Source organism: Pinus tabuliformis, chromosome J (genome assembly GCF_031772625.1).
Source record: "Pinus tabuliformis cultivar Carrire ecotype Pingquan chromosome J, CPIR1, whole genome shotgun sequence".
NCBI classification, from domain to species: domain Eukaryota; kingdom Viridiplantae; phylum Streptophyta; class Pinopsida; order Pinales; family Pinaceae; genus Pinus; species Pinus tabuliformis.
The window spans coordinates 1,522,453,042-1,522,525,130 of NC_142295.1; the positions used below are offsets into that span (position 1 = coordinate 1,522,453,042).

The 72,089-nt window shown below is 38.2% G+C and overlaps 1 protein-coding gene across 2 annotated transcripts; it reads left to right on the plus strand.

Annotated features, from left to right (window-relative positions):
- The first annotated feature begins 33,544 nt into the window (after positions 1-33,544).
- LOC149233291 (putative galacturonosyltransferase 14) lies at positions 33,545-50,605 on the plus strand. 2 transcript variants are annotated; one of them, XM_089376706.1, is made up of 6 exons: positions 33,545-34,023; positions 34,713-34,777; positions 35,182-35,334; positions 48,903-49,481; positions 49,626-49,928; positions 50,049-50,605. In XM_089376706.1, the coding sequence occupies exons 1-6, from the start codon at positions 33,813-33,815 to the stop codon at positions 50,331-50,333; spliced, it is 1,596 nt and encodes a 531-aa protein (XP_089232832.1). In that variant the 5' UTR covers positions 33,545-33,812; the 3' UTR covers positions 50,334-50,605. The 2 variants fall into 2 exon arrangements, with proteins under 2 accessions (XP_089232832.1, XP_089232833.1); XM_089376707.1 differs by having other exon boundaries at positions 33,547-34,023; positions 34,713-34,768.
- The last annotated feature ends 21,484 nt before the right edge of the window (positions 50,606-72,089 follow it).

Genomic DNA, 72,089 nt, shown 5'->3' on the forward strand with positions numbered 1-72,089 from the left:
CTGTTGATCATCAGATCTACTATTCAGGAAGTGTTTACATTCTATTTCTTCAGGCAGAGTCTGTAATCGGGCCAGGTAGCCTCTAGATTCATCCTTCCTTTGGAAGGTGAGATATCCGGTAAAAGCCCATACAATCAATCTCTGTACAAGAAATAATTTGTTCTCACGAATCTTAGATCGTAGGAGGTTGAGTTTGGAGCTGGTGGAATTCGAATTTGCAGCAGTGTTTTCTTGGTGTCAATGTTGCAATGTCTTTCAACAGATTGCAATTGGAGTATGCTCTTGAGGGCAGCTCGAGCTATATTGCATGGAAGGACAGGATGGAGGCGATGTTAGATGATAATGGGCTGAAGGAGTTCATAGAGGCTGAGGTCCCAAAGCCTATTGATGCTGCCGCAGCTGAGGCTTGGCAAAAGAAGACAGAAAAGTGTCGAAGGATTCTGTTGGAGGGCGTGAAGGATCACATTGTGTCCAACCTGCATGGAAAGGCTTCTCCATACTTGATGTGGAAAGCATTAACAGATCTATTCCAAAGCAAGAGTGATCAGAGGAAGCTGGCGCTCAAGGATAAACTCAGAAACATCAAATGCGAGAAGGGAGACAGTATGCCCAAGTATCTCACGAAGTTCACTCAGTGTCGAGATGAGATGGGAAGTGTGGGGGTTACTGTTGATGATGAGGACTTGGTGAGCTTGGCTCTCCTTGGTCTTCCAAAGAGTTGGCATTCCTATCAGGACTCTGTCAATGGTCGGGAGAAATTGCCAGGATGGGAGAGACTTTGGTCAAATCTTGTGCAGGAGGAGATCAGGCGGAATACCAGGGACGGATCTTCATCAAAGGGAGCTGATGAAGAAAATTGCGCTTTGGCTGTCAAAGCAAAGAAGGGGAAGAGCAAGAAAGCTTCTCAGTCTGGTGTGAAAGGCAAGAATCAGGACATGTCCAAGGTGAAGTTTTTCACTGTCACCGGCACTGACACTATGCCACTAATTGTCCGCAGAAGAGGAAGAACAAGCAAGCTGATGGATCTGCAGCAGGAGAGGCTCTAGCCTCGCAGTTTGAGCTTGATTTTTCATTGATCACATGCTTGGTTTCAAGTGTGATGGGATCGGTGTGGTTCTTGGATAGTGGTGCGCCTTTTCACATGACAGGAGATCGAGATTTGTTTTCTGATCTGGAGGACAAAGATCTTGGAGTGCACATCGAGATGGGCGATGATGGTAGATACAATGGGACCGGTATCGGTACCATTTCCTTTGAGAGGGAGTCTGGTAAACCCTTCGTATTGAAGGAAGTGATGCATGTTCCAGGATTGAAGAAGAATCTTATCTCTGTGGCGATGTTAGAAGACAAGGGATATGATGTTGTTTTCAGCGAGGGAAAGGCTTTCCTGTGCAGTAAGACAACTAGAGAAACCCGGAAGATAGGGGTACGAGTGAGGAACCTTTATCAGTTGCATGTAGATGGATGCGTAGCAATGGCATGCAAGGCAGAAGGATTGGTGAGACGGAATGATGGCGAGCTGTGGCACAGGAGATTGGGTCACCTTCACCATGGAGCCTTGAAGATACTGCAACAGATCACTACAGGGCTTCCTAAAGGCACACTTACGCAGTCAGATCAGTGCAAGGGGTGTACTTTGGGAAAGTTTGTGAAAGCCACCTTTCACGAGAAGGATAGTCGCACCACGACGATCCTTCAGAGAATTCACACATACGTGTGTGGACCTTTCTCAGTAGCTTCGATAGCAAAACACAGGTATTATGTGATTTTTGTTGATGATTTCTCTAGAAAGTGTTGGATCTTCTTCATGCAGAAGAAGAGCGAGACATACTCAAAGTTCTGTGAGTTCAAAGCACTAGTCAAGAAGGAGTCGGGGAAGAAGGTGAACGCTCTTATGAGCGATAATGGTGGTGAATACATCTCTGACGAGTTCAAGGACTTATGCAAGGGAGAAGGGATTCAAAGAGAGCTCATAGCTCCCCATAACCCACAGGAGAACGGGGTTGCTGAGCGGAAGAACAAAACGATCATGGGTGTTGCACGGGCGATGTTGCATGATCAGGGCCTACCCCTTCACTTGTGGGTGGAAGCATGCAATACAGTGGTATATGTGCAGAACCGTTGTCCTCACAAGATACTTGGCATGAGTAAACCTGAGGAGGCTTATTCTGGTAAGAAGCCTGATCTTTCTCATTTGAGGATTTTTGGTGCTAACGTTTACATGCATGTGACGAAGGATGCCAGGAAGAAGTTGGAGCCAACCGTAGAGGTTGGTATATTTGTGGAGTACATTGATATGCCCCATAACTATCGTGTGTATTTTCCAGACAGTGGCAAGACTGTTGTGCGACGGGATATAAAATTTCAGTAGGAGAAAGCCATGAAGTGTTCGCTTGAGAGTGAGCTACACTTGCATGCAGATGAGGAGCTATTAGTTCCTAAGGATGAGCTTCAGGACGTGGATCAGCCACAGGACGAGGTTCATGGAGTGGAAGAAACCACTCATGCAGCACTAACCATCAGAGGGCAAAAGCGCTTGACAGAAGCTGAGCGACTGGCTCAAGATGCAGAGAAAGTTGTAGGACCACCTACAGCCCAACGCAGGCAGAGACAGTCACCTGATCGTTACACTGGATACATGGCTCTTATGAGAAAATGTGTTGTGACTGAGCCATCCTCTTTCAAGGAAGCTGTGGAGGATCACGCATGGGTAGACGCCATGGTGGAAGAGTATGATTCGATTGTCAGAAACAGTGCATGGGATATTGTTCCTAGACCGGAAGGGAAATCAGTGGTGGGTTCAAGATGGATCTACAAAGTTAAGCAGGCAGCTGATGGGAGTGTGGAGAAGTACAAGGCAAGATTTGTTGCCCGAGGCTTTTCACAGATAGAGGGGATCGATTATGAGAAGACCTTTGCACCTGTCGCAAGGTATTCTTCCATACAGACGATTCTTTCTCTCTCAGCGCAGATGGGATGGAACATTCATTAGATGGATGTGAAGACTGCGTTCCTCAATGGAGTCATTGAGGAGGAGTGTACATTGAGCAGCCCGAAGGTTTTGAGATCTTCAGTAGCGAGTCACATGTGTGCAGGCTCAAGAGAGCGTTGTATGGGTTGAAACAAGGACCACGTGCTTGGTACACACAGATAGACAGCTATTTCACAGGACTTGGATTCTTCAAGAGTGAGGCGGATCCTAACCTATACCAGATTGTGGTGGAGGGTAAGTTGCTTATCATTGTACTTTATGTAGATGATTTGATTCTAACGGGTGATGAGCTATTGATACTTTCATACAAGGATGATCTTGCTAAGGAGTTTGAAATGAAGGACTTGGGCCTCCTTCATTATTTCCTAGGATTGGAAATTTGGCAGCGTAGTGATGGACTATTTGTTTCTCAGGGTAAGTATGCTCGGGAGATACTGGAGAAGTTCAACATGCATGGCTGCAAGCCTGTTGATACTCCTCTTCCTGGAGGTTGGAGGAAGGAGGATGCCACTTCGGCAGAAGAAGTGGATGCCACTGTTTATCGACAGTTGGTGGGGTCGCTTATGTATCTGGTCAATACACGACCTGATATATGCTATGCTGTTAACCAGCTTTCACAAGCTATGGTTAAGCCTACCAAGATCTTCTGGAAGGCAGGCAAGCATGTATTGCGTTATTTGAGAGGCACATTGGGATATGGTTTGTGGTACAGACAGGAGGATGAGTTGAAGCTATGTGGCTTCACGGATGCAGATTGGACAAGGAGCCCAACGGACAGAAAGAGCACATCAGGAGGGGTCTTCAGTATCGGGTCAACAACAGTTTATTGGTACAGCAGGAAGCAGAGATCCGTGGCACTTAGTTCAGCAGAGGCCGAGTATATGGCAGCAAGTTTGGCTGCATGCGAGGCTATATGGATGAGGAAGATCCTGGTCGATTTGTTTGGTTCTCACTTGGAGCCTACTGTGATTTACTGTGATAACCAAAGTTGCATTAAATTCTCGGCTAATCTTGTATTTCATGATAGATCTAAGCATATTGACATCAGGTACTGTTATCACCAAAATAAGACCCTGATAGGCTGCTGATCAGACTATCTCAGTGTAACTATTTCAAACCAATCTTTTAGCTAAGGCTTAGCCTCCTTAGCCTGAGAGGGCTCTCTCAAAGGGTTAATGATATTGATTAAAGATATGGATAGATGGCTAACTCTATGGTTTGTGATTTTATATGTTTGTAGATTGGAAAATGGAGACTTGCTACCATTGGGCTATGGAGTCAGTGACACCTCAATATAACAATGAACTCAACCTTACATGGAAGTCAAGGCATTCAGCATTTAAACATTCAGAACATAAACTCATATGGGACCACACAGTTTATAAATGTATACAGGAAGTCAGAGCACATTCAGTGAATTCTGAGTGATTATACATCCATACCACTGTAAGAATTAAGAAAAGGACAACATCACATATTCTGAACATAAAAAATCCTTCATGAATCCTAAGAAGTAAAGTCAAGCATGTATTACTGAACTCAATTCACCATAGTTTAACACTTAAAGGAAGTCAGAGCATGTTCCTCCATGAATTCTGAGTAATAAGCATTAAGACTATGGAAGTAAAGCATTTCAAAGATAAAAGATGAAGCTCACTGAAGTACACTAAGAATCTCAACTTCAGAAAAGTCCAACTGCTTCTGTATATATCAATCCCTGCATAGCATTTACAAAAGTAGTCTTTTTCTCTAACATTTTCCAACCCCCATTACATTGTTGTTTCAGCTATATATAGAGCTCTTATTCTGACTGATCGAGATTCCTCCTTAAACATTAAGGGAACTCGAAAACTAGTTCTAATGACACCTATTAACCCTTTAACTAACTAATAAATACAACTGACTACTAATTGACAGCTCTAGAATCCTAAAACAATTAGGATTCTAATTCTACATCATGCTGAATATAGCATTTATTACAATCAGGATTTATTCCCTGACAAGTGGTCTCTTTTAGTTTGGCTGTGATGGATCTTCAAGGCTCCATGTTGGTCTTCAATGTCACACGTTTTCCATTGTCCTGAAACATAGGAAATTATCCCTGTTTTACTGGTCTTTGGTTTACCTCAAAATGTTCGAATCCAAAGAAGCATGTCCTTTATCCTTTAATTACCCAAAATAGAGCAGACTGCCACGTCCTTGATGTGCTGTCCACCGTTTTCATGTACCTGTGTGATGACAAAACCTTTCAAAAAGATTTGCCGCTTTGTCAATCATGATTGATCAACTGAATTGTAACATGCAACTACAGCAGTTTCGTAGCACTCTACGAAACTGCTGTGTAATTTCAAAAGCACAGTCTTCTTCCTTGCCTTTAAAAATTCACTTCGCATAGTTGATGTTTTGGACAAGGTTATGTGAACAACCTGTAAATGAGCATGATTATTAGCCTCAACTTTTCTGCACAGCGTTTAACAACATTTACGGCTAGTGCAAGGGCAGCTGGTGAAGCTTTTTGCTTGTCTCTTCTCAAGCTATTCAATAAAACAGATAACAGTTGTTGTGATATGTCTTCACTCTCATTCAAACCAAACTCATAATTGTTTGCATTGAAGCAGATACGTTTTCAGTGTGATTCTCACTAATGCAAGTAACAACAATGAGCCTGACATCTTTGTCTTGGTGCCTTAGAAGCTCTGGCTTTACCAACGCACTTATGGATGTAATCACTGCATCCTGCATTATCTCAGAAGGTTACTGTTCCACCATAGATAAATAGTCCTCCACTTTCTGAAATTCCTGAACTGTACTTGAAACATTTGGCAGAGGCAACTGAAGTGGTTGTTGACAAATATCATAAATAATCTCATGGTATTCCTTTTGGAAATCACTCTGAGAATCTCCTTCCGCTGACATCTCTGCTGTCAGATACTTCTTCCTTATGCTACTGTCGGCGGTTGTGATGAATTGAAATCATTACCAAACCTCTCTACTTGCACAATTGCCTACATAAACAACAACATTCATGTCAGGCAGCCATTTGCGGAGTTATTTTGCCCAGTTTGTTAATGTTGACAAGGGTACAACTACAAGGAAAAGACCGTGTATCTTCTGCACATTCTGTAAAAACCCGAGCATTGAACAGATTGCACAGTTTTTCCAAGGCCCATTTCATCTGCAAGAATAACATTTGTATCATTCCTCCAGCTGTTCTTATAAAAATCGTGGATCTCAAGTGTGTCTTTCAGCTGGGTGAAAAATCTCAGAAAACAGAATATCCAGTACAATGAGAATATCCCTGAAAACTGAGCTCAAGATTGTTTACAAGGAATAGTTTCAGACTGCTCCAAATTCAAAGAATAGAAGCAAAACCCACAAGAACATTTCCCCGATTGAACGACCAAAACCGCTAAGTAAAATACAACTGCAAACATGTGCCAGTACCAAGACACCTAACGACCTAATGATGAGGATAAGCGGTCGGATATGATAGACGAAGTGTATAGGCTGACAACTGTTGATGGATTTTGATGAATATGACAGTTGTGAAAGAATGGCTATGGATTCGAACAAATCCCCAATTTCGTAGCGCAGCCAGTGCAAAATATGAATTATGCGCTACGAAATCACCTCAAACATGTTGCGCTGCGAAACTGCTAAAAAGGATTTATGTGCTGCAAAACCACTTTAAAATGATTACAGGCGTTACGAAATCACCTAGACAATTTCGACTTTAAAATGAGTTTGGACATATGATATCCATGTGAGATGTGAGACCAATGATAGACTAAAACAGAGAATTGACCCCTTTATACATACCAACAATACTCTTAACAAGACTCCTATTCAAACTATTTAGACTCTAAAACCAGATGAAAAGACTAGACCCAAAATTGACACCAACCCTTTGGCAAACAATCGAACTGATGTGAACAATTTAGAAATTTTTCTTGAGTGATAACAGGTACCATCATATCAGAGATTTTGTGCAGCGGAGAATCATGTTACTTTCATACATTCCAACGGAGGATTAGGATGCTGATATCTTGACGAAGGCGCTCACCAGGAGAAAATTCGAATACCACCGAGGCAAGATAGGGGTTGCTGATAATCCATATCTTGTTGAGAGGGAGTGTTGAGAATGCAACAAGATGATGGAGCTTAGTGGAAAGGAGTCGCCTTCACTAAGTGGGCCTGCAGGCAAATTATGGCGCAAAGTCTATTTTTAGACTATGTCTATTTTTAGACATATGGATCATGTCTATGAGTTGCAGGATGTTGTTTATGGATGATTGGTCATGTTGGGAAAAACAGATGTACTTCTATTTTTGGATCACAGCAGGAGCGATCAGAGTCTATTTTTAGACTGCTAGTCAAAAATAGAAAAGTCAAATATTATTGTCTCATAATAATATGTAGACTATAAACTTTATCTTATTCTCTTGGAGCACTTCAGTTTGAGCTACAGATGTGGCACATGCAGCTGTCAGAAGGAAATACGCTTTTCTTATGAGTCAGTTGAGCTATTGCATGCAGGACTTCAGTTAGAACTCATGTGGTTGAGTTTGGTGGAGTTGATTGTGGAGTTGATGGAGTTGTGTTCAGTTTGACTTGGTTAAACTAGTTGTAATTAGTCTAACTGCAAATAGACTAATGATGAATTACTTCACTAATTATTAACTCATAATGCAACTGAAGAATACATCAGTTAACTCAGTGCATGTACAATTCAGTGGTGACAGGTGTTAGAGGTTGAGATTGTTATCAGTTGTGACTATAGTTGTGCATGAAACTTTGCACAAGCAATGTATTGAGTATGCCAATGAGTATTGCCCAACATATATGCCCATTAGAGTAGCCTGTGCTCACGTGATTTCCGGTGTGAGTGATTCTCAGCAAGTATTGTGTGCAATAGAGGCAGGCAAAGCAGTGGAGAAGATTTGAACTTGTGACTTGTTTGGATCTGAGCTAGTTTTGTGTGTAACAGGTGGAGATAGTGCTGGATACTTGTGAGGAGTATTGTACTATGTAATTTTACATGTTCTCAATCATTAATATACAGATAGTGTGGGGTTTTCAGCTGTAAGCTTTCCCTGGGTTACATATTCTGTTAACGTGTGCATGCTATTGATGTTTCATTGTTTTTGATGCTGCTAAATTGATGATCAACGTAGAGGAGCTTATGTATTGTGCATGTATTCCGCAATAGTGCATGATCAGGATAATCTCTGTTGAATATGTGTTTATTATTCAAAATTCCTACAAATGATACTAAGAACTTACAGTTAAAAAGGTGTTTTACAAGTGTAGAATTTTGCATACTCAACAACTAAAATGCGTTCATGTCCTTCACAACAACACACTATTAAATTGACCAATCTCTCATGCTACAGTTTCCCAACTCCTCAAAATATATACAAGATTTACAAACAAACAAGATGTAACATATATACACAGTTTCCTAACAAATGAATGATTGAATGAGCTTATAATTGTATTTTAGACAAAGGGTTGAATAGTTTAGAGTGAATAGATTGGTGAAATTTTTTTGCACATGCAACCCTCCCACTAATCTAAAACCTAAAAAGGACACAACAACTCGGTAAGACAATTCCCAAGGAGAACATAATACATAAAACTATATGAAAATGAAGACCACATAATTCAACATAAGGAATGGAATATACCACAAACTGCTTGGCATCAGGCCAAGCTACTTTGGGAAACTTTTTCACTGCAATCCACTGATTTTTATCCATTATTCCCTTATTGTTTTTTGCTAATCAAAGGTGAAAATTTTCCCAAAGTAGGTGGAAGAAATCAACAACAGAAAATGGGAATCAACTTTGGAGATTTCGCAAATAAATGTATGAAAATCAATACCGATTGAAAATGTACAAATGCAAAGCCCGTCAAACAATGATTGAATTTGTCACAAACAAGTCAAAGCTCCTGTAAAAAGTTAGTTTTTGACACTTATCATCTAGAAAGATATTTAACTTATCCATTAATCACATGTAGCAAAACAATCAAATCCATCATGGTTACCTTTATACGAGCATGCTTGGAAAATTCATAATGTAGCATCTCTTCATCACCATTATCATCTAACCCATGAAAAACTATAACATATGTTGGTCCTAAAAGAGAGAAAGCTTGTAATATCCATCAGATAGTTCACCAAAAATAATATGCGAACTACCTTCTCTATCCCACAAAACTATATCATAAAAGAAAAGCAACATAAGAATCACATGAATGAAAGAGCAACTTTCAATCAAGTGAAAATACACAATCAACCAACAACTGTTAATAAAAATCTATAATGGAAAATTACGAAAGAGTTCCCACACACTCCTTGACATGCACAGGGCACCCACACACTCACAAATTCATGGTCCCCAAAAACATTGCCACTTGCCACATTTTTTAATATCTTTAGGAGCTAACTCGTGAGTTGGTACCCAAAATCATCAAACACCTAAGAATATATAATTTTGTCCCATAAAGGGGACAACTCCCCCGTGAAGAAAACACCCATCATTTGGCGTTCAGCCACCTTGAAGAGTTCAAAATAATTTTGAGTCATTGTGAGTAAGCATTAGGCATCTTGATCCTTGAAGTTTAGTTAAGTGAGCATTGTGAGCAACACATTGGCATGCAACTTTGAGCCTAGGGGCATGTTGGTTTTTGGGGCATTTTTTGATTGACCCTTGTGAGTATTGACAGTTAACCTTAGAAATTGATCTCCATTAACATAACAAACAAACCATTGTCCAATGAACCTTATCTTTCTTCATGTAGATGTTCACTCCTTTGCTCCAATTTTAAGGCTGGCTTGAACCATAAAAAACCCTCCACAATTTCCTGAGGAAATTCGGTCCTCCACAACAAATAAAACCAAGGATTATTATGCCTCTTTCAGTGTCTCGACCCTGCTTTTGCAAAGGACAAAGCTCAGATGCCTGATCTGAACATGGGGCACTAAGGCTTCTTGTCAAGCTTACAAGAACCTTTCCCACTCCAAATCTTATATATTTCCAAGTTCTTATGATTAACCAACTGCGGAATTAATAATGCTTGAAATAGGTGTATGCTGGTGTTTGTTTTTAACTGTTAATGTGCTTTAAGTTCACTTGCTTATGCTGATATAAAATACATATAACAGTAAATAAAACAATGAGTAAGAAAACACATAAGACACCAATATAATATGGAGTTCACCCAAAACTCTTGGACTACGTCTCCTTGAGCTCTAGTCAACTCAACTAGGCTCTCTGGGATTATGGCATAAATACTTTTACAAGTTGCATGCTCAACTCCATTGGTTTACAACTGAACCTATGGGTTTATAATACCATCTTATCCCACTGGTTGTCCTTACTCTGTAGACAGATCTAGGCTTCTTTGGACTAGAATCCTTCAATCAGCACTCTGAGCTATCTTTCTCTAGCTTGCACCAACTCCCTCAAAGTTCTTTCACTATCTCTGGAACTCCTTCTTATGTCTTCAGCAACAGCTCTGGACATCAGCAACAGCTGGATCATTTGATCTCTTTGCTATTCTGTCGGCTCTGGCTCTCACTCTAGCTCTCGGCTCTGGCTCTGGCTCTGGCTCTGGATCTTGGCTCTTACGAGCTTCTGGTTTCGCTTGACCTCCAAGCGATTCCAAGCTTCTGAGTCACCCCGACTCCGTAGACTACCTCCTCTGGGCTTACACTCAGCATTCAAGCATCTCTGAGCCTCTCGGGCTTCTCTGCACTTCTCCTGAGTATAACTCTGCCTCTTTGTGTTATCTCTCGGCCTCTACGTGAATCCCTTGTCAATCGTGCTCTCTGGCTTTTGTGAGGAATCCTCCGACGCTATGGCTTCCATCCGTTCCTCTCTGTGCAATCATTCCTCTGCCTCTGCATTTCCTGTGCTCCCTGTGGCTCTGCGTCTGGCCCTCTGGCTCTATGGCTCTGTGGCTCTATGGCTCTCTGCGTATAACCCATTCCTGCATCATCGTTACAAACGCCTGCTTACAGCGTGGCAAGGAGAATGGGAGTCGTTACAAAGAAAATACACAGGCGACCTTTCTTCGGGAAAATTCTTGAAAACGGAACAAAATTGCAATACACAGAGATATACGTGAAAACACGGAAAAATCCGATTGAAATCCTTAATATGGACTTCAAAGGAATATCAACCCACATCTATAACCTTTTTGGGTCTTTGCTCTCATCGCATATCGTTATTGCACGGTGAAATGCTTAAAAACCCATGAATTGATCAATACACGGAAAAACATAGAAATCCCATGTTTGAAAGCAAAGCCGAACTTCAAATAATATGCAGCTACATTTATAAACCCTTTCGGGTCCGCCTTTGGTCGCAATGTCGCATGCTCAAAACCCAAATACACGGGAAATACAAAGAAAACCCGAAATTCTGGATTTCAAATATTATGAAATTGCGTCCATAATTCTTATCGGGTCCACCTTTTATCGGCATATCGCAAGTCGCAATCACAATGTGCATTGGCCCTGGTATCGGTGATCACCAATCGTCGATCGCCGATATCGGTGCATTGCATATCGCATGTCGGCACTGTCGCATATCGGCACCATCGCTAATCGCATATCGCAGTGCATTGACCATGGTATCGAGGGTTCATCGATCACTGATCGCCGATCAGCCCACGGCATCGGCGTATCGCATCGGCGTGGGTCTATGTCTCTACTCCTCCGATCGCCCGATCGTCGATATCGCAATCACTAATCGCATATGTAAACGACCCAGGGTTCCAATATCGCTTGAATCCTTTTTCCAATTGAGATATGTCGGAGATCGCTAATTGGGGATCCTTCCGCCTTCGCTTTAAGTCCTCCCCTTGGCTTTTTTCGTTGAGATTTCTTCAATGAGCCTTTTAGGCCATTTTTATAAGAATTTGCCTCCTTTTCAAAGGACCATGGAAAACTTCTTTCTGCGATAACTTCTTCATCTGAAGTCCATTTTAGCCCATTCAAATTGCATTAGATTCAGATTGAAATGATCTATGCAATGGGACTATTTTCAGAAGCATCCTTTGACTTTCAGTTTTGAGTGAAAAGTCATTTAAGATCATTTTCTGATCAATGCCAGATAGACTTACAGTGGCTTCTTCCTCCTACATTTGGCCTAAATAGAGTCCTAACTAGGGCACAAAACCACTACAGAAAATTATCCTTACCTTTTATGCAGACTCAAGCTTCTTCCAACACAAGATAAACTAAGAAATTAGCTTCTCTCCAAGATGTATCTTGTCCTGAGGTCTGCGTCTATTTTCTAGGTTCAATATGCTTCTTGAGATCAACTGCCATGTTGTGTTGAGACTTGTCCTTAGATCACAAGGCCTATGTTAGGTCTGAAGTATGCCCATCCAACGAGGTTCTCTAACCACCCACACCACATAATACAATCCAACATCTGTCAGTTTAATGCCACATGAGCATGCTACTACAAGTATTCCCTCGGCTAATCAACGATCCATCCATCCGATGCTTCATAATATCAGGTCATGGGGCATCATTCCCTCGACTAGGATGAAGCAGTAAAGAAAGTAGATAATATATGGAGAACATGCTTTTAAGTACTAAAGAGTGTTCCTACTAAGAATAAGATTCCTAAAGTAAAGTGCGATAAATATTTTTTGATCTTGTCCAACCTCTTTGATGGCCCATAAGTGAGCTGCTATCTATCCGGTAGTTGTTCAACTATGAAATTTTTTTATGAGTGGTTTCTCTTTGTGTTGTTTTACTTTAGCTCACATATGTGAAATTAAAAGTGGCCACATTATCATTCACATCTACCCTCCAAAAAGGATAAAAAGTGCTAAAACACATAAATTATAACAACTTTATGCTTTTGGCATCATAGTTTTTTAATTCGTAATGTTTTCATAAAAATATAATAGTAGGCTAATGGAGTTTCAATTTTAGCACAAACACAAACCATTAGGTTCAATCTTTTAGTAGATGTGCCTAAATTAAATTTTGACTATGATAACATGTAGATATTTTGAGATACCACAAACTAAGTATCAGACAATATGTTATAAACTTCAAATGCTAAAGTTATGATCATTCCAAGTTACAACTAAAGAACCTTTGTGATTTCTAAAATTTATATGTTTAGAACAAGTTGCCCCTAAGGCATTGACATGATATGCAAATCATTTTCCCTTCATATTTAAACACTATTAATAATACAAAATTATCCAACCAACCTCTCTACAAGTATAGATCTCACCTATAAACTAGGTTTCCTATAACAAAATCATGGGTAGTTTCCTTATGAGGCAAAAATTCATCAATATATGACAAAATCGATAAGGTTGCCTCATAAATGCAACATGCTCCTTTGATGCTTAAATATGTAACTCACCATTCTCTAATATCTAAAATTTAAGACATACAAGAGGTTGCAAAGCTACAATGGAAGACAATTTACTTCCATTGGAGCAATTCAATCATAAATGGCCCAAAACAATGAAATATTGCCTCTAGACAATAATGTCTCACTTCTCCTAAAGATTATCCTACTCTTCGATACAAAATCGCTTCAATTCATCCCAAATATTAGAAAAGGATGCAAAGATAGATGGAAATGACCAATGTTAATGAGCCAATGAACAAATCATGAGAGACACTGAATTCTTTATACCATTTTTGTGTTAGAATCATGCGACCTTCTCTATGCTAACTTAGTACTTATTCATTATTTCATCTAGTTGGTCTAGTATGGGGCATGCTAATATGGCTAACATGCCCCCTAATTTAGGCTGACTACCTTATTTCATGTCTGAGTGTCATTACCATTTAAACGAGAGGTGCTTAAATTGAGTTCATAACTCGAACAAGGAACAATTGAGCTCTAGGATGGAGCAAGGCTTATGACGCTAATCCCTTAATCAAACCAAATTGAATGAGAATTTCTTGGAGATTGATGCAATCAAATCCCATGAAATTTGAATTAAGGAGCATAATTATACATTGCCAGATGGAATCACATTCCCATGGGATGGATGAAAAAGGAGGAAAATTGTGTGTTGGGTTCATATCACACATGTTGCATATCATGCACGACAAAAATCACATTTGGATCATAAGTGATGAGGGACGGTGCTATCTAAATGCTCAACGATATTCTCAGACACTGCCAAGGATAGAATTGAAGTTATTCGAGGAATGGTTCTTTAATTGATCCGAATTTAAACAGGAATGCAAAAAATTATAGATATAACCATAAATACATAGATGCAGCAGAAATTGTACTTCATTTCATTAATATAAAATACTCAAGTATGCTTACAAACATAATGGAAATAAGACTAGCTCTAGCGATGGTAGCTTATCTCTGAGAAGATATGTGGCAGCTACATGCCTCTGAACTGTATTACAATGATGCTCAAACACCTATTTATTGTTGAGAAACAATGGAAAACCCTAAACATCCAAAAACCTAACCCTAGGAGATGAAGTGCCAAACTATGGGCCTCGTTTGGGTAAATTGGTACATCAACTTCCTGGGGGCGTAACTTTGGCATACAATCTCCGTTTGACGCACAAAATACCTCATTAGAAATATCTATATGAGGAATACAAATTTCGAGTGGCCAACTTCAATAAATGAGCCATGTTAGCCCCCATTTCCCTAAAAAAACGTCATTTAGGGCCTCAAAACAGCTCCAAAATTTAAGGACCCGAAAAATTGCCAAAAATAGTAAATTGTGCTACAAATAAGGAAACTGAAAATATGAAATAAACAATGGTGGGGGTCTAAGTGGAAGGTGGGTGGCCACCAATATACACCTAGATCATTCCTCCCCCTTTGGAAGCAATGGTCCCCATTGCGTTGAGTTCCTCCATGAGATGAGGAAACTTCTGTTGAACTTGGTCCCTAGTGAACCACTTGCCTTGGTGAAGGAGTTGGCCTACATTGACAACTCGATATAGTTGGATCCTTTGCTGTTGGGTGTTCTTGATCGGATCAATTGTGTCTTGTCCCATGTGGTCTGGATTTAACTCTGTAGGTGTGAGTTGTTCTGCAACGTCTTATGTGTCCCGCAGTAGTGGGAAGTATGGTCGAAGGCGATCCACTTTGAACAATGGGTGCAGGCCAAAGAATGGGGGAATGATGAGCTCAAACACATTGTCTCCCACAACCTTGGTAATGATGTAAGGACCATATCGGAGTGGTCTGAGTTTCCGATAGGCTTCGGTAAGGAGTTCCTTCTGCAAATGCAACCAGACTTTGTCGCCCACTCGAAACTTGTGTGGCACCCGATGTTGATCATGTTGCTGCTTGTACTTGGCATTTGATTTCTCTAGAATGTCATGGACCTGTTGGCAGATGTGTTGGATGTGCTCAATGAAGTTTTTTTCCTTGTCGGCTTCAGACTAGACATGAGCCGAATCTACCTGACTAGCTGCAAATGGTATGGCCACATAAATGGGACACAATGGCTAGAATCCCAAGCCCACCTGAAAAGGGTTGTGGGAAGCTGAGTTGTGGAGAGCCTGGTTATAGTTGTGCTGGACACAGGGGAGGCTCTCATCCCATGTGTGTGGATGCTTTGAGTTGTACATATGCAGAAAGTGTATGATCATCTTGTTGACGACCTCTGTTTGGCCATCAGTTTGGGGATAGAAAGTTGTGGACTTAGTGAGCTTGGTTTTCAGGATCGACCAGAGACTGGACCAAAATGTACTGAGGAACCTACTATCCCGATCTGAGATGATAAACTGTGGGGTCCCAAAGTGTACCCACACTCATTCAAAGAAGGGTTTAGCAATGGATTCTACTGTGATATTCTTCTTGCAGGCCACCATAATGGCCATCTTTGAGAATCTGTCAACGACCACAAAAACGTAGTCATTGTTGTGCTTAGTAGAAGGAAAGCTCGACATGTAATCCATGGAGATGGATTCCCAAGGTCGACTAGGGGTAGGCAGAGAAGTATAGAGGCCTTGCTTCTTGATGGTTGGTTTGGTTATGGCGTAGGAAATGCAAGATCTTATGTACTTCCTGACATCCTGTCGAAGATTCGGCCAATAGAAATACTTCTGCAATACCGCCACTGTTTTCTCGACCCCGAAATGCCTAGCTACCTGACTGTAATGCGCTTCCCAAATCATCTTGGCACGCTCACTTGAAGAAACACAAAGGTGTTCCAGGTGGCATAATAATGCATCCTAAAGGTGAAAATATGGAACTTGCTGGACCTCCAAGAGCGTTTGGTATGTGTGGCTGAATTCTGGGTCTCTTTTGTAGAGAAGTAGCCAGTCAGAAGTCTCGTGCCCAAAAGAGTTGAGCACGGTGGTTAACACCATGATCGGTGGTTGGTTGAGGTAGTTTGAAACATTATTGGTGCTACCCTTCTGGTACTTGATATTCAAATGGAACTGTTGCAGGTATGTGGACCACTTCTGATGGCGATCATTCTGCAACTTCCCTCGTGTCTGGATGAATTGCAGGGGTCGGTGGTTTGTGTGGATGATTGTTTCCTTCCCCAAAATGTAATGCTTCCATTGTCAGCAGATTGTCATGCACAATGGGATTCATCTCTTTGTCATAAGTGGGATACTTCCAGATTATGTTTGAAAGTGTCTCACTATGATATGCCAATGGATGGCCCTGTTGAGTAAGGACTTCCCCAATAGCATAGTCAGAGGTAACTGTCTCAATCTCAAATGGTTGTTGCAAGTCTGGTAACGTGAGCATTGATGCAGAGAAAAGGCGATGTTTCAACTCTTCAAATGCCTTCTGTTGAGATTTAGACCAAAATAATTTTTCTTTCGCTCCTCCCATGGTGACTTGACTCAAGGGCCAATTGATATGAGAGAACCCCAACACGAACCTGCAGTAGAAATTGGCAGGACCCAGAAAGCTGCGGAGCTCTGTAAGAGTGGCTGGGGCTAGCCAATCCCCAATAACTTGGATCTTGGCTGGATCCACATGCACCCCCTTTCATCAATAATGTATCCCAGATACTGAACCTGGGTCATGCCAAAAGTGTATTTCTCCAAATTGGCACACAACTTGTGTTATCGTAGTATTTGGAGAACCTATTGGATGTGGTGGAGGTGCTCTTCCCAACTCTAGCTAATGATTAAGATGTCATCAGTATACCACTACAAATGAGTTGGTGAATGGTCACAATATGTCATCCATCAACCTCATGAAGGTTGCAGGAGCATTCGTCAACCCGAAAGGCGTAAGCATCCATTCGAAAAGGCCCTCCTTGGATTTGAAAGCAGTCTTCCACACACCAGAGGGTTCGATTGGTACCTGGTGATATCCGGACTTCAAGTCGATCTTGCTGAAATATTTCCCCCCCTTGAGTTGGTCCAGAAGGTCATCAATCTGTGGGATCGGGTATCTATTCCGAACAGTGATATTATTTAGTGCCCGAGAGTCAATACAGATTCTCCAAGTCCCATCCTTCTTCTGTACCAACACGATTGAGCTCCCACAGGGCGATGAACTTGACCAGATGTGACCTTTCTGTAACAACTCCTAAATATGCTTTTTGATTTCGTCGTTCTCCAGATTAGAGCGCCGATAGATTGGTCCACTAGGAAATGACGCACCTAGGGTCATATCGATGGAGTGCTTGACCTGATAGTGTAGAGGCACCCCTGCGGGGGAGGTGAAGATGTCCTCGTACTCCTTCATGACCTTGTCCATCTGTTGTTGTTGTGCGGAGGACCCTTGTCTAGAGGTCATGGCCATTGTCTTCTTCTTTCCCTAATGGCATATCATCAGGAAAACAAACTTCCCGGTTTTGGAAATGAGCTTACTGCATTGTTTTGTAGTAACCAAAGAGATGGCGGTAAGCGGTGCTACCTCTAGTATCTTGTACAACTTATTTTCCAAGGTAACAATAACAACGCGATGCCTTGACTCATATACAACATGTCGCTTCCACAAGTATGGTTAGCCTAATAATACATCACAAAAATCAAGGGGAGAAACGTCACATAATACCTCATCCGTGAAGGGTTTGATGCTGTATGGAAGGCAGCATTGCTAGCTGACGCGAAGATCCCGTCCTTGGTGAAGCCACTCGATGGTGTATGGTTGTGGGTGTGATGTGGTCGTTAAGCCCAACTGCTTCATGACCTCTACTGAAATGAGGTTATTTTGGTTCCTGTTGTCGAAAATGAACTATAGTGGGGAGCCCTTTACCCAGATCTGGGAGTGGAAGAGGCGTTGCTCCTCATCTGTATCTTTGGGTTCCTCCTTCTCGATCTTCGTGGTGGCAACGATGGCATTGGGCTCCGCATCGATAATCTACTTCCCTTTGTCATTCCCCTTGTCGGATTCTGACTTACAGTCGGAACATGCATATGATTCAAAAGCCTTTAGCTTGGCCACTAATGATTGCTTGGACCGACACTCACTTATGTTGTCAGTGGAGCTCTTATGGAACTCACACCACTTTCCTGTGTCCTTCTTCGGCTTCGCGGTGTTTTTATTTGCTTGCGGATTTGGCGGGTTGTCTTGGGCCTCCCCGCCTTGGCTTTATCCTTTGTTATGTGGTTTGGGGGAACCTTTCCTTTGCTTCAGATTCACAGATCTAAAGTCTTGCTTCTTCAGTTTAAGCTTCTACTCGATCTTGACAATGTATCGGTACTCCGTGTCGAGTGAGGAGATGTCCATGAACTCCATCCCATCCTGGATGCACCTCTATAAGCATCCACGATGCTTGAGTACCAAATGTTTCTTAGACTCCTTGATACCCAACTTCATGTGAAGGGTATGAAAAACATTGGTAAACTTCGACACATCTTGGTCCCTTCCCTTCCGCAGTGTGGTCCAATTTATGTATTTATCCTCATAGCTCCCAATGGGGTAGTACTGCTCCTTGATGGCGTCCCGAAACGAATTCCATGTGGATGTGGCTGAAAAAAGTGAGGGCGTATTCTCATCCTTCTGCTCATAGTAGGTTTCCCACTAGTCCCTGACGCGGGGGGCGACTTTGAGAAGAGAAAAAGTAATCGTTTCCTGACTGGAAAAATCATGAACAAAAAAATATCCTTCTGGTAGATTTAACCATTTATCTACGACATCTCCATCTATTTGGCTCTTAAATATGGGAATTTCAAAGTTTAATTGTACCTTAAAAGGAGTGGCGCCTCTAGAGTGGCTGCTGGATGTGGATGCGTCGCCGGTGGGCAAATGTTGAAGGATCTGGGCAAAGTTATCCATCATCGCGTTCCTTTGTTTCTTGAGGGCCTCCTCGAACAATATTTTGATAGGATCTCCCGCTCCCTCATATTTCTTTTCTTCCCCCATGGGAGGCCGTCGGGATTTGCAAGGCCCGTCTTGCAAAGGTTCAACTAGTTCAATTCCTGACTCCTTATATCCCGACCTCATTGGGGACATGCAAAGAAAAATAGAGAAATAGAAGACCGCTTTGATACCACTGATCTGAATTTAAACATGAATGCAACAAATTATAGATATAACCATAAATACAGAGATGCAACAAAAACAACACTTCATTTCATTAATATCAAATACTGAAGCATGCTTACAAACATAATGGAAATAAGGATGACTTTGGCAATGGTAGCTTACCTCTAAGAAGATATGTGGTAGCTACATTCCTCGGAACTGTGTTACAATGAGGCTCAAAGGCCTATTTATTGTTGAGAAACAATAGAAAACCCTAAACATCCAAAAACCTAACCCTAGGAGATGAAGCGCCAAACTATGGGCCCCATTTGGGTAAATTGGTACATCAACTTTCTAGGGGTGTAACTTTGGTATGCAATCTCTGTTTGATGTGCACACTACCTCATTAGAAAGATATATCCGAGGACTACAATTTTCGAGTGGCCATCATTTGTTCGCAACCCATATTAGCCCTCGTTTTCCCAAAAAAACGTCGTTTAGGGCCTCAAAACGGCTCCGGAAGTTTAGGACCCGAAAAACTACCAAAAATAGTAAATTGTGCTACAAATAAGGAAACTGAAAAACTGAAAGAAACAATGGTGGGGTCTAAGTGGAATAGGTGGGTGGCCACCAATATCCACTTAGATCATTAATGCCTCCATGTGAACTCTTTGCACAAGGACAGACACTATGGTCAAAGATAATTCTCAAAAGCACCACTTGCAAGCCGAATTAATGCTCTCCTTTAGGGAGAGTCTCCTCAGGTAAGAGTGAGAGTCGATATATAGGAAGAGATATGAAGCATTTGTGCCTTCCTGTTTTCTTTCCCATCTGAATTCTCTGCTGAGGATCTGGTCGCTCGTAGTGATGAAGAGTTAAGAGGCTTCTAGGGAATTAGCTTGCTGGAAGGGATCAATTGAAAAGGTTTATAAAATATTGATGGGCATGTACGAGTTGTTATCTAGGAGGTTGGGTTTCATTGAGAAAGAATGGGAGGAACGAGCTAAGATGGTGGACCATAATGTGGAATGGAGGCAGGCTCGCATGGAAAGAAGACTCGTCGACATGGAAACAAGAATTCTTATATTAAAGACCAGGAGTCGAGACACTGCATGGAGCTTCGAGGATGATGAAAGTTAAGGTCCTCGAGACCCAGCAATGGTACTGCACGTAGCGGCTGCTTCAGGAGCGACAAAAGGCTTTGGAACTGAACAGGGCAAGCAGGTGACAACGAGAACAAACTAGACCCTGGCCCCTCCAGGGAAATTTAGATAATTATGTTGTATGTTTTGCAAGTATGAGTTAATTTTGGTGCAATTTTGTAGAATATATGGCCTTTATTAGTGAAAAATTATAATCCAGAAAACCCGTGGCTCTAGAAAAACCATGTTATGGTTGTATTGGAATTTTGAAGTTGCTGATGTAACAAAGGAATGTAAATGGTACTGGCCATGAAAACCAGTGTTTTTAATATAATATAATATAATAACCACTTTGTTTAAAAAAATAATTAAACCAACCTAGATCTAGCTTTACTTCAGATATATTAAGCATCAAGAAGGATCAAATTTCTTGAGGTGCAAATCTCTTGAGGTAGAAACCTCTTTTAGAGTGAAAATAGATTTGATCCCTCTTGGCGCCTAGTAAATCCAAAGTTAAAATAGATATAAACTGATATGCAAATACAATGTTTTGGATATTATTTTTTTTACCCTCACTCATAAAAAAAATGAATATCAATCTTTTAGAATTTTGTTGACTACTTTTATTTTACTTTTAACCTCCATCTAAATCTATCTAGTACAAATCACAAAAATATTATTATGAACTTAATCATAAGTTATTGAAAAATATTGCAAAAATTATTATTAAACAAAATTTATATTATTATATTTTACATTGAGAAAAACAAAATATTCTTACAAATGAAAAACTTTTTTCATATATAATAATAATAAATAAATAAATCCTTTCATATATAATAATAATAAATAAATAAATAATATTGAATAAAAAATATAAATATTTGATAAATAAATAAAAATCCATTTAAATAACCAATGCGAAATTAAAAATAATTTTATATTTAATACACGTAACAAAGATATCCAAAATAGAATTGTGAAAATTATGATATTCTATGTCCTTTCACTAAATACACATTATAGACACTTAATTTGCTGTGTATCCAAAAATAATAAGCAAGCAGCGAATAATTTCAAAATGGTATTTTACAATCGTGTACCCACAGACATATATTTCATTTTACGTTGACTTGGAATAGTGGCAAAGTATTACGCAAGGAAGGAAAGTAAAACCTTTGCGTTTGTTAGCGAAGTGTGCTTAGGATTGAAGGGACTCGTGGGGTCCTTCAACACTAGGGAAACAAAATGTTCAAAGTCATCTTGGAATGTGATTGATTATCCACTTCCCTACTTCCAAAACCATATGTTAGAAATTGAAAATCAGCCTCAACCAAAGGAACTGTTGGTTTGGTTGGGGTTGGTAGGATAGGTTCCATGAGAGTACATGTTTGTCCTATAACTCAACTTGAAAAAGGGAGGTAGCCATCCATTTGTTGCTTAGGGTGTTTACACCCTAACAACAATGATTAAAAATGGAAGTATCTCTTAATTAATCTAAAGTGAGGTAGGAGAAATATATAAATATATTTATTATAAAAACATTTTATTATTGTAAATTATTATTTGTTTATAAATTTCATTAGTATATTATATAATTATAAATAATTAATAAGAGATAGTTTAGTCAAATATTTTTTTCTAGAATTTTGTTAATTGGGATGTGAGTGATAATGAGTTGACAATGTGTTTTCAACTAACATTCTTTTCCATTATCTACTTAACAAAAAACACAACATTGGGATGTTAGTGATGATGAGTTGACAATGGTCTTTCAACTAACATTCTTTTCTATTTTCCATTTAACAAAAAAACATAAATATAATATATAGTTTTTATAGAAAAAGAGGAAGTATGCTTTGAATTTTAAAAAATATGTATACAATATAATTTTTTTTATTAAAAATAAAAAGAAAATAAATGATATAAGAAGTTTATAAAAAATAAATAAATTAAATTTTATAATAAATATAGATTTTTTTTTATACTCATGATATATAAAAGAGAAATAAATAATTTTTATTTATTTTTTATACTCGTGATATATAAAAGAGAAATGAATAATTTTTATAATAATGTAAATTATAAGTTTTGGGGAGAATTTAATTGGTGGTGGCAGTGAAAATGAAGTGTTATGTGCGATAATGTTTGAGATTCAAATTCCATCAACTCATTTGTGCTTGCGAAAAGACATATACTGGCCCAATTGTCATACTAGCCCAACTGTCCATTCTCCACAAAGATAACAAAAGAAAAGAACAAACTTAAATTGTAAAGACTAAAGGTCTTAATGTAATCTATCTTAATTTAGATCCTTATTACCAATATAGTGATTTGAAACTTTGTATTATGTTTTTAGCTTCTTCTCTTTTTTTAATAATATTATTGTAGTTTAATAATAATCTTTTGTCAATTCATCTCTTTATATTGTTTATATCATATTTTAAAATCATACATTGTTTAAATTATACTTTTGAAATCTTAACTTTACATTACATAACTCATATTTCCAAATATATAAATAAATACAATACTCTCAAAAATCCTAATACATTTTTATTATATAATTTCAATCATTAAAAATAATAATTATATTTTTTTTACTAAAATTAATAAAAACATTAAAAATAAAAACTAAAACTTAAAATATTTAAATTACTCAATAAAATTAATATTAAAATTAAAATTGCCCACGGGGGTTTGGATTGACGATGAATGGGTGCCCTGTTAAGGCACTCCTTGCGATAGGTCACCGGTTCAAATCTCTCGTGGGTACGTAGGTTAGTCTTAATATAGAAAAAAAATAATTAAAATTAAAATTATAAAATCATATATGTAGCCAGATTGACACATATAGCATTGAATTTTGAATCTAATACCGCGATTGCCAATTTAGCTGCTCATAAGATATATTATAATTATAATTACAATTAAAATAAAATAATTAAAACATAAATAAATATATGAATTTTATAAAACGATTGCCAATTTAGCTGCTCATAAGATATATTATAATTATAATTACAATTAAAATAAAATAATTAAAACATAAATAAATATATGAATTTTATAAAACGATTGCCAATTTAGCTGCTCATAAGATATATTATAATTATAATTACAATTAAAATAAAATAATTAAAACATAAATAAATATATGAATTTTATAAAAATTAATTATATAATATCGGGTTCTTTTATCATTTGATAACTCACAAATATATATTACCTAGAAAACATTTAAATTTATTTTATGAAAATGATAAAAGGAAAATCATTTTATAACACCACGTTTTTAATGCCACGATAACTTGCAAGTACATATATTCAAGTTAAACATGAGCCATCAAATTTACAAGTTAGATACGACCCGTGAAATACGGCATTGAAACTAATAATGAAATGGAAAATGGTTTGTGTTAAAGAGATGTTTATTAATTTCCCATTCCAGGTTTGGTAGAGTTATCTAGGAATTTTCCATTTCAGGTTTGGTAAAGTTTTTTTTGAACTTTCCAAGATTGAGACTAGGATTAATATTTGTAGATGTTTATTAAGCGTTCATCTTATTAGGATGGAACGTTTATATTAATTAATTACAAATTTTAAATTGTTAAGGAAAAGAGATTGAGATTGTGTTTAATTTTTAAATTTCGATATAGGAGGTAGTAGTTTTAAATGGATATTAGATTTGGAGAAGTTGGAAACTTTTTTTAGCATAGTGATAAGAGACAAGCAAGTAAACAATTATAAGTTTTTTGAAAATCAAGAGGATATATTATGAGAGACATTAGATACAATTGGGATGATATAATTGTTCGGTTGTCTCGCATAGAATGTTATGCATTTTTTTACTCAAAGATTGAGTCGAATGAGCACCAAGAAGAGTTTGCGGTCATCAATGCTCTAGCTCAAGCCAACTCTACAATGACATCACTAGTGATAATTTTGGACTAAAAAGTCCACTAAGAAATTGGGGTGTTGGCCTATTAAAAGAAAATTGGGTTACTCGTTAGCTTTTGTTCTTGTGACATATATATGTATATGGTACATAGTATAATTTTCTTGTTATAGTTTACAGTAGCAAGCTTGTTTAAGTTCTTAGTAGTAAGATTGACTAGGTATAAATCGCAGTGTTTCTATCTTCTATCTTTTTGTTTTTCCATAATTCAAAACATGTTTATTCAAAGGAATGTTTTGGAAAACACTAAAAAAAATGATTGAAATGTAAACTTTTTTCCTACAATATTAATAAAAATCTAGAAATCTAGTGATATATATATATATATATTCATCAATGCTCCAGCTCAAGCCAACTCTACAGCGACATCACTAGTGAAATTGGGGTGTTGGCCTATTAAAAGAAAATTGGGTTACTCGGTTAGTTTTTGTTCTTGTGACATATATATGTATATGATGCATAGTATAATTTTCTTGTTATAGTTTACAGTAGCAAGCTTGTTTAAGTTCTTAGTAGTAAGATTGACTAGGTATAAATGGCACTGTTTCTATCTTCTATCTTTTTGTTTTTCCATAATTCAAAACATATTTACTCAAAGGAATGTTTTGGAAAACACTAAAAAAAAATGATTGAAATGTAAGCTTTTTTCCTACAATATTAATAAAAATCTAGAAATCTAGTGATATATATATAAAACGAATTTTAAATTATAAAATTACTTTGTTTATAAAATATTTATCAAAAAAAAATTAAAAATATTTTAGGTTAAACAATATATGTTTTTTTAATATGAGATTTTTGAATATTATAAAAAATAAAAATAAAAACCAAAATAAATCTATTTTAACTTAAATTTATAATAAAAGAAATAAATAAATTTAAGGCATAATTTATTATTATTATTAAATTCTATACTATGTTTTAATTCTTTCCCATTAAAAGAGGAAATTTGTTTTATTATTATTTTTTATCATATATAGAATTATTTTTTACATAAAACATCTTCCCATATTAAATTATAAATCACCTCTAATGAAGCAATTTTTTTATTGTTATTATTGTTTATCAATATTAATTTAAATTTACTACAAGATTAATTTTTTTTTTTAAAGTAAATCTTTGTCATTATTATGAATGATATAATATAAAATTAACAATTGAATTTTTAAATTTAATTCAAAAACATAATTATTAATAATATGTGGTAAAAATAATCCTATAGAGAAGGAAGGACTTCTAGAAACTCTTACAGTGGCTAGGGTTGCTAAGATTTCACCTTAATTGCTTAATCTTTGCTTTGTTTGCATGAATTTTTTCAAGATCACCTATACAAATTATTTAGTGGCGAATCCCTTTGTTTTGACAAAAAAATATATTTCTTTTGCAGGTATGGTTGCCACTGAAGCTAGCTCTTCTTCGGTTTAATACAACTCTATGATGAAATTTGGTTCTGGTCTTCTAGTGGTTCAAGAAATTTCTTCCCTCAATGTTTCTGTGGATGAGGAAGCTTTCTGTTGCAAAATATATTTTTCGAAGAATGACCTGGTTTGTAGGTTTAATGGGTATTGGTCGTGCCTGGGCGATCCACATAAATGGATCTTTAAGACATGGAAGCTCCTTTTGACGGACAAGCTGAGTTTTTACCCTATGGCTTAAGGTTTCTTCACTAAGGTTTTTGATCATATAAAGGACAAGCAAGCTATATGTGAAGCTGGCTTGTGGTTTTCGGGGAGTGTTGGACTCTTAATGCAACCCTAGGCTCCCACTTTTGACCCAGTAATGACGTCAATCTCCACAACCCACTTTGGGTAAGGCTTCTGAATCTTCCATTGCATTTTTGGAATCATACATTGCTTTCCTCCATAGGGAATGTGGTAGGAATGTTTTATCGTCATTCTAAAAAAAATATTACAAGAATACTTACGCCCGCCTTTGTGTGGAGATGGACTTTAACAAGGGTTTTCCCACCAAGATTAATTTGATGGCTCTAAATTATGTTTGGGTCCAAAAGTTTGATTATGAGAATATTTCATTTTGGTGTAGAGCATGTTATGAAATGGGGCATGTAATTAAAAATTGCCCCAAACGTTCTCAGAATAGCAAAGACTAAAAAAAATCCCGAAGGCCCAAATGGTGGGAAGGAGCACAAGGTGATCACTATACGGTATTCAAAGAGGAAGAGATTCAAGACAAGAAAGAACTAGAAGATAAGAAGGAAGCAAATACAGTCAAAGAAACAAAATCCGCAATAACATAATCTAAGCAGGAAAAATCATTTGCTAATGTGGATCCTTCAATTGCGAGTAAGGATTCCCCGGACATAACTTTAGTGGAAAAACAACAATCCCTCGTGGAAAATGGACCCCCCCAGAAACCACAAGGGATATCATTGAAAATGAAACTTCTTGGGCAAATAAGACAGATGAGGAAGATTTCAAGAATCCACCAAAATTTTTAGAAAATGCGGGTTGGATTCAAGTTGGGAAGAAAGGAAAAAAAAATCTCTATGAAAAGCAAGAAGTCAAACTAGATCAAAACTTAAATTACAGTAAAAAATGGAATGTAAATGTGTATGTATTTTGGGGGTTTTTTGGAAAAATTTTAGTTGGAAGGGAATAAATTTGTTGTATTATGGAGAACTTGTTTGAGGGTTTGGATTGAACATTTGTGCTCAATCTCCAACCTTCACGGAAGATTGGAATATGTAAATGTTCTAGCCTTGTAATCAATTTTTTTTTTAATAATACAAATCTTTACTAGTTTCACTAAATAATAATAATAATGTGGTAAAAATAATAATAATTTTTATTTTAAATTCTAATTCAAAAATATAAATATGAATTCATTTTAAAGTTTATTGTGTTCATTTTTAATTATGTAATGTAATTTTTTTTAATATAATGCTTTTCTTTTTTCTGAAGTTAGACACTTTGTGTGTACATCGAATGATGATTACATCGATGCTACTAGTTTGTTCGAAGGGAAACTAGACCCGTAACATAAGTTCAGAGTCTTGAGATTACTAAGACCTCGTTTAACTAGAGCATCTTGTAAATAGAAACATATAAAAACAAGTTGGTTGTGCCAGACCTTGACATACATCGACATGAGAAGAAAAAAAAGACTACTAGTGCTATAAGCAGAAAACTAGTGAGTCATAACAACTGTTGGGAAGAATCTCTAGGCATCTGTGTTGGTTGGTCACTACCCTCGTCCGAGGAGAAGGAGATGTTGGCTAATTCCATGGCTAGAATGGTTAGCTTGTTGTCTATATTGTCAAATTTTCCTCTAACTCTGCAAATCTAATAGAATTCTCCTGTTGAATCCTCCTGTACCTCCCTATGTTGCCTGCAATATTCACATGACATTTAACATTTATGTTGCCTTTGTGCCATGATTGATGAAGTGACAAGAGTGCATACAATGCACCAAGTATAGTGGCAGCCGCAACCCCCTTTCATGTGAGCTGGCATCATATCAAGGTGGGGGAGAAATGTCTGCTCCTCGACACCCTCCTTAGGAGATTTTAATATAATGTTATTATGCTGATAGACATGTCTATTTTAGAATAGGGATTATCAACAATTATTAAGTGGATGGTGAAGATTTAACCTTCATAGAATATTCTTAGTAGTGTTCAAAGAGCAAAGGTTGAGATTTATCTCAAAAGTAGTTATGTCATTTTTGTCCCTTTCTATAAATAAATAAATTAAAAAAAATATCATATGAACATGAGTTATGGTTTTTTGGGCATTCAGTGTTAGTAAATTATGGTATTGCCTCATAGTATTGCAATAAAGCCTATTTACAAATTAATAATCTCCTTGATAAGCTGAGAGTGAATCTCCATGGTTACTTGTTATATGGTCCTTCAAATGTATATGTATGCTCAACTCATATATTAATTCTTTTTAAAATCATTAACAATAATAATTATTTAAAGTAAAATTATAGTTTAGTTAACTTTTATGATTTTTTTAATCTTGACAATGTGAGGTCTATTATGAGGCAAGTGTTTTGATGCATATGGGTGTTTACAAGCCATCTAAGCTATATGGTTGTGCTAGTTTAATCATTTTTTCCATAATAAGGGTTTTTTTTTGTTTTCTAAAAATAATTGATAAAATTCTATAGCAAAAAAGCATTGTGCTTGCACACAATAGGCTTATATGATAATTATGAAAAACCACATATTTATATGCCCATTTAATGTTGGCTTGTTTTTGTTTAGATTATCTACCCATATCAAAAACCCATAGATACATGGAGGTCTAAATGTAAAAATTCTATAGAAAACCCCCAATCCTACAACACTTTCGTTTTCATGCATCCTACTAATATGTCTCCTTTCCCATGTATACTTCTTCTTGTTCAAGCGTTTCTTCTAGAGCTAGAATGTTGAGATCAAAAGGAGCCAAAGGGGAGGGGCTAACTCAGTTTCACTAATGTCTCTAAGTTTGTTGTTGGGGAGGAGGGGCTCTTGTCTCTTTCTCACATTTCTGCCACTTGACTCCTGAGACTATCTATTGCACCCTCCTATTTTTGAATTAGTGTTCTTTGTTCTATGATAATCTCCACAATGGATGTTAGCTATGTTGTTAGTTGGTCAGTGTGAAGCTTAAGGGCCATGATAATTCATTGTTGTAGCTCCAACACATCCTCTTCACTAGTTATCATTGTCTTCATCCTCTTCTTGTCTTGAGTGATCATGTCAAAGAATGCTTGAGACAAACTTCCTAACCAATGACATGTTATTACCACCCTTTCCTGTGAATGTTGACCTCATAGTTGTTGTGATTGCCACAAGCTTTCCTTTTTTATCCCACTAATAGTGCAAAGCACTAATATGAACCTGAAAAAGGCATCTAGGATGAAATATAAGAGACAAAGTTTTAATAAAACCTCCATCACCCTTTGTTGGCCATAACTAAGTGACAATCCATCTGCACAAAGGCAAAAAATGCTCCCTGTATTGCAAACTCAGACCCGTGAAGATTCCACACCAATAAAGGCAAGTCACTTGTGTTAACACTTCAATTGACTTGCCCATGACCCTCCAAACTAGTGATGAGGGGTGACGATTCGTCTAGTTTAATCCTCCTTAAATGCTGCAAGATTATACCACTAACCAACCTTAATTTGACCTAATCATTCCACACATCATAGACTTAAATCATCTCATCTCTAGGATTCACATTGTGCATGTTGGTTTGCTTCCACATGCTCTTGTCTCTCCCTACATGGAACTAGGCATTTGTGCACAATTCCTTCAATATTTAAGGTTATGAGTGTGATCTTTATAGCTTGCTTTGCCAAGACATCTGTTGTTGAGTTCAATTTATGTAGGACATAGTAAGCCCTATGTTTTGGGGTTATTTTGAGTCACGTTATTCTTTTGTGAAATAGTTGGAGTTTTAGGTCTTGATGCCTAGTTTTAAGATTTAAGTGACAAATAACATTGTTTGAATCCCCAACTATGACTAGCCTTCACACTCGTTGATTTTTAAAGAGTCTAATTCCTTGATATAGAGCATACCACTCGACTTGATTGTTGGATGTGATGCCTAGGTTCCAAAAATAGGTTGTTTCCACTTTTCCATCATGGTTGAAGCTCCCCTCCTTGCTTGTGCTACCCTTATTGCTCACATATTAAGTTACAAAACATCTCCATATGTAATTACATGAAAAAATATTGTACTTTTGTTTTCTTTTTTCGAAGTTAGGCACTTTGCATTACGCCAAATGTGGATTACATAGATCAAAAAATTTCCACTAGTGGTTTGCCCAAAAGGAAACAAGACCAAAAACATAAGTTCAAAATCTTGAGGTTGCTAAGACCTCGTCTAACTAGAGAATCTTGTAAATAGAACCTTAAAAAATATGATGGTTGTGCCAAACCTTGGCATACATTGACATCAGAAGACAAAAAAGACTACTAATGTTGCAAGCCAAAAAACCAGTGAGTCATAACAACTATTGGGTAGAATCTCTAGGAATCTGTGTTGGCTATCACTACCCTCATTCGAGGAGAAGGAGATGTTGGCCGGTTTCTTGGCTAGAATGGTCAGTGTGCGGTCTATACTATCAATTTTTTTCTCCAGCTCTGCCAATCTAATAGAATTATGATGTTGGGTCCTCATGTGCCTCCCCATGTGGCTTGCAATATTCAAATGATGTTTAACCTTGTGCTTACTTAGTGCCATGATTGATGAAGTGACGAGAGCACATGCAATGTGCCAAATATAGTATGAACCACAACCCCCTTTTTGTGAGCTAGCATCATATCAAGGTGGAGAGAGAATGCCACCCTCAAGAAAAATATTATTTCAAAATTGAATGTGCCAAATATAATATGACCCACAATCCCCTTTGTGTGAACTAGCATCATATCAAGGTGGAGAGAGAACGCCACCATCAAGAAAAATATTATTTCAAAATTGAAAATTTTTATGATTATATTTGTAAATGATAAATTAAAATGAAAAATAAAATTAATATTAAATTTTCAAAATGAAAAAGATATAATTTTTTGGGTTTAAAATGATTTTTATTTTTATTTTTAGTATCAAATGAAATATAATTTCTTTTCTAACAATATTTTGTATTTTTTGAAGATGTCATATTAAATATTAAAATCATAAAATCTTCATTTAAAATGTTATAAATATATAAAATTATCCTGAAATTCAAACAATCCACTGAAAAACACTTCAAAAAAAGTTTAACCGGAATTGAAATCTCAAAATTATTTATGTACCATTTGGTTGGTAGTTGTATTAAATAATCTACATTAAAATAGAATCATTTAGACTGATTAAATTGTCCTTTTACCATTATTGTATATTATTTGATAATAAAAGCAGCTAATCATTTAGAATATATATATTTTTTGTAAGCTAAGGTAGTGCCTTCCTTTTCTATTTATAAAAACAAGTTGATCCAAATACGGCGTTTTGGTGGCCTCAACTTGCCCATATGGGAAACCAAGTTTGTTGGCCACCTGAGTTTGTTAGAAGCCATCCAATAAGAAAATTTAATCAGTCTTTCCATCCATGCTACATGAACTGTACACCTAAAAACACTTAACATGCTACATACTGACATATAAACATCTGAAAAGCTATCTGCAAAATAATTAGAGGTAACTGTAAAGGACTACTCCTTTCAGTCATCAGTGACCAATTATGCATTAGAAGGTGCTGCCATCGAGTCATTAGGTGCTAGAGTCATCTGTATCAGCCATTGCTGGATCTCCTCCAGCTTGCTGTCTTGCATTATCATGATGATCTGCAAGTTTTTCATTTCCTTTTTAATATTCGGCATTCCTTGGGCTATTGTTGCCACCTCTCCTGCCACTTGCTTGAGAGCCTTCACTAGTAGCTGCTTTAACACCCAGTACACATGTAGAGCTTGCCTATAAAGCGCCATTTGGCCTCTGGTATGTCCTGGGTCAGGGATGATATCTCCCCATTCCTCCATTTCTGGTTCTGAATCCTCTTCCATTACACTGTCTTCCATCTCTTGAATTAGTTGCCGGATGTCTGCGTCAGTCCCTTCTCTATAGGCTCGAGCGGCTTCCTGGACTGTTGTCCTCATGGATCTCCTTCCTCTCCTCTGGCTTGTTGGCACTGAGGGTGGCGGGTCACCTCTGCTCGACTGGCTCTGGCACTCTCTGCCTCCACGACCCTTGCCTCTACCCAGGCGAGCCATTTTCTCCTCTATTTTCGCTTGTTTACAATACTTACCAACAAAAGTTAGCTTTTGGGGAGCTACAGTCTTCCCATCAGTCATCATTTCCTTGTCACTAAGCCTTCCTACCCCACTCCCACCACCTCCGTTGTTCTGAAGAGTCAAGGGTCTCTCCCCCCCTGGATAAAGGGAGGTGTGTAAGCCCTCTGTCATGCTACCCGTTGCCTAGGCAGGGTTTTCAGTGTTCTCGGGCTGACTCTCTGCCCCACTACTGCAATTCCCCGGTATATCTGTGCACTGATCCTTGCTCTCTCTCCCCAGGCAGCCCTTTGGCCCGCTCAACCTCAACACTTCTTCTGCAAATCCCTTCTTACCCCCTTCTTCTGCCTTATTTTGCATGGCAGAGTAAAAAGCTAACCCGCTCATACACCATCCCTCTCCATCAGTTCCCGTCGGACCCCTCTCTTCCATCATATTAAACAATTCAGAGAGAAATGCAGGAGGAGAGCCAAAGGAGACATACCCGAGTTCACGCTCGCCTGCCGAAGCTCCCAACGCCTGCACTGCACAGTTCTCCTCCTCCCTTCGCCGCATACCAAATTTTCCTCCCAACCTTACCACCCTCAAGTACCTCAGCCCATCTGGCCCACGTCCCATCCCACTACCGCCACCGTTTCTAACCTCCTCTCTCCCCACACTCCTTCCACTACGTTGCCTCGAAACTGCCACATGCATGCAAGACGCCACCATGGCCTTTTGTTCTACGATGAGGGTAGTAGGTGGTCGTCCTAGCTAGCCTCTCCCACGCTCTGTCCACCTTTTAGTACTTTCCTTCTTTATCACCCCGATCGGAGGATTTAGAATATAAATTTTTATTTTTATTCATATATATTAATATTTTATAGATTTTTTTTGAAATTGTCCCAATATTAAATATATAATTAAAAAACATTTTAAATTTCTTAAATTACCAAAATAGGTGAGAGATCTAAAAGAATTACCGAAGTCTAACCAAGAAATTTGAATTATTTTTTTAGTATTACCAAAAATATGACAAAGATCTAAAAGGATTAATTACTGATTGTAACTAAGAAATTTGCATTAATAAGAAGTAGATAGAGGAGATTTGCAGAATAAGCAAAATGCATGAGATTTGCATAACAAGCAAAACTCAAAAATATATATATTTTGCCGCCAACTGCTGATTTAGAACTTACGTGCGCCTGCCCGGTGTTTGGTGGGAATGCATGTAAATGTATGCATGGGATTTCCTTCACCTCACACACTGACTTCACAACTACCAGAGAGATAGACATAGACACAGCTGCCTTGCTTTCAATTTGCGCTTCCTTGCGTCTCCCTGGAGGCTCAGCGTAGGTGGCAGCAGACCCCATTATTGTTGTTATTTGTACGAGAAAGGACTCACTCTCTCCTCCTCTTATGCAATAACTGGACTTATTGCAGAGTCTTCTGCAACATTTGCATTTACCATGGATTGCAGAAGCGTCAAGAAGCAATTTATTTCAGAGATCTGAGATAATTGTGACTTGTACTAGATTTGGCTGGCGATTGTTTTTGGCTTTTAGGTGATAAGATATATATATAGAAGGATGCAGCTCCATATATCGCCCAGCTTGAGACACATCACAATTTCTACCGGCTCTGGTTTCAGGGATTTAATGAAAGTCAAGGGCAAACCCCGCCATATTTCGTGCAAGACTATAGTGTATTCTGTACTGATTCTAGTGTTTTTGCTGCGATTCCTGTTCAATTTGACTGCAGTTGCCAGTATTGAGAGCGAGAAGAGTTGTTCCACACTTGGTAAGCATTTGAAGTCTTCGTGTACCCATTTTGTTTTCATTTGTCTTTTATTTGAACAATGAATCTACCTAGCTCAGTTTGTATAGCAGCTCCGGTTAAAGCATTTCTCTGTTACTGGTTCAATTCTCTCAATACTGTTACTGGTTCAATTCCCTCAATACTCCCCAGATCACCCTCTGATTCTTTCAGATAAAATTATCTGGTACAAATATTCCATGACATAGTAGAACTGTGAACCACATAGAAAAAAAACAATCACAGCAAAAAAACAATAAACTTAACGGGTTTATAAGATTCAATTAAGAAAAAAAAACAATAAACTTAACGGGCTTATAAGATTCAATTAAGGTCGATCTGAAAGATTCAATTAAGGTACCTTGGGCTAAGAAGTCCTGCCTGGTGTATCTATATGAACAAAGATATCCAGGACTTACGACTTGGTTGTTCTTAACGGGCTTATTAGATTCAATTAAGGTGCCTTGGGCTAAGAAGCCCTGCCTGGTGTATCTATATGAACAAAGTTATCCAGGACTTACGACTTGGTTGTTTTGGGTAGGATATCTAATTCGACAAAATTACCTGGATATGCACTTCGCTGTTAGATAAAAGAATGTCTTTAGAGTTTTGAACATTGGTGAGAAATGTTATCAGGACCCTGTTGACTAATTTCATTTGTTGTGTTTATACAGTTTGTTTTGGAAGGAAAGTGGGACCGAGTCTCAGGAGGAGGATGAATAACTCTCCTGTAAGTCAGGTCATTGAGATTTCACTGCAATATGTTGAATTTATCATGTTTGTGTGCTCCTAATAATCCTTAGGAATTACTGTTGCGTGGGGTTGGTAAGTGTCATATGGGGTTGTTTTGTGTATAATGCAATGCAAGTTCAATGGGTAGTTTAACTGGAAATGATTAATGTGGGTGGTTTTTGATTGTAATGAAATGGGTGCTATATGGTTGGTTTCTTTCCATTGTTCTGTTACTTGGTTGGCCATGCTTGGCATGGGGACATATTATTTTGTCTCGGAATTTATGTTCTTTGAGAGATTTTAATTTCTGCTGGAATGCTACTTGTGGGTGCTTTTGTTTTTTTGGTGGAATGCAAGCTATAAAGGTACTGCTGGTTTCATGATTATGAAAGTTGAAAGGGAATTGTGCAGATAATGGCAAAAGAGATCTACGAAGTCCTACAAGTAGAGAATGCATCACTTCCGGAAGGACTGACAATTCCAGAATCATTTGTGGATTTTGTTGCTGATATGAAGAATAACAATTATGATGCAAAGACATTTGCCTTCAAAATTAAGGCCATGGTATGGGCATTCTCTGCCTTGAACTTGCAATGTTGGTTGTCAATTAGTAAGTAGTGATGGTCGCGAATAATGGGTCTGGTTTCTAAATTAGTAACCTTAGTTAACTGAGATTGTGGAGATAGCAGGTCGTAATAACAACAAAAATGTCAGCCACTGTAATAAGAATCAAAGTTAAGTTATTGTCCTATTCACAGGATAGGTCAGATGTGCAGCGAGGAGCACCCACTCATGGGTGTCCAAGGCCAGATACCATCAAACCTTAGGCAGAGATATAATAGTCACTCCTGGAGGAAGTGGAGATGTCCAAACTCAAACTCTAGCCGATCAATTGAAGAAGAAGGTTATTGAATACCCTATACTACAAAGAAAACAAGATTTAAAGGAATGGCATTTTCATCTGTTTCCGCAGCCTGATAAAGAGTTGCACTGTTTGCCAAACAGAGATTACTAGCAATTAAAGAATGTTGAATTTCCAAGTCCTCTCCTTTTTTGAAAATGCATTGTAGATTTCATTACTAAACAATGCATATTTTCATCAAAGATGATACATTGTAGAACCAAAGGGTGGTCACACGTTCCCACTCCCTACCTGAGCAAGGAGAGTTAGCATGTCTGCTTTGGCTTTGATCTCAAGATTGTCTGCAATGTACATCTTTCCCGAAAATATCATTCATAACCGAGATATGCATAGCCAATCTGATCGAAAAGTTAAAACTTCTCTTAATTTAATAGAGCAACTGCCTCATGAAAGGTTGCTCAACATCATTGTTTCCTTAAAGACATGTCTATCAGTGTGCTGGCACCCTAGACAATCCTTTGGCTCCTTGTCGGGCCATCCTTTTCTTCCTAAACAGACCCCTTTCCAATAAACAGGGGCAGCAAAGAGAATATTGTACTAAGCAGCAATCCATACAATTTACCTCCCAACATCCATTTCTAACACCAATATTATGCAACCTATTAGGCTATTTGTAAGTGCTAAATTGTTATGAAGAACCAACCACCCAAGTACTTGAAACTCGGGGGAAAAGGGAGGCTTCCAAATATCTTGACACCTCTCGAGTCATCTTGTTTCATTATCTTGAATAATGTTCTATTTCTTGTTAAGACGATCTCCCATGGGATAAATTAGCTGAATCTTAGAATAAAGCTCCTTTTTACCATCCATAAATGGCTTCCCAAAGACCAGTCTTTTATTTCCAAATTTGCCTGCGAGCATCCCAGTTTAGCTAAAACAAGTTTTCATTCAGAATGATTTGACGAGGCACAATCAAAGTAGGCCTAGCCTGTCTATTGCATCGACACTCTGAGACTTTGAGATTGTTTAGGAGTTCTCCTAGAAATCCATTTACACGAGTCCTTGCCCCATAAGTCTCCTCATGTGTGAAACCTTTTCCAATGAAAGAAGAAATTAACCTAACTTGTCCCCTCTTACACTAGAAAGTCCAAATTGATTGGCAGTAAACAAAGCACCAATCTAATTGTTTAGGTACCAACAAATGCATGTACGCAGATTAATAAAACAGGTATATAGATCAAGAAAAGCATACATGCACAGTCCATGCCAAAAATGGGTTTGTTTTAGGTGGCACAAGATGGAATCAGGGTGTGGGGTTTACTTATAATGAAATTGTGGTGAGAGGGCTCCTCCCGTGTCAGGGGAATGCTCCCAATGGTCAAGACTCTAACCAGTGTTAAAGGAAGAATGTTTGGCCTCTTAGATGTAGGAGGCAATTGATTTTGAGTTTGAAATCCAATCATACCAATAACCTCATGCATGTCTATGTTGTTAGAGGAAGAGGCCTGATTATCTGGAGCTTTATATTTTTCGTAGTTAAGCATAGAATTTATTTGGATCATGGGAGAATGTGGTGTACTTGAAAGCCTCTCTGAGACAATAGGGCACAAAATCTTCACGCTAGAACTCAATATACTGATTTGACAGCTACATCCAGCTCTACAACACATCCTTACCTTGATACTCCAACTCAAGCCCTCAATTGCAAAAACATTACGTTCACCAATAGACAACCTGCCCAACCTCCACACTGGGTACTGGGAAGTTGGAACTCATGCAGAAGTTTAAGCACTCTAAGGGCTATTGCTTTCTAACTAACACCACACAAGCACATTTTCAAACAGCAGATGCAATCATGGTATTATGCTAAATAGATTACAGTTCTACTCGTATATAGAAGAAATTCATCACACAAAAAGTACAATTTTGCAAGTATTAAAAAGTAAATGATAGCATGCACACCAATATTAGGAAATTTATTTGCAAAATGTGTTGACCATGTCAAATGGCTATGAAGGAACTATCTACCACCCATCCATAGGCAATCCTTGCATGATTGCCACCCCCATGTTGAGCATATGAACTGGCAAGGGCAAGGGAATCACTCTCTCGAACACTTGCAGGCACAATCATGTAGCGCTTACCGGCAATACATAAGGAATACCTGCTATCCTCTGTGCTAGACACGAGAGAGAACAATAGCTTACAAGGTTAGGTTTCTCAGGAGTGGGAATGGGTGTAGAAATCTTGTGTGTGAAGAGAGAGTTTTCAGCCCATTACAACTGGGGTGGGTTCCACTATTCCTCCAATCTCTGTCTCTATGTCCTCCTTATTTTTGTTGTCTTTCGATTAATGTACAAATTCTTGCATTTGAGGCCAAGTGAAAGAGGGACAGTATCTTGAACTGCCTTTTTCAGGTTTGAATTCCCTTGTACTTCAGGACATCCTATGGTTAGCAAGATGAATAACCATGGATGGAAAATGGAATAAAGCCCTCACAAAGATCAAAACAAGATATTGAAAGGTCTCCATAACAAAGGCAGGGTTTTGTGTAAAAGGTGATGGAAAAGCCAACAAAGCAGTCGCACTGTAATTGCAAAAAAATTGTAGGGGGGAAAGAACAACCGAGTGTTTGTATGCAACATAGTTCTAGTGCTACTGCAATTGTGGCAAAATGGAATGGAGTATCCAAAATCTGTTTGAGTGATCAGTATTTTTTTTAGTAGGCTCATGATAGAGGAGTTCAACAACCAATGCCACTAACAATAAGGTACATAGAGGGCTTGGTGCTCTTGATTAAATACTAGTTCCATACCCCCGTACATGAGAGAATCCAATGTAGCGTTGCAATGCCCCCAATTCTGAAATCCTGGAAATTTGGAAAACTGTTAAGTCTGCTAGATTTTGAGTGAGATCTAAAATTCTACTTTCTCCATATGAAATCCAATGAGGTCAAAACCGCTCTCAAACATCCTGAGTCATTTCATGTTAATGTTGATGAAAATGAAAGATAAAAGAGAATGTCACTTTTACTTCAAGAATTTAACATTACCATGAAATGCATAGCAATAGTAGGGCCATATGCTTGAATATTAGGCACCTATTATGGGCTAGTGCCCAGCTAAGACAAACATTAAAAGAAAAAATGCAAAACAGGCCCCACTTGCTGCGTTCTATGTGGTTTTACTGTACTGAACCAGACAAAAATGGTTCAAGTCACCGGTTCGAACCAGTTTTTGCCTCAAAACGGTCCGACCGGTCTGAACTGGCTGGTCAGGTTCGGTCCTTATAACGCTGATCAAATCTCAATTGTGATTGCATGACAAAGTCTAGGTTTTTCCATTTCACCAAGCACCTTCTTCTAGAGATTTCTCACAAAGGATGATACAAAAAATCTCCAGAATAAATACTTGCATGGTATAGCGTGTCTGACTTTGCCTTTCTATTTGCCAGGGAGTGCTAGCCTGACCACCAACTCAATTACCATCCCACTCAATCATGTTAAAAATCTTCACCAACAATTCATCTGCGCATGGGTAAGGATTGGGACATCCATTCCCACTACTGAATTCTTCTATCAGTATCATTTTTAGTATAAGCAAAACAGAAGCTCCATATGGTTCTAGCAAACATAATGGTCATCGAGTAACATCTAGTAAACAGATTCTGCACACAGTTGATAACAGAGGAAACAATCCAAGGGGCTTCTCCAGCAACTACCACTTCTGGCCCTTCCTCAGGGTAGTATATCGATAATTTCCTTTGTGACAACTATGCAATAATGATCTAAGTGAAAGATCAGTAACTTTGAATAACTGTAAAAATAGAATATCAAGCTTGATAGTGGTGATGGGTTGTGATAAGGGCGTGCCTTTCCTCCCTTGAGGCATCTTGCACATTCCATGACATAAAACTGAAATTCATGAGCAAACTTTATCAAGTCCCTGCACAAGGATCACAAATGTGTTGCTCATGACTGACTCTCTGGCCTTGGAAACAATATAATGGTGGTGTAGATGAAATATCTGAAGACAGTTGACACGGCTCCTGACTTGATAAGAGATCTCTTGGGGGTTCTGGTCTCTCTATATTTGTAATTATGTAGGTATAGCATTCAAATTGGAAGAAGGGTCATGAGAAGTCGGCATGTTTCTCCTGTCTGAACAAATGATAGCATTGCCTCGTTGCAACATACTATCATTTATTTGAATTGGAGTTCATACTTTATCTGTCTATAGAGACCTACTTTTATCAACCAGTTTAGTGCCCTTCAGTTGTTGACCCTGTTTACCCTTCTTTCCTACCATAGGCCACCCACCCTCCCCATTCTTGTCAACATTTGTGTCAGAACTTGCTTGCTGCTCGTTCCCTACTTTCCTGTCTGAAACACTCTATGACTTATCTATTGTCTCTTTCTTCTAAAATTTTAAACTTTGAAATACAATAGCTAATTTAACATTGGGTGAGCAATTTTTTCTATAAAAAATCACCTTTTATGGAGTGTCAAAGGAAAAGTTGTATACTGGCATCAAAATCTATCATAAAAGTACATGATTTCAGTAATATTTAACATTTTTAATTAATTGATTGTTCACAAGAAATTTGGTTAGCAAGTAAGCATCAATGATGCAACTAAAATTGATTTCCCTTCCCTATGACCGACAATAGAGTGGGAGATTTATGTGATTATAGGAACAGAGTCAACAGACCTATATGATATATTTACTTAAGTGATTATATTTACATAACTATATGACATCCTTAATTTCTTTAGATGTAATCATTTGCTTCCAACAAGTGAACAAATTAGTTTTTTCTACGAGTCCTTTTTGGATGCAGAACTTGCTATACGCAAGGGAAAAGCCCATGCAAAATATATGCCATCAGCCTATGCACCATGAGTGACCTACCAATCAGCATCTTTGAATGTCTGTAGGCTAGCAATATGCTGAAATCACCAAACATGTTTTTTGCATAGTCAGACATAGGAAATTATCTCAACGAATGTTGCAATGCTCACTCTGATATTACAAAATCCCCTTAACATGGCCCTTGGAATCCTTGTAAACATTTCCTTTTTTTTATGGGGCATCTTATAGCCAAGCAAGAAGTTATTTGACTAGTTGGGATTCAAATAATTATATTTTCAAATATGGTGGTGTGTTCAAGTTATGCATTGATGACAGCCATGTTATTGATAACTTAAGTGCGATGGTCAGTCCATGCTCCGATTGATGATAGTTTAGTTTGTTTTCTCATATATAGAGTCCACGGTTTTTTCAAAAACCGTATAAGCAGGGGTCTTCTTTTTAAAACATGCATCATATATTACATTAATGCACAAAATATACTTAAAGTGATATGTAATATTGCAAACCAATTATTTAGGCAGTGATTATGGATATCCCCTTCTCACAGATGTGAGTTGCATTAACATGTCATCCTTAGCCCCAATCACAAGTGTGTCTACATCGTTTCTAAATATTCTCATCCTAGCTGGGAACTGCATTGCTACCTTTGCCTTAAAGATTTTGATCTCTCCCAGGTCATAAGGAGGAGAATTTTAATTAAGTGTGGTCTTACAAAATATATCTCTACTAGTGGAATAGTATTTGATATTTTTTCTATCACGCTGCTTGATCATCCAGTTGTCCCCTAGAATGTCTCTCGTCTAGTGCAGAGGCTGACAGAAATGATGGAAAACCCAGAAGCAATCCATTAGTAAGACCCAACCTTCTTGATTATCCCAGAAAACATGCTTGAAAGTTTCTTCCCAGTGAAAAACTATACAGCATTTACCCAATAAACATGAGCGCTACAAGTCTGCAACGTGTTCTTCATCGGTAGAATTTGGTCAAGCACTGGTCATCTAAGAACTGACTGCTTAAAAGAGGCTTTCAATTTTCTAGATATAATGAAATCTTCTGATCCACCTGCCTTCTATATCCCAAATGCCCCATCTTTTATATAGCCTTTCTACCATTGGGATATTTGGTCTTATCTTCTCATGCAACTTTCTTGTCTCATATTCCAAAAATTATTTGTGAGAGAAACATTTGTAATCCTTCCAAGTTGGGTCTTGAGCATCTAGAATCAACTTGAAGAGAATGGATTCAAGAAAACACTCTCAACTGTAAAAGAGCTTGTTTTAACTTTGTACACAGCTGGCAATCATTATGATCTACTCAACGCTCTCCACTCCAACCGAGAAACGATATGCTTCTCCAATAAAGCATGGGTGTGTGAAACTTTCTTTTAGTTAATGTTGTTCCTGCAAATCAAGACAGAAGCCAATCTGTTCTCTAATAGAGGGAAATGTCTAAATGGATCTCATTACGGTAGCCAAATTCAATTCATGAAGAACTTGGTGGGAGTAACTTCAAAAGTGGACAATCTCAACCATTTTTACGCTGAAATTCTTTTCCAAATCTGGTAGGAAGTTTGCAGTTATAGTTCCACTTAATTGATGGGAACTCTAAGAGATTTAACCCATTTCAACCCAGTTTAAGTAAACCAAGTCATCAGAATTTAAAAAAAAATGAGTGGATAAGGGTGGAACTTTGCATCGCCACGAAAAAATAGTCGCAGGAAAGGTTGAATTTGCCCACTTTTTGACTCACTCCAGATTAAGTGAGGCTTGAAAGAGCATGACTTGGACTTGACAAGGTTCCAGATTAAGTGAGGCTTGAAAGAGCATGACTTGGACTTGACAAAACCTTGTGAAAAGATTATGGAAAAAGAACAGAGAATTTGACATTTTTCTGACTAATATGAAAATCAAGTAAGGGTATGACTTTGACTTGACAAAACCTTATGAAAAAATTATGGAAAAAATAACAGAGAATTTGACGTTTTTCTGACTAACATGAAAATTTACAATATACATATAATGCACTTTTTCAATATAAACTTGTCTCCAAGTTCTGATTATAGAGTAAATACTGCACAATGCCATGGATGATGATGTGCCATGGATAGTCCTCGTCCTCTTTTCCCTTTTTTTTTTTTAATAGTGACACCAGCCAGTTTTACGTACAGGCTCACGGAGTCGAACTTGTTGAGTGTCAACTCATAATTCAAACTCATCATGCCTTTGTTTGACTCACCTTGGTGAATTTTTACCGGGTTGTGTTGATTCTCCCTCGTCTAGGTACTAAGCCCCGTACAACAGCAACTCATGAATCCCAATCATACCCGGGAAGTCTAATATGGATCTCATTGCCAAATCCCATCCATTTTATGGTCATACTTCTAATTTTTATTTTGTAAAAGCCATAAGGTGAGTTGAGTAAATTCTTCTCTTAGAAATAATCGTTGTGAAATCTTTTGTCCTTGATATTGCCTAAGAAGGTGAGGCCCTCCCTCCCTCCTTTCATTTGAAACTGAAACAATAGGCAATAGTGGTGATTATGTTTGAAGAAGTCGCATGAGACCAATGAACTCACGAACAATTGGATCGCTAATGCAATGACAAAGTAGAAGAGTTGGAGATAGTCAAACCACTTGAGATTTTAACACGCCTCTTCTGCTCAAAGAAGTATATCAGGTCTCAATTTAGAGTCTCGACAAATGTAAGCTCTGACCTTCCTAATACCGATGTTATTGTTCTTATCTCAAATTCCATGGTCACTGGAGCCATATTTAAGGAACTTATTGTCCTTTGTTACAAACAAGACAATATTTATGGAATGTATTGCCATTCACTTCAAAAATCATTAGCACTTCATCTCTACCCTATATCTCTATTATTATAAACCAGTTTTGTCGATGGTCATACTCAGCCAGACTCGCAAGTCTGACTGAGTCTGATGAGTCGCCGCTCGGCCGAGTACTCACCTGAGACGCGCCTGGCAGACTTGGCTGAGATTTGGCATACCCATGAGTCTTGGCCTCAGATTCGCGAGTTTGACCCAGAGTCACACATAACGACCAAAAAAAATGGTCGAATACCAAGGCGTCAATTCGTCTTCGTAGTACGGCCCAAAAAAACACCTGCAAGCGCAATCTGACCCAATAAAACTTGTTTTGGTAAGTGGGAAATTACAACTTCATGGTTTTTCGGTAGCTTAGTTTTTTATTTATTTTTTAGTAGGGCTGTAGGATGACATCTCAGCCTACAGGGCTTTGGTGGCCATCAGTTTTTTTTTTTAATAGTCAACCTATAAGGTCTGTAGGATGACCAGGGCCGCTCGGAGTGGTGCCCTCTCGAATCTACTTTCACCGAGAGCAGATCTGGAGGGCATTTCGGCAAAAAAATTTGCTCCCTAGTTTTCTTTGCAATTTTTTTTCGCAAAGATGTTTCAAACACAATTTTTTTCAAAGAAACATGAGTTTTTGAATGGGACAACCTAATATTTAAGCCTATTGCCCTAGTATTGATATGCAATTCATATTTAATCTTCAATTTTTAACGTGACATTCCCCCTTATCTTTCATTTTCCTCCTTTTACTTAAATTTTTAACGTTACCATGAAATGACTCAGTATGTTTGAGAGTGGTTCTGACCTCATTGGATTTCATATGGAGAAAATATAATTTTATATATCACTCAAAATCCAACATACTTATCAGTTTTTTCACGATTTCAGGATTGGAGGGATTGTAATATTTCCATTGGATTTTGTCATGTATGGAACTCATATTTAGTCAAGATCACCAAGCCCTCTATATACCTTGATGTTAGTGACATTGGTTGTTGAACTTCTCTAACATGACCCTACTAAAAATGTACCCGTCACTCAAAAAAATTGTTGACTTGACATGCTATGTTTTTTCTATCTTATGTTAATGCTTAGAAGGTAATATTAATGACAAAGATCCCAAGATAGACAATGATTTTGATGATATGTAGGTATTTGTTGTAACATGATTTTTTTGGATGCTAGAGGCCATCTAGAGCCTATTTGTTGATGTAATTTCGGTTCAGAGATGGATTGTACTCACTGTTATTTTAGTTATGTGCACCATTACATGCTATATAAATGAAAACTTGTAATTTGTGGACCTGTAGTTGATGAGGATTATAACTATTAAATGAATAATGTTACATGTTTAAATCTATGTTTTTATGTATTTTATCACTAATTCATCATTTTACATGTTTTTGTTGACATATATGCGTCAAAATATATAAAATTATATATTGTATAAATTCACCCCCAAAATAGTTCCGACCTGGCAATTTTTGAAAATGTCGCTCTTAGCTCCCACAGTTGGTTGAGAGGTTATCCTACCTCACAGTACACCTAGGATGACATCTCAACCTACCAGCCTAGGCTGTAAAAAATTTAATTTTAAATTTTCCCTTTACCAAGTGGCTGAGTCTTGCCAAATCCCAGGCGAGCCAAGTTTGACAACTTTGTTATAAACAATATTTCTTTTGATGCAAAGTGGATGGATTCCCCTCAAAAAGTAGAAGCCATGACATGCAAGTCTAGAATAATTTTCCCCAGTAACTAGATTTTTAAATCTCCAAAATCTGCAGTTTGTACCAAATTAGCAAGCTACAATGTTTTCTTTACAATGCAGGACAAAACTTGGGATTTACGGTCATTGTATATATAGCTCAAATAAAACTATAGAGAGCGTTGCTCCAAGAAAGGGAGTAAGAAAGTGAGAGGATGTGAAGTCAGAAGAAAGGAAGTTACGGGGCAAGTTTAATGTTGCTAATATCCTTGATACGGAGAAAATTACATATGTGCTTCCAATTGTAAGTACAATTCAGAACATGATGATAAAGAAAATGCTTCTAACATTGTAGGTGAAATTTGGGGCAAGGAGCTTCCGTTCTTGTTAGCTGCATGATGCATCTCTTCTCCACAAGATTCGATCTTTTCACTTGCCTTCCCAAATGGTTCGTTGTCTGGAAATATTGAACAACATGGAAAACTTTGTTTCCCTTTATTTATGCTGCACTTTATAGTCAAGCTGCGCCCATGAGTATCCATTCAGTTTTGGAGCCAGCTTATAAGTATGCCGCGTTACAAGGACAGAAGCATGATGGTAACTGGAAGAGTAAATATTTGCAGTGCATTGGTTAACTACGTACCACAGTACTTATAAAGTCCCTTGGTTTATGTGCTTAAGCCACAAGTATAACAAAACCTAGTTTTTAGATAAACACCTTAAGGGATCTTTATCATATCAAGATTTTCTAAGCTTATACTATTGCTATTCCTGTGACTCAAATCTCTATCTATTTATGCACATTTTATGTACACAGATTTCTTTTGAGACATGGTAAAAAATTATTACTTGTATAGTTAATGGAAATTGTTGCCTTGTGATAGTTCACTTAATGAGCAGCAAAATATAGGGCAGGAGATTATTTTTAGGCAATCCATTTTAGTGTAATAAAGGCAGAGAGGAAATATTTTGTTTGAATTTCGGATGCTTTTATGACTTACTATTCATATGCATTTGAAACTTTTCTAGTTTTTTTTAGGCCCGTAGGTTGTGATAGTATTTTTTTTAGCCATGGTGAATTGGTAATTCGGATTAATCTAGGGAAGGTCCAGGATCAACCTTTGTGGCTGTCTTATAACACCAAGAGTATATCCAGCAACCTGCAAGCCAGATATACCAAATCTTATGATTTAGCAAGAGCTGGGACTAATCTAGGGAAGGTCCAGGATCAACCTTTGTGGCTGTCTTATAACACCAAGAGTATATCCAGCAACCTGCAAGCCAGATATACCAAATCTTATGATTTAGCAAGAGCTGAGACTCTCAGAAATGGGGAGTCTACTTCTTGAGCCGAGGACATAGCAGGCCATATACTCAATGAGATTTGAACCTCGGTCTCGTTGGTTTCACCCAACAAAATTTACAGTTAAACCACATATCACTGTTTGTAAATTGTCATAGTTTTTTTGTTTGTTTGTAAATCTAGGATAATTGGTAACTGGTGAGAGTTATCCTGAACAGACCCAGGATCAAATCTAACTGGCTGCCACTATAAACCTAGGTAGTTATCCTGAACAGACCCGGATCAAATCTAACTGGCTGCCACTATAAACCAAACCTAGGCTCACGTGTAACCGCCTGCAAGCGGCACAATAGCAGGAAACTTATGCCTCAACAAGAGCCGAGACGTGAGTTATCCTGAACAGACCCAGGATCAAATCTAACTGGCTGCCACTATAAACCTAGGTAGTTATCCTAAACAGACCCGGATCAAATCTAACTGGCTGCCACTATAAACCAAACCTAGGCTCACGTGTAACCGCCTGCAAGCGGCACAATAGCAGGAAACTTATGCCTCAACAAGAGCCGAGACGTTCGCTATGGGGTCGCCTACTCTTCTAGCCAAGACACAACAGGTCATATATATACTCAATGAGATTTGAACCCTCATCTCGTGGGTTTCACCCAGCGAAACTTACCCTTAAACCCCATATCACTGTATGTAAATTGTCATAGTTATTCCAATGCTTTCTACTCTTTTTTAGGTATACCATAGTTCTTCTTCCCAAAGAAAATCTTATGGGTCCCTCTTTTCCTAGAATATTCAAATGGAGGACGCCTAACTGCTGGCCACAGAAGCAGTTGCAGCTGCTTCTAGTAAGCCTAAGGAACTCTAATGAGTTTGAACCTATGGCCTAGTGCTTGAGGCAGATGATTTTGAACCTAGGTCCGGAACATAAAAATTAATTGTCATGACTCATAACCGCTTACAGTAAACAAATTGACAGCTTCTAACTGTCAAGTTTAGTCAACTGTCTTGAAACATCATCAGAATCAATCTTGGGTCCCACTATTATCAATCATGAGAGAGTACCCCTTATGTTCACCTGACATAAAGATCCCCTGCTTTCCTGTCGGAAAAACCTTAGCGAGACTGGAATCCAGATGGGTTAGGGGAAAATTCCTCTTATTGCACCACATGCTCATGTGCAACTATCCCATAGTTTATTCCACAGTTACCAAGTTTATCGCACAGTTACGAAGTCAGTTACCAAGTTCGAGTTCAAATTCGGTACGATACCATAAAAATTCGGATTTTCAATTTGGAAAAAATGTGAGGGTATATAGAAGGACTAGATATATCTGCTTCCACTTCCAGAGGTAATGTGATCGTGTATATTCTTTGAGAAAGAGCCATACATTCTGCTCTTTTTCATCCCATCCACTCTGAAATTCAAATAATTCCTGATAACTCTGGAAAATGCAACAACCTTAGAGGTGCATATCACAAGGAAGCCGCGGCAGTCTCTTAGCCTTATCCCTTCAAAAATCCTCTTCGTTCTCTACAACCCATCATCACCCGTATGCTTCTTAGACTTAACCCTCCAAACTGACTATTCAAAGATAATAAAACAGTTCACGAAAATAATATCAGCAAAGCAAATCCAGGGAGAGATTTAGACCTTTCATGTTTGAAGGTCTTGTTAGACAGTGTGTTCAAAGCTGTATTCACTTATTTTATCTGAGATCCATCTCCAGATCAGATTAATAGATGAGAATCTAGATGTCCACAGCCACTTATCGGATTTTCCAAACTTTCACACGTGTGAACCGTATCGAATTGCCTAGAACTATGCACATTCAAATAGAATTATTGAATTTTCGTATTTCTTACTCCGATTCCAATACTCTAGACGTTCTTTAGGTCTGTCATTTTCTCGATGATTATACTGGGAAATACTTTTTATATTCAGATTACTTCCCTAACGAAATTTAGCAGAGTAGTTTATTATTTTCATATTCTGGAGTCTGCACCATAATAACTGTGGTGTGTGGATTTCAACTTGTAAAATTTTGTGGTAGCAAGTAGAAGGCACATCATGTTTTAACCAAAGGATGAAAAGCTACCCATTGATTTACTTAAGTGGTAGCTTTGGGCACCTAGCCAGAGGTAAGTTTTAAATGTATCCCATATAAACTTTATTTACATCAATGATAATATCTAAAACGGCCTTGATATTTACCAAGTTCTATTAGGTACAGTCGTATTTAAGCTATGGTTCTTTATTTACATCAATGATAAGATCTAAAACGGCCTTGATATTTACCAAGTTCTATTAGGTACAGTCATATTTAAGCTATGGTTATTTCAGTCAAAGTAACAGGTAGAACATTTCAAAAAACTTGATGAGGTTCCAATACAAAACATTAGGGAGTGGGAGTGGGAGTGGAAGAAGCTTGAAATCAGGTTGGTCTTAAATTATCAATATTCATTTGTGTGCATGGAGGATTTGCCATGACAGCTCAGACTATCATTGACCCACACTGTTCCTATGTTCTGATAGTGTTTCGATCCTCCTTGCAGATGGGGCAATTGGAACAAAAAGCTCGGTCTTCAAGAATGCATGAGTATTTGTACAGACATATTGCATCAAGCAGCATTCCTAAAGGCATGCACTGCCTTTCTCTAAAGCTAGCAGATGAGTATACCTCTAACGCGCATGCTCGGAAGCAGCTACCCGCACCTGAATTAGTTCCATGTCTCACTGACAATTCATACCAACACTTTGTTCTGGCAACTGACAATGTCCTGGCGGCATCTGTGGTAGTCTTGTCAGCTGTGAGAAATTCTGCCAAGCCAGATAAGGTAGTCTTTCATGTCATTACAGATAAAAAGACGTATGCACCAATGCATGCATGGTTTGCTTTGCATCCTATTCCTTCTGCCATTATTGAAGTCAAAGGCCTACATCAATTTACCTGGTTGTTGAAAGATAAAGTCCCTGTGCTGGACGAGATGAAGAAGGATCATGAAATTAGAAGGCACTATGACTCAAATAGAACAGACCTCATTGACTCTCCATACCTAATGGCTCTGAAACTGCAAGCACAAAGCCCAAAGTACTTCTCAATATTGAACCATGTGCGCATATATCTTCCAGAGGTAAGGGGAGATTACAAAACGTAACTAATCTGTCTGTGTGAAATGGTCCTCAGTGAATGCATTTCTAGTTGAGTATTTTCGAAAAAGTGGATAACTTTACCTTTCTGCATGAGACTCTAAATGAATTTCACTTTCTGTAAACAGCTTTTCCCCAACCTCGAGAAGGTTGTTTTTCTAGACGATGACATTGTTGTTCAGCATGACTTGTCTCCGCTGTGGGATATAGACCTCCAGGGCAAGGTCAATGGTGCAGTGGAGACATGCCGTGGAGAGGACTCATGGGTGATGTCCAAGAGGTTCAAGAACTATTTCAATTTCTCACATCCTCTTATAGCAGACAACTTTGATCCAGAGCAATGTGCATGGGCATATGGTATGAACATCCTTGATCTCCAAGCTTGGAGGAGGACCAACATCAAAGAAACTTATCATTACTGGCTTAAAAAAGTAAGAATAGTTTCAGATATGTTTTTCAGAGTCAGAAATTTCAACTATGTTTTAGGTTACCAACCAACGTGAAACTTGTAATTGTTGCTTGCTTAACATGTTGACATTATGTTTTTGCAGAATCTCAACTCCAATCTTAGACTCTGGAGAATGGGGACTCTACCACCTGCACTGATTGCTTTCAATGGTCTTGTTCATCCCATTGACCCATCTTGGCATATGTTAGGATTGGGCTACCAGTCCAGAACCAATCTTGACAGTGTGCAAAATGCAGCTGTCATCCACTACAATGGTCGAGCAAAGCCATGGCTAGACATTGCATTCCATGAGCTAAGGCCTTTGTGGGCAAAATATGTAGATTTTTCAGATGAGTTTATTAAACGTTGTAATATTGTGGACTCTTAGTGTTCAATATATATTTTTTCAATTCAATCAATTCATTCTTCACTATCATAGGCAGGATGAAACAATACCGGGATGAACGGTGAGAAATGTCATTCCTTTCCCTTCTATAAACATGGATGAGGTTTCAGCGGAGCATGAACCTCACTCCCTTGCGCTTGTAATTTGCTTTCTTTCTCTTTTCTGTTTACCCTGTATAAAAGATTTGATTGCTCTTTTGGTCACCTTTTTCACATCTCTATAATAAATAAAAGATTCGATTATTGAGGCCCTTATATTTTGTATTTTATTTGTCAAAACAACTGCTAAATGTCACCTGCAACGCTGATTAGAATTCTTACAACCAACTTGTATAGTTTTAAGAGTTAAGTCTGGAATAACACAATTTAAAAAAGGAAAATTTTATATTTAAAATTCCATGAAAAAGGTTAGCTTTATTTAATCTGTGAAATCTATATATTTATACATGCATACACATTAAAATGCTAACATATTAGTAATAGTACTTGTAAATTATATACTTGTATTGGTATATTCTTATTGGATAGCCCGTAAGTGTTAGCTCCACTTGTAGTTGCTAATTTTGTTGAATATTTGGTTGGTTCCATATAAACAAGTGCCAAGCTCAAATTTTCTTGAGTTAGTGCCCCCACATTGAGGGCTTAATACGGATGTCATCAAAGAATATGGGGAACATCCAATTTTATTTTATTTTATTTTTTCCTTTTTCTGAAACAAGACTTTTTTTATAAAGAAAATGTTTTGTTGGAAACAAGAGTTATAAATATAAAAATGGAAGAATGGCTGAAGAATGCGTCTTATATAAGCTTGCTATATCTCTTTTGGAAAAGACTATAAACATAGAAAAGTCCAGTGAATTTTCAACTATGTTTACAATGCTTCTTTTGGAATTTGTGGCTCATAATTTCATATGAACCTAAGTGCAAGGATATGATATCATTCATTTTTTTTTTTGATTAGCCACATGATTAACAAGAAAATTTAAGGTGTAACATCAAGAAACCAATTCACACTGTCACCTTGGTTGGCTCCTTTCACATAAGGTTGGTGCATTTCTAGCCATAGGGGGCTATCCCAAGGAAAATTAAGGCTATGGTATGCAATGTAGATTAGAAATCAAACCTTGTTTCTCTAAAAATAAATCATTAATATGTGCAAGAATGGGAATTTAAGTTTCATTAGTAACAAGTTAGAGTGCAGATGGACATTAAGATGAATCAATTACAATTTTAGCTTATTAGACTCTGAAAATAAGAAATAAGTGGTTTGGGGTAGCCATAATCACTTTATTTGATCAATGACTTCATATATTGGGTTAATGGAGGAAAGGGAAGAAAAATTCTGCAGCAAAGAATTGGTAATTTTACTCTTACAAATGACAATGAACATCACACTGAGAAGAAAATGAGAAGACCACCATAATGATACATACTCCACATAAAACAATGAATTATAACAATGAAAAGGAAATAATCGTGTTACCAATATCAAAAGTACATCGAAAAATTGAAAAAACTTGATCAACTCAACAAATTCTAACAATGTCACTATGCCACACTCATTAGGGTCCTACCTTAACCCCCTTATTTGGATACTTTATTAATATATGAAGTGAAGCAGTTATTGATTCACCATGTGGCATATATATATATATATATTCATTGAATAAGGCCCATTATATAATTAGTTAACAATTACTCATTGTAAAAAGGGTCATATTTATTAATATGGCCCAAAGTAGTTGGTTGACCCTCATTATAAGGGGCCTTTAGGTAGTTAAGATGCTCTATGGATAGCTATATATGGAGTAGAAGGTTGTGTAACCTTTTGTTAAGAATTGTTATTGTAATTGGAGCCTTGAAGAGGCATGTGAACATAGCTCTCTATTTTTTATTATCAAAGGAAATTTTTCTTATGGTTTATCTCTCTTTTCTCAAGTATTTTTTGGTTTTGCACTACATTTTATGTAATTTCTCTAAAGTTTTGGAGTTAATTACACTACATTTTATGTAATTTCTCTAAAGTTTTGGAGTTAATTACACTACATTTTATGTAATTTCTCTAAAGTTTTGTAGTTAATTACACTACAACACCATTGCAACCTTCCCAAAATGACATGAATGAGAGAATGGCGAGAATGGAAATGGGAAAAGACACAAATAATTCATAAAACAACTGTCTCATCTTTCTCTCAGTGAAATTAGAAGGAATAGGTACAATAAATGATAATTCATGAATGGACTAATAAGCTAAAAATGGAATAGAAAACCCCTAGGGAAGTGTGCCCTCCTTGAGAAGTGTAACTCCCAAATGAATGCATGTAAGAATGTAATATGGTCTTTTAGGGTAGTGCATCCTCATTAAGAAGTGTAGCTCTATTAATTCAAACTTGATTGGTGCCCAAAATATAATGTAACTCTTTCATTCAGTATTGTCAGAGTTAGGGAAAATTTTAGGGGTGAAATTTTGCAAATGGGCTATTTGTTGCACATTTTCTAAAAAAAAATATTTGCCAATTTGGTTGAAAATTCACCTATTTTTTACATATATATGATTAAATGGATGATATTCACCAAAAAATTACCAAATTTAATAATAAATTACATGTTTTTTTATTGAATATTCACCTACATTTTATACATATGAATTTTCAAATCAGAATAGTCGCCTACATTACCATTTATAGGAAAAATATTAACTACTTATACCATGTGACTCAAAGTGCCTAGGGAAGTGCATCCAAGGTAAGCATACTTGTTTCCTTGAAATGTCAAATTTATTATGCCTTAATGTTGTGAGGGAATGTTAGAGTTGTGCCTTAATATCCCTCTTTATTGTTGCCAAAATTCATTATCCAAACAACAACCACAATAATTGTCATTGTTAATTTTTCCTTGCCTCTTCAGAATCAGGTTGATGTCTAAGACACGATCACAAACACACTGAAATACCACAACACAAGCAATTTTACACAACAGAAAGCATACATCAGTGAATCATTCTAGTGCACAAGACAATTTTTAACCCAAAGCTTGTTATATTACAATCTTTAACAAACAAACGTAGGGCTCCCATACTAGGGATCATGGCCCTTATAATCAACCTTGATACAAGGAAAACTAGAGCTTGGAGTCAATGACTTATGAATACCAATCTACCCTGAATAAGATACACTTGAATTGCTTGTCGAAGGAATGTTCACACCAACACATACATTGAACACCTCTGGCAGGTCCTTTACCACCTCTTTTGGTGCTCACAAGACATGCAATTTCAGAATGCTTGCATCTTCAACTCCTCAAAACTAGCTTCCCACAATAGATAAGTCCACATACCCACTACATACACGCCATTGAGAAACATTGTTCACAACTTCGTTTGTGAACAGATCTTAATTGCCTTCACACAATGTCTTTGCTGCTCCCAGATCATTGTCATAAGGTCAATCAAAATTCCCTTTAGCTGCTCTCCTGTTCCTCCAAGATAACTAACTCTGAGGGTATTCAAATCAACCCACTTAAAAACCTATTTGATGCTCCAAATTTGTAAACTAGGGCATCACCCAAAACTGCCCTCAATCTATCCCTTTTCTCCTTCAAACATGACAAACTTAGGGTTTAGATGGATTGCCCAAACACAATAACAACTCAACTCCTTGTCATAGTCCTTAAGGTTGCTTACTTAGCCATTAACAATTCATAAATGAACTATACATAGGTTGTCCTTGAATTGTTGTTAAACCCCTCCACTTAGCAACTAAACTCCATATAAAACAAGTAACTTGTAGCCCTTGTCACAACCCTTATCCACCTTGGCTTACTCGTCAAACTCTCTGATAGATCTCAGTGTAAAATCACAAGTCCGCGGCCTACAACAACAACCCTAAATCTTGTCCAAAATAGACCCTTATCCATGTGTTGTTATATGAGGCTACTTAGGCCTCCTTCCACAACCATACATGCCTCTTGACCTACTTTACCAGTAGACTAAGCCTCGGCTATAGTCATAGACTTTTGGTCCACTTCCTTCTTTACAGAACATAGATATCTTGGCCTGCTTCAGGCCTTTTCTCCAACGAAACTTGGCTTCCCTAATCACAGAGAGAAGTCACCTTCCTTGGTTGCTTCAATGCTTAGACAAGTCCTCCATAAGCTCGCCTAGATCACAAAACAAAGATAAAATTTGGATCCTTCCTTCACTCTAGCTTTTCTACTTGAGAACTCAACCACCTTGGCTTGTAGTCTTCTTGAGATGTTGCACTTGGATGGTGGTCAAATGAGGTCTCATCGATTTCTACTTATAGTCTTTCATGAGACCAATGAGTAGCCCTCAAGGGGCACTGTTAGCTCTGCTACATGCTGTTGATTTTCCAGGAGAAGGAATAAGTTTGGTCCTTGGTTGCTGGCTCAGAGATGGTTTATAATGGTTATCATTGTCTCTCCCTATTTTCCCCGCTACCTCCATTTCATCCTTCCCTTTCATTTTCCCTTTTCTCCTTATAACTCCCACACCTCCGTTTCCTCCTTCCCTTTAAATCCTCCTTATTCTCTCTAAACCCCTTTATCCTTGTTTTGGTCTCAAAACCTCGCCTAAACCCTTTTTATCAACTCCCGGGTCATATTGTGCTTTAATACTATTAAACCCCGCTAACCCTTTATAAACCCTGTTACCCTTTATAAAAGCCCGATAACCTGTTAAACCCCGCATAAACCTTTATTTGTTTATTCCCGGCACTAACCTCTTAAGCCCTTATAACTGCGCATATAATGAAAATCATTAACCCGTGCTCTGTCCCCGTCACATCAGTTTTAAAGGAGCACGTGCCTTTTTCCTCAGCTGCCCAATCGTCTCGTGGAGATCTAACGGTTATCGCAGCCCCCGCTCCTGTAAACCGCTCGTCCTATAACCCGCGGGGAAGTGGTTTCCCGCCAGCCACGTGTCGCAACCTTACTTGATCGCTCCTCCGCGTACGTAAACCACCTTTCCCGTAAAGCGGTGCGGGGAAACCGCTTACCGCCCTACCGTTACGGTTCCCCGCTCGTTAACTCACGATCAACTCCGCTGTCCGTCAGTCGTCGAATCCCCCCGATCATGATCCAACGGTCCACAATCCTCCTTTCCGAATTTCTTCCCGATGGCTTCCATAATCAAATCTCCACCGTTCGTTTACGTGATCCGACAGCTGCTATTGATCCTTGTGCCTCTGTGTCTTCCATTGCCTCCCGCCATCAGATCTGGGCTGTCCATCTGAGCTATCCAACGGTTAGCATTCATGCCCGGTCCAACGTCCATTTTCAATGTATTTTTTAGTGTTTTCGGCCTGTTTTGCGCGCGCGAAGAAGGAAGAGATGATTCGGCAATCTGCACAGGAGTTCCTCAGCTACCACATTTAAAGAACAGTGCAGTCAAGGACAAGAAGGACGATCCTCGAGCATCTCAATGACTGCAACAGTTATGGAAATGCATTCAGTTAATATTTCACATGTTCAGGAAGGACATCAAAGTACAGAAAGAGCCATTTTGTTCATTAAAAACAATCAAACTGTATCAGAGACCCATATCCGATTGTGAATGTGGTTGGTGGTCAGTTATGACCCCTCCACGCATGGGTTTGCAGAGCAATTTTGTAGTCAACCTCTATATATACCCAAAAGGAAAATGTAATCAAGTTGATGAGTGTTATTTTGTTGTAAGCTTCAACTTTTGGAGACTGTAACTTCTGTGACACCTGCAGTGTCTGGTTTGCATTTCCAGCTAATACAAGCTTCTTTTGCTGTTGATTTCTCACTTTCCACTTCTTCTTCTTGTTCCAGGATGTTCCTGTCATGTATTTATTCATGTGTTGTTGATGTTTAGCATTAGAGGGGTTGTCATCCCACCTCTATGTTAGAATCTAGCTGTATCATTGAATTTGTATGCAGATTTCTATTGTTTTAATGCCAGAGAACTGTCATCCTGTCTGTGCATTAGGAAATAGATTTACAGACCTCTTTACTGGTTGCAACTGGACATCACAGGGTGCTGTGCATCTGCTGGTGTGATCAGTATTCTCCATTTCCACTTAATCCTCAAACTGTGAGTAATTGGTGGTTTAAAGCCTTGTAGTCTGGGGGTGTTCACCCATGTCTGGGGTTAAGCATAGTAGAAGTGGTTATCTGGCTTGAATGTGCAGCAATTCTTTCATTCATCCACCAATTTTCTAACATTTTTGTTGAGTTCGTAATGTTCCCAAGCATCTCTGATATACAACCTAGGAGAGTTTCTTGGGGTGATAACAGGCACTACTCAAGGGGCACCACTCAAGGCTATGTCGACTTGAAATTTTTGTCAAAAACCCCAACTAACTCAAGAAACTATATTTCCTCCATTTGATCAAGACACCTCATTGTTGCCTTAGGTCCCCCTTGGTTCATTAAGGGTGCCCTTATGCAATCAATGAATAAAAAAGTATTTTTCCACTTGGGTATTCTCCCACAAGTTTGGGTCCAAAGCCCATTGCCTGGGTACATTATCCACAAAGACCATTTTGTGGGTCAATTCCTCACAAACTCAGTACCCTAGGGGTTGTGGGAGTACCTCCCAAGCTACATGAATCAACAATCATTATTGTTCACATGCACCCTCTTTGAGAAGTGTGCCAATTTCGTGAAAAGTTTGTTGTTGTGGAATCTATGGCCATACGAAAATAAGAAAAATGACCTAGATATTAGATAAAAATAACACAACATTGTACTCAATGTGACTTGTTGATAACAAATGTTTTTTATCTCATAATATGTAGTGTACTTCAGGATTATGGTGATGCAAAATTCAATGTTTGGTATCAAATGGTTCTTAACACCAAAATCTATTAAGAGGGAATATTTAGTGTTAACAATGACTCCATCTTGGGGACAATATCCTTCCATGTTGTTAAGGTAGTTCAGGTAAACTTGACTTAGTCATAGAGTCAATTTACCGTTGGCATTTTTTGGGCTCTAGATTTTGATAACCCATGGTTTTCTAATATAATGTAGCCTATTTAAATGGATGAAGACTCCATTGTAATTTACTTTTAGGCTAAGAATAATAGATCTATTATCTGTAGTTGGTTTTCTTTCAAGAGTTTCTAGGTTAAAATATGGTGTCCATGTGCTATTAATGTTTATGTGTTTATTATGTATTTATTTTTCTCTCATTTTTTACTAACACTGGTGTCAGAGCTCTAGTGAAAAATTATTGCGATAACAGAGGTGTGAAGAAAATTGTTTGTTTCTAGCTACTGCATGATAAAAGGTATTTGTGGCGAAATCTACCCAACGATGGAGGTGAAGAGTAAGAATGGATTCAACAAGGTTGTATTTGTATGATTTGTTCTCTATTGGGATGAAATGCAGATTGGTTGTCAAGAGGTGGAGCTATATGATGCACTTCTCACAAAGATGAAATAGGTGTAGAGAAAAATTAGTGGAGTGTGTTGGCTATGCTTGGTTCGAACAGAAGAAGGAAACCAACAAGCGAAATTGAAGGAGACTACAAATCAAAGAATAATGATGCCTACACAGTGGATGAGTAGACGCAACACACATTGTGGCACGTGAAAAAAGGGGAAGAGCATGGTTGTATGCAGTGATGGAGGAAGCAATGGTTTCCAATGGTCAAGGGCCTAAGACAAAGCTATTGAGGAGAAAATTGAAGGGCTATGTGGAGGTCATGAGGAATTATGGGGTTTCTAAGCATGGATCTTTGAGAGATCATGTGGATCTATCAAATGCAAATGATGTTGGAAGGATAGGTTAAGGTGTGGATCAACACATGCGAGAGATATAACAAGAGAGAGTTTATGTACCTACATGGATGACAGAATGTAGATAGATTCAATGGTTCCAAGGTTTGGGGAAGGAGCTAGCATGTGATGGAGAGCCATAGTGGTGCATGAACATTGTAGAGGTTTTTTGGTCCAAGTTGTGAATCTTAGTTGTGTTGGGTCCTTCGTTTTGTGAGAAGTTTTGACTAATTTTGGACGGAATTTTTTTTGCGGAAGTGATTAGTGGAATAAGGAAAGGAGATGGCAAAATAGGTCGGAAGTTGAGAACAAAAAAGAGAAAGCAGTAGGTGGAGATAAAAAAAAATTACCTTAGGACTTGCTAAAGTCGTGGAAGAAGGATTGAACCACCACTAGTTTTAAAAGGATCAAGAAGATATGGAACAAAGCACCTGGATTATGTCAAAGGAATCAAAGTCGACCAAATCAAGTGAGCAAGATCAAAGAAGTGGAGCGAATCTATAAAAGCTGCATGGATTGAGTCGAGAAGAGGAGAATAGAGAGAACCAAGCCCACATGCTTTCAGAATGAGATCAAAAGTCCTCCATTGTAATTCATTCTTATTTTCTTTTCTCTTTGTGTTATAGGCCATTTTTTCACATCTGATCAATAGGCCTCCTAATGGTATCAATCAACATCCTATTTCCCCTTGTCATCATCTTGCACAAAACCCTAAGCATGTCTCTTTCCGATTCCCAAGAGTTTCTGCCTAAAATTGCACCATTTGAGCCTGTTTTAGGACCAACGCTCGCCAGCCTCTTGTTGGACAACATTCACCTACATGTTGCTCCAATGTGGCTTGCGTTGATCACCTACGGGCTGCTCCCCTTTACACATGTGTTGGTTCTAGAATTTCAATAAAAAGAGAGAAATTATGGAAGCTTCCTCTTCAAGAAGCTTCCAGAATTTGTTATAACCATTTATCTTAGATAAAACATTCAGATCCTATCCTACCCTACTTTGGAGTTTCCATCCATTATCCTTTGATCCCATCCTCCCATCAAAGGTGGATCTAAAACCTTAGATTGGTAAGTGGATAAGAACTCCCAACTTACCCCATTCCTCTATATATTTATAGCCTTCCATATGCAAGGGGTTGGTTTTTGGAGAGTGATTCTACCCTTATGTTTTTTTTTGAGAGGTTTCATTTCATGCATTTAGGGTGATTGGAGGTGCACATTGTGATATGGAAAGGTCAAGTAAGCCTAGAGGAGCTCTTCTACAAGATCAACACCTATTTATGGTTGTAACTCCCATTTATATTAATGCAAAGAATTCTCTGTTTTCCTATATGTGATGTTGTTATTTCATGTATTTCAATACCATGTTGATCTATTGAATAAAATATTTAGATGATACTACATAGATCTCGTAGTTTCTTGGCTTGTGTTATCTGGTTGTGTAGGTTCTAATTTTTGCAATCAGGGATGGAATTGGAGAATTCAAACTAAAGAAGGAATGAAGCGTGCAACATATTTCAAGTAGGCTTCATTCCGTCATCTATTTACTTTAAGGAAAGCATTAGGTTCCTTGTCTCTCTGTTGTTCTAGGCTAGCCACCAAACCTAGGGGAGATACTTTTGTCTGCAACCGTAAATCCCACATAACAAATTGGCTACCATATTGGGGATCGACGGATTCCCTTGGTGGTTCCTTTGTCCATTGTGTTTGATTACCTCTTTGATATACCTTTGCGTACCCAGCCAAGAACAGACTTAGGAAGTGATTTCATTGAGTCTCTTTTGAAATTTTTGTGTCGGAACCCTCTATCCCTGGACCAATGCTCCTCCAACGCCTCTGATAGAGTGTTGCACCTCATTTGGGCCCACTCTTTACCAACGTTGCAAAGCATTGGTGCCTCTTTTGCACCAAAGTTGGCCCCTGTTTTTTCACAAAACTTGCCCTTGTTTTTGAGTCCCTTTGATTAGCCTACTTCCAACTGGCCTTCCCCGAGCCTTGAGTGTATTGTGGTCTCTCTAAAGCCTCCATTTGGTTTGCATTTGTGTTTGATTTCCTTTTGTAATAACCGATTTTGATTTTTCTTTGTTCTTATCATTTGGTCACTTGCAAACTAATTTCGTTTGGTCATTGACTGCTTGGATGAATTGTTTTTCTAGTCTTTATTCTGAAAAGTGTATTTGAATCAGTGATTAAACATTTGCATCTTAATTTTCTTCATTTCGAAAATTAAGTGTGTTGAAAATAATTTTTTTTGCATTGGCATTTATAGTTTTGTATATGCATTGATATATGAACAATTACATTGAAAGGGAAATCACAACTTGTATCGTGTTTGCTGCATGTTTTTTTCCAAGGAAAAAAGCCTAATTTTCATTAAAATTTTAAGAAAATTACATGTTGCAAACCAGCATGTATGAGATGCTTTCACTACTAAACAGTAATAGTCCAAAGGTCATAAACAAAATATTTACATAACAGCCTTGTAAGGCAATAAAAACAATGGCTACAGAAGCCATAAGTCTAAAAATTGATCCAGCTCAAAAACTAGTATCTGCAAAAAGAAAAAAAAGGAATGATCCCATAGATCATTCCAAGTGGTTTCCCTCTCCTTCAATGAAAGGTCAATGGTAGATCTAGAAGAAAGCCCCAGCCTTGTACTCATGAATCAACCAGTGTCCTCTAATCAATTGTGCGACCTCTGTTGAAAATAGCAACAAGAAATGCTAAAAATAACATTTATATAAATAGCATTTCGGGATATGTTCCAATTTTGATTTGTCCTTGAATCAAAATTGAGAATTAAAATTAGAATTTAGTCTCACCAGCTGTTTGAATAATTAATTCATCTTGAGTTAATTAGTTGGAGAAAATCAAACATGAAGTCTTTGTTAAGACATGCAACAGTTATCCCTTTGATTGAGGAAGTTATCCCTTAATTAAGGAGATAAGGATGAGTTGTATTTGAGTTGTAATTAGTTAGCTCAGTTAACTGAGTTACGTCCAGTTAAATTAGTTCCAAACAGTTTGTGGAACTAATTGTGAGTTCAGTCAGTTAATGCATGCATGCATGCAACTAGTGTTCTCTAGATAACTAAATATTCTCTCATAAAGAACTCATGCATGTCAGTTCAGACACATACCCAGTTGAGATTAAAGGCAGGGACAATGTACTATCAGTTTCTAGAATATTCCCATGTGAATATCTCTTGCATGCAAAAGGAATTCATTCCTTGAGGATTGCGTAGTTACTACAGAGGTCAGAGCAGTGTGTGAGGTGAGAATTACACAGGTTGCAGCTGGATCACCCAGGAGAAACAACGCAAGGAAATATGAGGCTTGGAGGACAGAGGGAAGGCATATGTGTTGTCTATTCTGTCTATGAGCAGCAGTGAAGGATTGTACTGAGAACTGGATAGCTTGAGAGCTAAAGCTTTGTGTAATCCTGAGATATTTCCACTTGTATGATAATATAGATAGCAGGGTTTTTAGCTAAAGCTTTCCCCAGAGTATTCTTCTGTGTTTCATGTGTGATTGAATCTTCTTCTCTGTTATATGTGTTATGTTTGATCTTGCTCAAAATCGATTAAGCTTCCGCAAGTTTGATTGTAAAAGTAGATTAAGTATTTTTCTTTAGTACATTGCATAATCAGTTTAATCTACAGTGAGAATTTCTACATGATATCAGAGCAAAGGTGATCAAAGCGGAGAACAATATACAAAGAAGGGAGAAGTTTGAAGTTCTTGATTATAGGTACAAAATCGATTTCTTATCACATCTCAAAATTCACTAATGGCGTTCAATGGCTTGAGACTCAAGTATGCCCTAGATGGAAGCTCGAATTACATAGCATGGAAGGATCACATGGAAGCGGTATTAGAAGATAATGGTTTGAAGGACTTCATTGATCAAGAAGTCCCCAAGCCAGCAGTAGCTAATGCCCAAGAATTGGCGGAATGGAAGAAATGTGTGGTGAGAGCGAGGAGGATTCTTATGGAGGGAGTTCAAGACCATATTATCTCGAGTCTCCATGGGAAGGAGACTCTGTTTTCAATGTGGAAGACATTGAAGGATCTATATCAAAACAACAGTGACCAGAGGAAGCTGGCACTGAAGGAAAAGCTTCGGAAAATCAAGTGTGAAAAGGGCGACACGATCTCTACATATCTAAACAAGCTCACCACCTGCAGAGATGAGCTTGGAGGTGTAGGAATCATGACAACTGATGATGACATGGTGAGTCTTGCTCTCCTCGGTCTTCCTAAGAGCTGGCATAGCTACCAAGACTCAGTGAATGGAAGAGAGAAACTGCTAGATTGGGAACGACTTTGGTCGGATCTGATGTAGGAGGAGATCAAGAGAAGCACCATAGATGGTTCTTCATCTAAGCATGATGATGAAGAAAATCTAGGGTTAGCCACTAAGTCTAGGAAGGGGAAAGGGAAGGCTTCCCATTCCAAATCGAGTTCTTCCCATGGTGGGAAGAAGATTGACAAATCTAAAGTGAGATGCTTTAATTGTCATGAGGTGGGCCATTATGCAACTAATTGTCCATTGAAGAAATCTAAGAAGGGATCCTCGAAAGGATTATATGGTGAGGCACCGGCCTCACAATTCGAATTGGATTTTACCCTCATCGCATGCATGGTTTCATCGATGGTGGGTTGTGTTTGGTACCTGGACAGTGGAGCCTCATTCCACATGATTGGCGATAAGAGTTTATTCAGTACCTTGGAGGAGAAGGACCTCCAGATGCACATCGAGATGGGCGATGATGGAAAGTACTGTGTTTCAAGTGAAGGTATGGTTGTGTTTCAGAGGGAGGATGGAGCTCCTCTCACCCTGACTGATGTAAAGTATGTGCCTGGACTGAAGAAAAACTTGGTATCAGTCACGATGTTGGAAGACAAAGGTTATGATGTAGTCTTCAGTAAAGGAAAGGCGTTCCTGAGACACATAGCCATGGGTCAGACCAAGAGGATTGGGATTTGAGTGAAGAATCTCTACAAGATGGAGGTAGATGACTGTGCTGCATTGAGTTCCAAAGCAGAATTGGTGCAAAGCCAAGATATTGGCGAGTTATGGAATAGACGGTTGGGCCACTTGCACCATGGGGCCTTGAAGATAATGCAACAGATTTCTACCGGACTTCCCAAAGGTAAACTTGAGCAAGTGGACACATGCAAAGGTTATAACTTAGGTAAGTATGCAAAATCTTGCTTTCATGATCGAGACAATCGAGCTGAAGAAATCTTGGAGCGAGTTCATACAGATGTGTGTGGACCATTCTTGACAGCCTCCACCACTAAACAAAGGTATTATGTGATTTTTATTGATGATTTTTCTCGTAATTGCTGGATCTATTTCATGCAGAAGAAGTATCAAATCTTCTCAAGGTTTTGTGAGTTCAAAGCCTTGGTTGAGAAAGAATCAGGAAAGAAGATCAGGGCCTTAAGAAGCGACAATGGTGGAGAGTATGTCTCTCAAGAGTTTAAGGACTTCTGTGAAACAAAAGGAATTAAACAGGAGTTGACGACACCTCATAACCCACAACAAAATGGGGTGGCCGAGAGGAAGAATAGAACGATTGTGGGAGCAGCTCGGGAGATGATGCAGGACCAAGGCCTACCACTTCATTTGTGAGCTGAGGCATGCAACACAGCGGTTTACTTGCAGAATAGAAGCCCGCGTCGCATACATGGGATGAAGACACCAGAGGAAGATTTCTCCGGGAAGAGACCAGATGTGGGTCACTTCAGGATCTTTGTGATTTGGAATTTATCCAGGACAAAGAATTAAAGGTATTACAGACTCATGTGCATGGATATGCCTATGTTACTTTATGCAACAGATCAATAAGATTGCGAAATACATATACATTGAAGCAGTTAGAGAAAACACAACATGAAAACATGTAAATACAACAAGTTTAATAAGGATTTCACCCAATGATCCTGGGCTATGTCTCCTGGTCCAGCCTTCAGTGGTGGCCTCTCTATTATGTTTTCTAAGCAGAGTTTTTACAACAGTGAGCTCAATTTGAGTCTCACTTAACAAATATAAATTAGTAGGACTGGAGTACACAGACTCTCCTTACTGAAACTTGACCTCTACTGGTCATAGTAGTATGAGCCCAATCTGAGACTCATACATGACAGGCCTATGCTGAGGAGTTCGCTTGAACCTCTCAAGCCTTCTATGGAGTACATAGATTCTCTAACTCTCTCTGGCTTTGTCTCGATGCTGCCTTTGCTTTGTAGGTCAGCTCGACTCACTTTCTCTATTCTCTACTCTTAACTTTCTTACTCGCTTTTCCTCTTAGCTTTCTAGCTGCTTGCTTTGTCTCTTTCAATTTGTGGCTTTAAAGCCAGTCTACTTTCTAACTGTTCGTTTCCGCTTCCCAGTGTTCTGGTTCTTTTGCCTCTGTCCGTTTGAATTCCCTTGTTTTGCGTCATCATCACTGTGTAACATTTCACAGGGAGGTGGTCACCTATTTCATAACGAACTGAGTGTTAGTTCTCTTGGAAATGTTTGAATGGTCGTTATTTCCATTTAACTCCCAGATTTCCCACAAACATGATTCTTCTGCCAACTCATCGTTCATGCCGGACTTCAAACTTCATACAACTCGGCCTGTTTACCCCGTTGAATCAGGTCATTCGTTGGATCACATGTCTGCCGTCGATCTGGAGCCTCCAGATCCTATGGTCTCCATCCATATTGGGCAGGTAAGTTGCATGACATTTACCCGTCTGATGTGAGCGGTTTTCTCTCTCTTCCTCCGGATGCGTGGCACCCTGTGTGTGGCATCTGGCGGGACTCGGTTGAAACCGCTTAACACTCTAAGCCCTTCCGATATCCTGCAAGTTTTTGTGTGGGACCCGTTAGTGTCGGTCTTGAGCCCTCCATCAGTGATCAATAACTCTTTGCATATGCAGTTATAGGTGTCTCATCAGTGTCAGTTTTGCATCCCACTAGGCATGCCATAACACTGAATGGAGGAGCTGGTCTTTGTTCCCTTCTTGGTTTTGCTGGATCAGGTCATACAACAATGTAATTGAGTCAGGCTTGTTCTTGTTTTTGTCTTGAGATCCCATGGTCTTAGGTCTAGGGTTTTGAGTCAAAATCATTTCAAGGTCATGAGTCATGGTCAGTAGGTGCCCAGCAAGCCGGAAGGAGTCTTGTACATACGTTTCATTATCATTTTCTTCAGCTATAGCTCATTTTATGCCTTGGGTTTAAAAACCCTGTTTTTAAGTCCAAGGCCATGTGGAAATTTGAAAAAATAAAGAAATTCTCAAAAATTTGTAAAAGTGCCGGCAATAACCCTGGTTCCTTCGCTACAGTTCATCAGGCGGTCAAACTGCAAAAAGAATGGAGTCAAACGCATTAAAAGAGCTCATTTCAGGACAAAAAGACTCTAAACAGTGTTTAAAAGCAAAGCAAGTTCAAAACATTGGAAAGTGGGTTCTAAAGTTAATTTTTTTTTAAAGTGACCCTATAAAAGCTGATTTCCCTCTAAATTCACTCTCATTGTGCATTTGAAAGTCAAAAATATGTGTTAGAGGCGGAAGGAGCAAATTCGGGCAAGTTTCTGCAAAGCACAAGTGTTAAAGGTGCGCGCGACCAGTCTGAGACCGTGCGCGACCAGTTACAGGCCAACGCGCAGTGTTAAATAACACAGGCGCGACCAGTTACAGGGGCGCGACCAGTCTGAGCCCGTGCGCGACCAAAACTTCTGTTTGCCCTAAAAACTCACTCAAACGCTGAAATCACCCTCAAATTCTCTCAAGTTATTAAGGTATGCCTCATTCACATGTTTGATGATGGTGTTGGGATTGGAATGGAAGGAAATGATCATGAATTTTGTGCAAGAAATCCATAAAGAAATAGGTTAAATGAATAGTTGTTTTTGCAAGCAATATGTGTGACAGTTTGTTATTTTTCAAGGAAATTTTTCCCTTTGTCCCTCCTTTTATTTTCCCCATACAAATTGCATATGTTAATATGCCATATTTATTGATCTCATTTGCAAATTAAACCATACAAACCCTACCCCTAAATCCTATGAAACCCTAGTCACAAACCCTACCCCCAAATCTTCTCAAACCCTAGTCCCTTCTAACCATACAAACCCTACCTTTTCCCCATGTTATATGATTAAAACCCTACCCTCTCTACACAGCAAATTTGCATACGTTAATACACAGCAAAGTAAAGAAGAAAACATTGTAAAAAACAAAAAGAAAAGTGATGACAAGGCATGCACACAAGAAATTGTAAAAACAATGAAAATGCCATTTGCATAGCCTTATAAAAAAATAAAGAAAAGTGTCATCTTGCTGTGTATATGTCAAAGATTCAAAGTTGTGTTAAAGTCATCACAAAATTCATCAAAAATACAGCTGCATAATTGTCAAAGGAAACAGTTTTGCTGTGTTAGGGTTTCTCATTAGCATGGTATCATCTCTCTATCCATAAAACTCTGTTTTTCCCTATCTATTCCCCATATGAAAACCTAATTCAAATTGCATTTCCCTTCATGCAAAACTCCCTATGCAATTGAATTTCCATCCCCAATGTCAAAACATACAGTGAAATCCTAATTCCCAATGACAAATGCAAAAATGAAACTGCCAGCACCATGGAAAGACTGCTGTTATGAAAATTGTTTGGCAGATTTTGGTGATGGGTTTTATTGTCTCCTTAAACCTATTTCTCTATATCCCCTCATCTCCCTAACTCACAAGACATCATACTCTATTTCCATTGCAAACCTATCACAGTAACCCTTCCCTCCCTTGGTGATCAAACATACAAAATCACTGTTTCCCAAATGCATTAAATGGCCATTCCAAAAGTTATGAAAAAACAGAGTATGCTCTTAGATGACATGCAAAGGCAAAATTTAAGGAGAGCAGCCTGTTAAAGGTTTATAACTGATGCTGCCCTATCCCCCTATGCTCATGACATCCTTCCCTCCATCATGGAGATTTTCATTGTCCTTTCCCTTGGTGTTCAAAACACAAGTTTTCCCTAATAAAATTTTAATTTGCAAATGGTGAGAGATGGAATGACATGTTTAGCATTATGTGATGTTTTCCTTCAAAATTCCCTGCTTATATATATTTTTCCCTTTCCTATATGTAAATTCCCTCCCCTAACACGTCCCTCATGATGTTTCCCCTTGAAAACAGCATACTTCACAGCATTTTGCAGGCAGGGCAGCGGTCATCTTGACTTGTTTATTCCACCTTGCTCAATAACACCATGTCAACCACTGAGACTAATGAGCAAGGTGATGACCGGTCTTCTTCTACAGAGGTTGAGACACAGCAGAGGCCTCGTAAGGGTGGCAAAGGTGGTCATCATAGTGGTTACATGTTTGCAAAGCTAAAATGAAAATTCTCCAAAGGAAGCTTTCTGAGGCCCGGAAGAGGAAGAAAAGGACAAATCCACTCCGCATCTTAGCTGAGGCCTCCCTCACTCATCATGGTACTGATCAGCCTTGATCTAGCATCAAAATGTGAAAATTTTGAAGATTTTTGAGCATTTTGAAAATTTTTGGTAAAATTACAGGTTTTTCCCAAGAACTGGTCTCACCCCGGGTGAGACCAGTTTGAAGGGCTGCTCGGAATTTTGCAAACTTGGCATTTTTGGAAAGGGCATTCAAAAAGAAAAATTACCAATACTTGGGAGAAGCCTGATTTTGAGTTTTGAGCCTCCAAAAGCTCAAAATACACCTAAAAAATGACTTTCTGCCCACTTTTTGAGTTGCAGAAAGTGACCTTGGGAGAAATGGTTTTTGAGGGGTCAAATCAACACCAAATTCAGAAATTCCACTTGGGATGGAAAGTAGACAGGCCAAGATTTCCAATGAGCCATCTTGCACCTGATTTGGACCAGTGGAACCCACTCAAAAACAGCTGTGAAGGGGCGCGACCAGAACTTCCAGATTTGCCAGAATTGCCATTTTCGGTCAAAAAACACTGTTTTGACTATGGTTGACCATTTTTACTTGTAGATGAAGGATAAATGTAATATTTTCATGGCACTTTGGTAGATTTTATCTTTCTTTACCCTTCTAGAAGCTTCCATGATGTAAAAAGTGAAAAATTAATGCATGGATGAGTTAGCTAAGTAATAGAGGCAAGTTGTTAGGCTGCCTATTTTCTAGTTCTTAGTTTAGAATTAGTTCAAACTGCTCCTAGGAAGCTGAGCTCGACCCCTAGAGGTGGGGAAAGGAGTTAGATGGTCTAGATGGTCTATATTATGCTCTCTCCTTCTCATTTTCATGGTTGGACTCTTGTGTAAGGAAGCTTTATTGTATATTGTGCATCTATTTCTGCAATTGAAGGCAAGGAAAGCCAGGGTTTTACAGACATCTTTGAGGATTCTTGTGGATCTGATTGTTGATGGTGTGTTCTCTACATGTTCTTGTAAGTTTGTTTATGTGTTTCACATCTCTCTTATGCTTCTAAATTGGACAGATGAAGTGGTAAAGTTTGAATTCATGTTTTGACATGCTCAGCTTTTTAGTTTGTTCAATTTTAATGTTTTCTACTGTCTAGAGAGGATTCAAATTGTGTGTTTGCCCTCTTTAGCTTCTCCTCTATCATCTCTGATCATCCATCTCAGATTAATGCATTAGCACTCATTCCTACCTTGCCCCTTAGATCCCCCTGTGAAAACTGTGCTCAATCCCCGCACCTTGAATTGCACTTCCACCAATTGCCACCAAAAACCCCAAAAATCATTAAATCAACCCCCTTATCAATTTACTAGCCTAGAATCTTTATTATTAATTGGTCAGCCTAATCATATTGAAAGATCTATCGAATCTGACCCGAGAGAGCCTTCTCATACCTCGTAGGGCTAGCTACGAGGTGAAATGGTTTGATGTAGCCTTGAGAGTTTGTCTATCTCAGCCTAGGTGAATTCCAAGCACTAACAGGACCCACCTCTGACGGAATTGGCGAATTCCGTACGGTTCTTGAATTTCCGGTTCCGACCGCTCAGGGCTTTTCCTTCACTGAGGGGTTTTCCCGGAAATGTCGCTAATTGCATATCAGAAACCTCCCCTGTTTCTCCAGAAGACCTCCCGTTTCGCTGTTTCGTGGTAGCGCGCGTTACCATGGGCCAATGGTCTGTGCGCTTGACCGAGGGTCCTTGTTACTCCGCGCTGCTCACAATTTATGTCTGTTCCAAGGGTATTTTTGATAAGCTCGACCTTTGCAAGTCTTTGAAACTTTGGCATGAATTTTACAGAGTTATAAAAACTTAGAGAGTGTTTTAGGATCCAATTCGGATCACGACCTTCCCACTGAAAATATTTTGGACCACCAAAAATTGGTTTTTAAGCATCAATCAAGTGAGGGTATAAATTCCTTGCTTGCCCAATTTCTATCCATTTCACACTGCTTGGTTTTGAACCTTTGAGCCCAATCCTAAGGTACTCAACATCCCCTTTGTGTGTGGTTCTCACCTTCCTGTCTAGAACTGTATCTTCCTGCAATTCATTAAGATATTTAGGCAACAGATCATTAGTAGAAGGCAATTGAATCTGCTCTTCGAGATCTTCAATCAATGAAGGTTCAAATAGTCTCAAGCTGTCTGCATTAACAATTGAGTATATGTGCATGTAAGCTGGTAAATCAAGGTGAAAATCATTCTCACCAATTTTCTCAAGTATCTTGAAAGGTCCATACCTTATTGGCTTCAGCTTCTTACCTTCACCTTGCATTCTGCCTTTGCTAATATACAGTCTGACTTGATCACCAACTTGGAAACTATGCTCAGTCCGATGCTTATCATGCCTTGCCTTGTACTTGGCTTGGCTCTTTTCCAGATATTCCTATACTGTCTGGTGAATCTCTTGGATTTGTTCGATGAACTTGGTTGCCTTGTCCACATCACTGTGTCCATCAACCGTGATGTCTTTACCAAAGACAAAATCAAAGGGATACCTTGGCGTGAAACCAAAACAAGTCTCAAAAGGAGATCTTTGTGTAGAAGAATGTTTAGCTCGGTTGTAAGCATGCTGCACATAACATAAATGTTCATCCCAAAGCTTAAGATGCTTGCTACAATAGCCTCTGAGCAACTGAATCACTGTCCTGTTGACCACTTTTGTCTGGCCATATGTTTGCAGATGAAAAGCTGTGCTCTTCTTCAGTTTGGTGTCCATCAATTCCCACAAACTTGACCAAAATCTCCCAACAAATCGGGTATCTCGATAAGATATAATGGAAGTGGGTAATCCAAAATGAACCCATACATGCTGAAAGAAAAACTTTGCATTTTGTTCATTTGTAAGCTGTTTGTTACAAGATATTAGAATACACATTTTGCTGAACCTATCCACGACAACATATAAATAGTCGTGATCTCTCCTAGATTTAGGCAGTCCCCCAAAAAATTCCATGGAAACGCTTTCCCAAGGATGAGAAGGAACTGGTAGTGGAGTGTACAAGCCTAGTTTTTTGTTGCTGGGCTTGCTTCTAGCACACATGGTACACCCTCTTACATATCTAGAAACTGCCTCATTCATTTTTGGCCAATAACAAAATCTTTGCAGCTGTGCAACTGTTTTACTTACACCAAAGTGACTTGATATTAGAGAAGTGTGTTCTTCTCGAATTATCTTTACTCTTTCAGTTTGTGGAATGCATAACTTTCCAAAATGATACAAGAGTTGGTCCTTAACATGATAATCCAATTCTTCTACTTGTTTGCCGCGACTTAAAGTTGCATATACATCCTTAAATCTATATCTTGAGCATACTGTTCAATGTAGCTTTCATGCAATACTGAATTATACTTAAGTATATTAGATGCATTTATAATTGGTCTGGACAACATATCTGCAACTTTATTGTGTATGCCCTTTTTATATCTGATGATTAGATGAAACTGTTGTAGAAAACCCATCCACCTATAGTGTCTTGATTGCTGCAACTTAGTTTGGGAGTGTAAATATTGAAGTGGTTGATGATCAATATGTATAACTGTCTCTTTTCCCATTAAATAATGTTTCCACTTTTTCACACTCTGTACTAATGCATACAATTCTTTATCATATGTGGGATAGTTAACTACTGCAGAATTAAATGTCTCAGAATGATAACATATGGGTTTACCATGCTGTATCAACACTACTCCTATGGCATAGTCACTGGCATCTGTTTCAATCTCAAATGGTATTTGAAGATCGGGCAGTGCTAGCACTGGTGCTGTACTAATCTTTTCTTTTAAGGTGTCGAAGGCTTTCTGTTGTTTTCCTCCCCATTGAAACACCTTGTTCAATCCTGTTAAAGCATGTAAGGGAGTTGCAATTAAGGAAAAGTTAGAAATAAACTTTCTCCAATACTGGGTTGCTCCTAAGAAGCTTCTAACTTCTGTAGTAGATTTGGGTTTTGGCCAGTTTATAATGACTGCAACCTTAGAGGGATCTATCTTCAATTCACCACCCCCTACAATATGACCCAAATAATTGAAAGATGTTTTGCCAAATTCACATTTTGAGAGCTTAACATAAATATTTTCTCTTTTCAAAACATCTAGAGTCTACTTGACATGATTTAAATGTTCTTCCCATGTTTTACTGAATATAAGAATCTCATCCAAATATACAATAACAAAATCATCAAGAAAAGGTCTGAGTACATCATTCATTACTCTCATGAAAGTAGCAGGAGCATTAGTTAAGCCAAAAGGCATAACCAACCACTCATACAATCCCTGCTTTGTTTTGAAAGCAGTCTTCCATGCATCTTGCTCTGCAACTTTGACCTGATGATAGCCACTATGCAAGTCCAACTTGGGAAAATAAACAACTTATTTTAACTAATCTAATAGATCATCTATGCGAGGAAGGGGATAACAATTTTTGATCGTTATCTTATTCAGTGCTCGGTAATCAATGCACGTTCTCCATGAGCCATCTTCTTTCTCACCAAGACAATTGGAGACCCACA

Bases quoted from the DNA above. Each gene is read 5' to 3' on its own strand.
- LOC149233291 (XM_089376706.1), top strand. From the start codon at position 33,813: ATGCAGCTCCATATATCGCCCAGCTTGAGACACATCACAATTTCTACC. The intron at 34,778-35,181 runs GTCATTGAGATT...GGAATTGTGCAG, and splicing joins ATAACTCTCCTGTAAGTCAG to ATAATGGCAAAAGAGATCTA. The intron at 49,929-50,048 runs GTAAGAATAGTT...ATGTTTTTGCAG, and splicing joins ATCATTACTGGCTTAAAAAA to AATCTCAACTCCAATCTTAG.